Source organism: Impatiens glandulifera, chromosome 6 (genome assembly GCF_907164915.1).
Source record: "Impatiens glandulifera chromosome 6, dImpGla2.1, whole genome shotgun sequence".
Classification (NCBI taxonomy): Eukaryota; Viridiplantae; Streptophyta; class Magnoliopsida; order Ericales; family Balsaminaceae; genus Impatiens; species Impatiens glandulifera.
In genome coordinates this window covers 3825971-3898059 of record NC_061867.1, presented here as the reverse complement: position 1 = coordinate 3898059, position 72089 = coordinate 3825971, and the positions used below count along the sequence as shown (strand labels likewise).

Genomic DNA, 72089 nt, shown 5'->3' with positions numbered 1-72089 from the left:
AGGATGGAGAAGCAAATAGTTGTTCAATTTGTTGAAATTTTTTTTCAAGTCATGTGAAACAACAATGACATGTACTAAGCGAAGATATATTCGTACATGGCGGAGTTCTGCACGCATACATCCTCGTCTATTGTAGTATGTTACTTTTCATAATGAATAATTACCTTGCACACTACAGAAGCGAATATCGCTTCGACTAGTACGAAGTTAATGAGAAACTCCTTATTCATGTGTGTGAAAACCGATACGGCCTAATGAGAATACATTCACACTAACAGTGCACTGTGCCCAGTAAAACTGTAAAACATCTGAAACCCGAATCCGGCCGTCGTCCGTTATTCGACCATCTGACCTAGCGCTGTCGTCTCCTGCATTTCGACTACGAATCCATTTGTCTTCCGGTTAGTATCTTCGTCTCCAGCGAAAATGGTAAGAAGTGTTTACGGTTGCATGCTTGTGTGTATTTCTTTTTCTTAGTTTACGTCATTCGAATCTAAATGTGACTTTAACATCTCAGAATCAGGATTCCGATATGCAAATAGTTCCATATACTGAATCCACGACCGAAGTGAACACACTAAGGTAATTACGCGAATGTTACAATTGTTAAAATTTGACTATATTTGGATTAGGTAAATAATCCAATTTGCTAATGATAATGTAGTGCTCAACAAAGGAAACGAAAACCCGATTCATCAGGCACGCCAACGACACCACTGGATATTCTGGCCAACGCGGCGAATGAAGCACTTAGTGAGACCCAGGTTCAGAAGAAAAGAAGAAGGACTCGTGACCCTGAGGTCGATTTCAAGAGCAGAACCTCTCCATCGGGCCTTCATCACCTGATTAACAGGTTATCTGAAGAACAGAAGCAGGCTGTGAGGGACATAGGATTTGGTTCCCTTCTGTCACTTGGCATATCAAAATGCCCACTTCAATTCTCACGCTGCATTGTGAGTCTATTCAATCCCAGAAGGAGGAGCATCGTCCTACACAGTGGAGAGGAGATGCAGATTGATGAAGAGGATGTTCAATGTGTATTGAACATACCCAGAGGTGAATTAGTTGTGGCAGAGTGTTTGGGAATTCACACGGACGACAAGGTGTACAAGGACCATCTCACGGCGTGGAGAAGGAGATGGGGATTCGAGAACAGTGGAGGTCCTTCAACCTACCAAATGCCTGACAAAATTCTACAGAACACAGAAGGAGACAGTAACTTCAAGATGGACTTCGTGGTGTTTGTTGTATCCAGTTTTTTGTGGACATCCCAAAATCCACAGTGCAGGTATACCCAAAGAACCTAGCATTAATTCTGTGATCTCATTTAGAACTTCAATATAATTTAAAATGGCTTGAGTCAATACTTTTTTATTTTCAGATTCAAAGTACTGAAATCCCTCCAGGATGTATCTAAAATCAAAGACTACAACTGGTGCAAGTTCACGTTAGACGGGCTAGTCGACAGTGTTTATAAGTGGAAAGCAAAAAAGACATCCTATTTCCATGGACCATTAACCTTTCTTTTGGTGAGTGCAGAAATCTATTGGCTGGAGGTTGTCCATTCATAATTTTTTGATTACTTTGAACGTAACATATATTTGTTAATGCTGATGTATCAGTTGTGCTACTTGGACCGTGTGGTTGAGTTCAAGGTAAACAGTAAGATCTCAAGGAGTTTTCCTATTATAGGATGCTGGGACGAGAAGAAGATGTACGAAAGGGTTGAGTATGAGGCTGCACAGGGGGGGTTTGGACATGGTAGGGTGGTTGCGCGCATTGCCATGCCGCATGAGCAACCACCGATGCAACAAAATGTGGAGCCAACACCACCACAAACTGGAGATGACCATCCAACTGAGCATGCTCCAATTACAGAAAACCTGGCGTCATGTTTGAGGAAGGTTGCGGCCGCTGCCGAACAATTGGCACAAGGGGCTAAATATCTGACTGAGATGCACCAGATAAACGCCATGGAACTTGTGCAGTCTGCATTTGAGCCATTGGCCACGGTGCTAAACTCCAATGCAATCTTGAGGGAAGGCTTACAGCGGAGTCTGGACCAAAACAAAAAGCAGCAGCCCAGAGGAAGTGCCATTAACCCCAACACGGAAGCCACCACCCAAGCTAAAGGCAACACCCTTCCTACCAACCACCAAGCCAAATCCAACACCCATCCTCTAAACACCCCAGACCACACACAACCCACCCTCACACCGACACCCCCATCCCACAAGAACCCCCTTCCACTAAAAACAGTTACCCAAACCCCAGCCACACCCCCTCCAATGGCACAAGCCAAAGCCAACCCCATTCCTCCACTCAAAACCACACCCCCTCCAATGGCACAGGCCAAAGCCAACCCCCTTCCTCCAATCAAAACCGCACCCCCTCCAGTGGCACAGGCCACGCCCAAAACAAACCCCATTCCTCCACTCAAAACCACACCCCCTCCAATGGCACAGGCCAAAGCCAACCCCCTTCCTCCAATCAAAACCGCACCCCCTCCAGTGGCACAGGCCACGCCCAAAACAAACCCCATTCCTCCACTCAAAACCACACCCCCTCCAATGGCACAGGCCAAAGCCAACCCCCTTCCTCCAATCAAAACCGCACCCCCTCCAGTGGCACAGGCCAAAGCCAACCCCCTTCCTCCAATCAAAACCACACCCCCTCCAGTGGCACAAGCCAAGCCCCAAACAAACCCCATTCCTCCACTCAAAACCACACCCCCTCCAATGGCACAAGCCAAGCCCCAAACAAACCCCATTCCTCCACTCAAAACCACACCCCCTACAATGGCACAAGCCAAACCCAAAGCCAACCCAATCACTCCCAAAACCGAAACCAACACGAACACCAGCACTTCAACCACCCCAGCCTTGCCTCCTACCCTAATTATCCCAAAAAAAGAGGAAGCAGGACCTTCAAAGGCCTTAAATGTCCAAAGAAAACCCCCACGAAATTTGAAAACTGATTGGTTAACGGATGTCCTGAAAACAGAAACCAACAAAAACTCCCCTTCTTTGGCGATAGTTAAAAAGGAACCTGAAGAATGCATCTCCAGTCTACCACAGCCACTTCAAACCGCCTCTTCATTGGAGACAGTAAAGAATGAACCTGAAGAAGGCATCTCCAGTCTACTCACGCCATTTCACACCGCCTCTTCTTTGGAGATAGTAAAGAATGAACCGGAAGAAGGCATCTCCAGTGTACTACCGCCACTTCAAACTGGCTCTTCTCGTCCAAGCATGCAAACGAAAGAATGGCTTAAAGCATTGCACTTGCCTACAGCTTTGAAAACACCACAATTCAATAAAATGTTTAGGGATGACAAGAAACTAACAAACTTTCAGAAGATTTTTGTGGGTTTCGTATTTGCTGGAGGACTTGATCCAAGTTAATGTTTGCTGCAAATGCTTAATTATTCATAAAAAATAGGAATTGCACACCATCTTGAAAAATGTTTTGCTGTTTTCATGCAGTGAAATGTTATTTATTGCGGAACACCTATGTCTACACGTCACGCGCGGGGACATGCTTACAATGGCTGATCAAACCTGGGTAGACAGTATGATTATTGATGTTTGGTCATACATTTTGCACAACCTTTATAGGAAAAATGTCAAACCTCGTTACAAGAAGATTTTCTACACAACCGTGCTCACCGTAAGTTGTACTAGCACTGTTATTTATCAATTATGTTATTCTTGTGAGACTAAAGACTGCTGTAAACAGATTTTTCGTGAAGGTGGGATAACTACCCGAGACAAATTCAATGACAGGTTCTGTCTAGAAGGTCGGGCTTTCCAAATTTCAAAAATGGACCTCTGGGAAGTGGACCTCGTAAGTACATCTCTGGCTGTCATACCTTATAATATCATTTACCACTCAGTTCAAATCTAATCTTTTTTTAATTCTATCCACAGTTGTTTTTCCCAATCATTGATGACAGACATTTCTACCTTGTTTGCTATAACTTCATACAACGGCAATTTCAAGTAATTGATAACCGGGAGTCACCTATGCAATCGCCCTTCGAAAGAAGATATAAGAATGCACAAATCTTGGTATGACACTACAATTAAAATTTAAAACAGTTCAATTTTGGAATTCTAGTAGCACTAAAATACATTAGAAAATGTTGTTTGTAATGATGTATCAGGATGACTACATTCAACAATATATGAACGACGTAGACCCCGTTCTTGCTAAAAAGTATGGCGGTTTGGAAAAGATATGTCTGAAATTGCCATGGCAGGATTCAAAGAATTACACTGACTGCGGCATTTTTTGCATGAGACACATGGAGACGTATGAAGGTGAGGTGAAGGGGTGGAAAACTGGCTTTGGAGTTAAAAGAAATGTAAGGAACCAAATAAAGACATTGAGGATGGAATACTGTTGGCGTGTCATTGGCTCGGAGCTAAACAAGGCCAGGAGCGAGGTCTACAATTCCTGCCGTAAATGGATAAGTCAATGAATTAGGAACTGTATACATATTGTGGAATTAAATTTTACGAAGAATTTTAGTTCACAAGAGTACAATAATCAATAATGTAGTCATAGACAGATGGGGTAATTAAACTATTCCTATAATTGTAATGATTTATTGTTACAATAAAGAATATGTTGTGTAATTTCAATTCTCAAAGATTGTTACTTCACATCCTCACACTAATGAACGTGTATACATGAAGTGTGTTTTTTATGAAATTTGATTTTCAAATACTTGTTCAATTATGTGTTAAATGAATAAATTAAGTGAAATAAACATGAGCCGCATAAATATTCGCTTCAAAGACCTTCTCTTCATAAAATATATATGTGAAGCCTCGAATTTCATGAAAGAAATATGAAGAGAATAAATATTCGCCTCTAACACATATTTTCGATGAAGCGAATACATATTCGCCTCAAATTATTGATAATGTAAAACCACCATCTCATCCATGAGAAGCGGGATGACTTGTCATGTCACTGCAATTACCCCGACATGTACATACCAGTTTCAACATAAAGATCAATTTCATCAGACAAATATGAGGAGAATACATATTCGACCGAGATACATGGTGAGGTTCAAGCGAACACATATTCGCCTCAGTATTATGTTTCATTTTCTCAATTTGCATCTAAAAGCATACTTAACATTAGTTGACTTGGGGCGAATAAATATTCGATTGATTTAGGTGTATGTAATTTATTAGAAATGAATTAGTGTGGTCATTCATTTGGTATTTCATAAAACTTCGCATGCATACATTCGACCTTATTCTTTGTTTCAAATCCAACGTACATACAATACTATATGCATATCAGATTTCACATGAAACTGGAATTCGATAGTTGAGATGACAAAAGAACAGTGAACGGAGTATCGGCGTCCATGCTGAAACTTTCGTCCCATTGTTGAGGAGTTGAGAACTGAGGAGTTGTCGTTGGCATTGCACTTGATGGCTGGAAAGGAATATCAAATTTATTTAAAAGTATGTTATTATATGAATATTAATAACACAATTATTAGTAAAGAAGGGTAAGTCAGCAATTTCATACCGGAATATGTGATTCACTAGTTATTCTTGTTGATTTTCGTTTTCTTGAGTTCTTCTCCAGTCCACCTTTCCTTCTCTTACCCGACTTTGTTGGCTTCTTAGTTTTCATTCCTTTTGCTTGAACAGGGGCACCCTCGGCAGAACGTGATAAACCGGTTGGTGGAGTTTGCATATTTATACTCTCCTGCAATTTTTTATCCACAAACGTGCACTGGCTCAGCATGATTTCTTTGACATGATTGTAAGTGTCATCTCTTTCGGCTGCCTTGTTAAATAAATGCATGGACAACCCACACAAATCTCTGTATCTTATGTTATGAAGCTCACTCGGATCAACATTAGTACTGTCCACGATTGGATCAGTTCCAAATATTCCATCCTTGGCTGTTCTTGTCCACCTCTTCAATATCAACGCCGGAGGAATCTTCAACACGTCAATCGTTGTGAAAATCTTTAGGATGTGAGCACACAAAATCCCTCCAAATTCAAATTTACAGCAGGTACACTCGATATTCTTATCGTCATTCTTATGAACTGTAACTGTATGAGAGCATCTCCTAGTGTGGGGTGTTACCTTGTATTTTCTGTGTGTGTCGACATCCTCTAACATTTCTACACCACAATCATGTGACATAAACCATTGTTGTTCAAAGCACTTAAAGACCTCTGGGGTGTAAACTTTGCAGGCATCCTTTAAGATCAAAACTGGATAGTTAAGACTTGGTTGGCTGGTAATTGATTTGAAATCAGCCTTCAACACATCATATCTTCTTTCATCGAGTAGTCTTTCAAAGTGTTTGAAAAATTCTAAAAACTTGTGTTTGTAGGAGCAGTACCTTTTCAACATACTGTTCATACTCTCACTTCTCTGTGTTGTCGTCATATCAGCACAAAACATTTGTCGTCCATACACTAATGCCCACTTTCGCCTGATGCTAAACATGCGTTTCAACCAATCGTTGTTTTCAAGCCCGTAGTTTGTCAACATTTGATTCCAAGCTTCAACAAACTCCATCTCTTCTTCAAAATCATATATACACGAAGAAAAATCCTTAGAAAAATCTCTGAAATTATGGAACACCGAGCTAAGATGTATGGCTGCATTTTGAAATATGTGCCAAATACAGAGACGATGATTTGTTTCGGGCCATTGAGACGCCAAGGCCTTAGCCATGGCCGCGTCTTGATCTGTAAGAATGGTTTTTGGTTTTTTCCCATGCATAGCTTTGGTGAAAGTCTCAAACAACCAATCAAAAGTCATCGCAGTTTCATCGTATAATAGAGCTGCTCCAAAAAGAATTGATTGTTTGTGATGATTGACACCTACAAAAAGCGCAACCGGACGACCTTCATTATTCTTCTTGTATGTGGTGTCAAAACTGACCACGTCTCCGAAGTATGAATAATCGGACCGCATGTTGGAATCACACCAAAAAATATTCGTTATCAAATCGTCCGCATCAAGTTGAAAAGCATTATAAAAACCAGGATCATTGGATTGTTTGTTCTGCAAATACTCTAATACACCCCCTGTTTCCCCAAAATTACACTCTCTGGTTCTTTTCGTGCGCAGGTAATTTTTGTAATCCTCAGGAAGGAAACCTAGATTCTCCCTTCCACCGATTTGTTTAGACATTAGAGCATGTGATGACTTAGGAGGAATTCCCACGTTAGTGGCCATCTCGATATGTAAGCCTGCAACTGCAGAAATATTCCTATGGCATCTATACAGGTGAGTTTTCTTTGGACTTGCAAGAGGATGACTATGATCACTAATAAAATTTACCACTTGGAACTTTCCATTGTCTGCACGCTTTATCCTCAATTTCGCTTCACAACAGAACCGAGTCACAGAACGTCTACGTTTCACATAGACATCACGTTTGTCCTTTCCCCGTTCACCCTGTGCACTACAACAAAAAACTCTATCCAGTATTTTACCCTCCTTGTCTACATGTTTTGAACTGCGCCTTATACCAAATCCTATTAGTTTAGCGTATGCTAAGTAGAATACGTAGCCTTCTTCTTCACTCTCAAATTCTCTACCTAAAAGTGGAATTAAGTTGGATTCGATGTCCTCCAAAGGTTGGCCGTTTCCATCGAAATTCAATTGACGACGACAAGTAGCAGATTCGCTGTTCAGTTTGAACAAGTGGAAAATAAAGGTTTGTAGATTATTGGAAAATGAAAACAATATAAGCGAAGAAAGCTTCACTTCAACAGTATGAAGAGTGTAATATTAGGCGAATACAGTTTCGCTTCATAAGAAATTATCTCATAATATAGTAGTGAAGAGATCTTCGCTTACATGTGCACTACAAAAAATGGAGAAGTTAAACAATGTTACCTTAAATCAATAATATCATTCTCGTCCATATCATTCTCGCTGATACGTATTCCTTCCTGATAATCAAAAAGAACAGAACATTTCATGTCGAGTATTAAAAAACATAGAAACTGGTTGGGAAGAAAAGTAAAGGAGGTATAGATGACATTCAAAAACATACCATTTTATAATTTAGGAAGATGGATTGATATTATAATGAAGTCTCCGGCGAAGGAGAGGTCGATGGTAGACAATGTAGTATAACTCCGGCGAAGAAATGGTCGTACGGTAGAGAGAGAGAAGAGTACAAAGTTGTCTAGCTTAGCAGCATGGCTTGCTGCATGCAGCATTTAATGAAAAGGTGGCAGGTGTTAGGTGGCGGTGAGGTGACTTGTTAAAAAAATTATTTCATTTTAATAATTAAATGACAAAAATTATTATGAAATTAAATTAATAAATCAATCAATCAATCAGTAAGCGAAGATTTCTTCACATTATTATGTTGACAATTGTTTTACAAATATTATTTTGAGAGTAGTTTTAAAAAATATTAATTATTTATCAAATTTATACTTCAAGTTATACAGTATTTCTTAATGTTTCAAGATTTAGTTAAACATAAGGCTGATGTTTAAAAAAAAAAACAATTCGAAGAACAAAAAACATAATTCTGAAATCAAATATGACATTGAATTTTCCAGAATGCAAAATCTTCAAATATTAAGTAACAAATTAAACCAACACATGTCTATTACAAAAACAAAGGCTGCAAATCACAAGCAGCAATGGATTCTAGCAAGCTTGTGTGAGGAACACCAAACACATCCAAATATGTCTTCAGAGGATTCTCCGCCTCAAATACCCAAACAAGTTCATTAACATCGTGCCGAGACTTGTCGTATACAACTATAGTTTTGTCGTCCTCGGGCTCGACAAATGGATTCTCCATTTCTTTAGTTTTACCTCCTCCAGCAATTACAAATCCCATAAGATCAAGTTTGTAAGCCGGGATGAATTCCCCTGCAAATATGAAGGTGTAACTGTCGAAGAGTTTGGGCAGCTGAAAGAAAATACAATGGGTTATTAGTAATCATGGACAATTGAATATCATATGGAGGAGTAGGAATAAGACAAAACTTACATTGTTCAAATAACGCATTCTGCCAGCTCTTGGACCGCCCACAGTCCCATGATTATCTCGCTGCACCTCGTATGGTTCCTCGTCGACGTAACAGTTAAATCTGATTGATGATTTTATCCCTGTATAAAAGCAATAGCGGTTTTTAGTTTCATATATGTGAAAATGAATATTGAGTTAACAGTAAAGGGTTAAGAATAACAGAGTCTCACAATCAATGGTAAGGACCCAACTCCCGTTCAATATGCCCTTCAATACTTTGATGGTGCGACCGCATCCACCATTAGAATCGGTGGATGCTATGACGTGGGTAACATCGTCTCGCCACCTCATTGACACCGTGGCACCACATGTGTTAGCATATTGTTGCATCAATTGCTGTTTAAGAACAATCATAAATATTTCAGTTAAACAGCATGAAAACGTAAACAATATGGAAAAAAAAGGGAGAAATGTAACGAAGCGTACTATCTCTTCACTTGTTAATTGATTTGGGCATAAAATCCAGTCTTTGCCAAAGTTTTGGACGGATGCGGAGGCAGTGGCCTGCACGTGGATGAAAAAAACACGGTCTTTTTGAGTATGTACTAGGGTTTCAGGGAAATAATATCACAAAACACAACACTAGGTAAGTTTTCATGAATAACATTGATTTACAGTCAAGGTGACATTTGGAGAGTAGGGTTTCCTAAAGAATAAAGAGACAACAACATCACATAACAGAATCTAGTGTAGTAGTTCCATAATCCTAAATAATGAAAGTTACTAGTCAGGAATACGTACCATTGTGGAGTCGTGAAGATGTGGATTCAGGTTCGGTCGACGGGGAGCCGGTTACGAATCGCCGTGAAAAGGAGGCAGGAAGAGAGAGAGATGAATCGGGCGGAAATGATAATAAAATAATCATATTAGGGGGTATATATATTCATGTAACCGGGGCGAACATGTCTTCTTTCGAAAAGCGACTATTCATTCCATGTAACATGACACCGGGACCAAGGGCGAATAAGTGTTCTCTCGAGAAGCGACTATTCAATCCATTTTACATGGAACATGGTCTAGGCGAACAAATGTTCTTTTCCAGAGAAAAAATTTAAATAAATAAAAAAAAGTAATGAATTAATTGAAGCAAATATATCTTCGCTCATGAAGGACTCCAGCCAAAAAAAAGGAAATAAAAAAAAAAATTGGAAAAAAACTCTAGCCGGTAATGGAAGCGAAGATTTGTTCGGTCGCTGCATGTCATTTTGGTGTTCACATAAACGGGTAAGTGTCTTTACATGGTAGGCAAGCGGTCTTTACATGGGTGCCTAGAGGGGTTTTACATGAGGTTTTTATTAGAATGAATTGAGGCAAATATATCTTCGCTCCAGAGAGTCTCGAGGAAAAAAAAAAGGAAATAAAAAAAAAAAAAAAATAATAGCCAAGGAATGGAAGCGAAGATTTGTTCGGTCGCTGCATGTCATCTTCAATTAATTGAATTAATATTTAATAAACGAAAATATAAAATCCATGGCATTTTGGTCTTCACATAAACGGGTAAGTGTCTTTACATGGTAGGCAAGCGGTCTTTACATGGGTGCCTAGGGGGGTTTTACATGAGGTTTTTATTAGAATGGATTGAGGCAAATATATCTTCGCTCCAGAGAGTCTCGAGGCAAAAAAAATGAAAAAATAAAAAAAAATATAGCCAAGGAATGGAAGCGAAGATTTGTTCGGTCGCTGCATGTCATCTTCAATTAATTGAATTAATATTTAATAAACGAAAATATAAAATCCATGGCATTTTGGTCTTCACATAAACGGGTAAGTGTCTTTACATGGTAGGCAAGCGGTCTTTACATGGGTGCCTAGGGGGGTTTTACATGAGGTTTTTATTAGAATGGATTGAGGCAAATATATCTTCGCTCCAGTGAGTCTCGAGGCAAAAAAAATGAAAAAAAAAAAAAAATAAAAAAAAATAGAGCCAAGGAATGGAAGCGAAGATTTGTTCGGTCGCTGCATGTCATCTTCAATTAATTGAATTAGTATTTAATAAACGGAAATATAAAATCCATGTCATTTTGGTGTTCACATAAACGGGTAAGTGTCTTTACATGGTAGGCAAGCGGTCTTTACAAGGGTGCCTAGGGGGGTTTTACATGAGGTTTCTATTAGAATGGATTGAGGCAAATATATCTTCGCTCCGGAGAGTCTCGAGGCAAAAAATATGAAATAAAAAAAAAATTAAAAAAAAAATATAGCCAAGGAATGGAAGCGAAGAATTGTTCGGTTGCTGCATGTCATGTCATCTTCAATTAATTGAATTCATATTTAATAAACGAAAATATAAAATCCATGACATTTTGGTCTTCACATAAACGGGTAAGTGTCTTTACATGGTAGGCAAGCGGTCTTCACATGGGTGGGTAGGGGGGTTTTACATGAGGTTTCTATTAAAATTAATTGAGGCAAATATATCTTCGCTCCAGAGAGTCTCGAGGAAAAAATAATTAAATAAAAAGAAAAATATAAAATCCTAGAAAATAAAAGATTGAATTACTTGAAGCGAATATTATATCGCTGCCTGTGTTATTTAATAAATTAAATTAATATTTAAAAACGTAAATATAATATGACTGTCAATTCGGTCTTTACATGGACGTGTTAGTGTATTTTCATGAACGGCAGGCGTTCTTCTCATGGGTGGGTACGCGGGGTTTACATGAGGGTCATGGCAACGGGCGTGTAGATCAGAGCGAAGATATCTTATCTGTTTATCATCTTAATATTATATTATTTCCTGGCGTTAACGGGCGCTTCCGTTAACGGCGTCTTGTGTCAACCCGGGCCTAAACCCGGATTCCGGATTCCCCCTCCCTCCGTCTCCTGCCCAGTTCGATTTATTATTAAATTAATAATGCTGCAATCTGATTGGTCCGCCACAGGGGAACACGGCAATCGGTAGCAGAAGATCTGAACTGCTACTCTTTCTATCTCTTTTGTCTCCATCACTTCATTTTCTGTACTTTTATAATTTATTTCAGAAACTATTTTTTAATTAGGTTAGGATGTGAATAAATCACAAGTAGAAGTACATTGGCTTAATTTATAAACAATTTTGATATGAGATTATATTTGAAATCAGAACTTGAATCTGTCATAGATTTCAAATTTTATTGACAAATTTTCAAATAAATACATGTACTAATACCCAAGTGTTTTCATATATTCTCTATACACATAAGATGAATAGATAGTCACACGATGTGCTTGTTAGGTAAACAGTATATTGAATGTGTCGACATATTAATTAAAGTTACTCAATATGTCACTTTCTTTGCCAAATTGATATGGTATCAAATAGACTATTGCAATCTTAACCCACTTAGAAGTGCCCTAAGAACCTTTTCCTCTATTATTTGAGAGAAGAAGAAGGGAAATGGCATCAATGGATATATATGTCCATGAAGAAGACTAATGGTATGGGCAAAATTGGCCCTTCCATGAGACACAACACACCAAAGGAAGCCATTAATAACAGTTGATGGATAAGCAAAGCAAATGGACCACATTTTTGTACTTTGTTTGCCTTCTATAGTGTTATTGATCCCATTTGGATATTCCTATTCCACTTTGATTCAGCCTATTTTGCACCAAAGTAGAAATTTCAGGGTTACTTTTCCATATTTTATATCATGTTTGAATGTGACCAAACAGAACCTTATTAGCTTAAAAAAACTGACCCTTGATTTATTATATGTATTTTTCTTTTATAAAATTGATGAAGTATTATTTTTTATTTTTTTATTTCCTACATGCTCTAGAGCTAGGAATCAGGTGTAATTGGAACATTTGAAATCGATCATATTTCAAATCTTTAGGAAACCAATCAAGAACAATGGACTATTTTTTAGTCTCAATCCCTTTTTCAAAAGGAGTAGAGACTAGAGAGTTATTTCGCGAAGATTATAGGGAAACATGATTTAGGACCTTCTAAAAAATGTGTTTGATCTCGATTAATTCATGTTATAACTATCCACAAGTTATGGGAATCGTATATTAACTAGGGGCAAAATCGTAACATTTGAAACTAAATGGTTCCTATCTATTCGAATTTATATTTGACTTCATTTGAAAGGAGAAGCCCTAAAATTTAAGAGAACAAGGTAAGACCATTCTCTAAACTATTCTATTTTTATTTTATTTTAAAAGATAAAACTTGTTTTAAATTCAATTAAAACAATCAAACATCAACTAGCAAAACACTAGATGCAATAAAAGAATACAAGATGGAAGTGTAACAATTATGAGAAAACAAGTATAATATGTATCATTATAACTTCTTTTATTTTATAGAAATGAGGAAGTCGTTTATTTTGAAAAATGATAGAAAACAAGAATTATACGACAAGAAAATTGACATAAAAATAACCCATTTTCATGTCAATTTTATATTGAGTGAATTAAAAATTTAATAACAAATTTTCAATATAACAAAAGAATTACATCATCAGTCAACTTTCTTGTCATATTATTCGTGATCCCTATCGTTATGTTTTATGTTTTTTTTTCATTTAAGAACAAATTAAGCATGATACAGGGAAGTCATTATTATATTTCATAGCTTAAAGTAATTGTGACCTTCAATCATCAGGTTATCCTTTCTATCATCGTAATCAAATATATCATGATTCTCATTGGTGGATACTAGATAATCTAGATTATGTAATCACCTATCAATATCATTATGTAATTAATCACCCTATTTCAAAATCCTACATAATTTCTAATGTTTTTATAATAAATTCAATTATCCAAAAAAAAAAGAATTACTATGCAACGATCTTACTTAAAAAGATAAAATCGTCAAGACCGAGACTCAAAAATACTTATTTCGAATATACAAAATTATCGAGAAAACAAATGTGCCCTTAAAACAAGCATACCCATGACTGCACTCAATTAATCTTATATATTTATTTTGTCTTTTCCATATGTATATTTATTTTTAATATTGAGTAACATCCATATATACATTCAATGTATATCTAAAAAACCCAAAAGAATAATAAATATAATAAGACCTAGCTGCAGTGGGAGTTCTAATGATAGACAAAATCTATGATTGACAGATAAATTCATGCACAATATTCTATTGAATAAAATTAGATATAGAAGATAGACAAGATTTTGTCTTTGGACTTATACTAACATTTCAATATTTAATAATGTGTAACAATTGTATAAAATAATCTGAAGTCAATAAACAAAGGGATACTTTCAAATCAGCCTAATTGTTTATTACATAAGATCTATGGTGTTAGACTACCCACGTAGTGCTGTCCATTGCTTCTTATTATTCTTTTGTTTTTTCTTAGTTAAGGTGTTAAAAGACAAATTTATGCATAACACGATAATAATCTATCATCATAATTTTCTATCCTTTCCTCCAGAATGTTTTTAGTTCTCTTCTCGATCGATGATTGTCGTATTGCTCCCTCCATTATCATCGCTTTGATATTTTTGTTGTCGTGTCAATCATACACGGGGAAATCAATACATACGAGGTTGTAATTGTTCTTGGTGGTCAATAAGGAGTATCTTCGCGCGTTGAACCATGATGTTACTTGTAAGAGGGATATATATATATATATATATATAAGTTTTATGTGATGCTCTATTATCATTTTTTCGATAAATTTGTTTTGACTCATATATTCTGTTTCGAAGTTAGAATGTTTTTGGGTAGGTGGTAGCGATGTACATATTCTAATTGACTATAAATGCATGACTAATGATCTTATCTCAATAATCTATGTCATACTGTGTATTTTCCACCTTTCACCATTTACATAGGAAAAAAAAAGATAAAAAATAGAGCAAATAATTATTGTACTTTAGCTCTCAATTTTCTTCTTCTTGTGTCCATTCCTTTACCTTGCTTGATATTTATTTTTATGAAGAGAAATGATAATGACATTATTAATAGACATCACACCTTTTTTATTTTATTTTTATTAAATTATGATTATTAAGTTGTAACAAATATCCTAAATAATACAGATTGAATATTAAAACAATTTATAACAAAATATGATACAAACATTTTTTTGAAGAAATCTAGACAACTTTTCTCTATATAAACTTATAGCATTAGATTACATATTATTTTGTTGGGATAACTTTTGGGAATAAAAAATTGTATCCAAGATTTCGTTCTTTGAAAAGAGCGCTATTCACGGTGAAATTACGGATGATATGTACATGAAAAAATGTTGTTATAATAAATCGGTGTCGTGTGTGTCACGAGAAAATTGAATCGATAACTCACTTATTTTTACATTGTCGAATGGTGATTATTATTTGGAGTTTTTCTGAAGTATTGATGTGATTCACAAGGTGACGTCCGAATATTTGTGTAGTTGCTGAGAAGTTTAAATTTATGTCGCTGATATGATAGACCTACATATTTGGGTTATCATTCCAATTATTCTTTGGTGTATTATCTGGTTAGAAAGAAATCGTCGAACTTTCAATAATCTTAGTTGTTCGATGCGTATCATTCATAATGTTATTATTATGACGCTTTATTAGATTCGTTTTGGAAAATCGGTGGAGTCGGTTGAGAGTTAATCGTTTTTCTCGAGAACCTACAATCTCAATAGTCTATTGAGTAACATGTTTTTTATGTCATCATTTATCGTTGTGATTAAACGATTCTTATAATCTTTAAAATAAATGACTATTTAAAAACAAATTAACCTCTAGGGGTAATGTTGGTAAGAGGATTTTGAGTGGTGGATAAATACACTATATATTTATTTATTTTAATACCATAAATATTCCTTTAAATCATAAAGAACTCTTCAAACCTTCAACATAGTAGAACACTCATATCATATAAACTCTGTATTTTATTCGGGTTTATTGACAAGATGATTATCATCATAGGCACATAGCCCATTTTAAATTAATAATATTAATGGAAATTGAACTTGTTAACTCTGATTTCTTATTTAACAAAATTTGTCGTATAAGAAAATTGTATTGAATATATATTAGTTAGATAAGTAAATTATGTTTATTAATATAAACATTATAATAAATTTATAAGAAATTAATATAATAATACAATATTAATGTTATCATAATTTCCAATAAATTTATATATATATTATCTTATATTATAAGATCCCTCTTCAAATTTAAGATAAAAATTATGACTTGAACCACTTGAGATTAAAAATGAGGTCGTAAAATATTTATGTATATATACTCGTGAGTTTTGAAATTCATCAAATGATGTGATGGAAGTGTATTGATTGATAAACCAACGAAAAATGTAGAAATTAGAATCACATGGGCATTGAATGCTAATGTTGAAACAACAACCGAAAATAAATTTCAAAGTTACTCGTGAGTCTCGAGATTTATCCAACGACGGGATGACAATGTGTTGTCTTAAAAGAAAACCAGCAAGAATGTAAAAACTCATTGGCATAAAATATTAGGGGTAAAGCAACAACTAAAATCACTTTGATGTTACTTGTGAGTGTTGAGATCCATCCAATCCAACGAGGAATAGCAGTGTGTTGACTAAATAACTAGTAATATTATATAATATGATTGGATTAACACAAAAAAAAATATGGACATTGATGGCTGGGATAAAACAAAAAAAAACTCAAAGGATATGATAGCCAAAATAAATAAAACATCAATAAAATCCTTAACACGTTTTTTACACATTAAACACGTTTATCACTTTTTTCACACATTAAACACGTTTATCACGTTTTTCACACATTAAACACGTTTTTCACACGTTTATGGTGTGTTTGGCAACCCTAGAATTGGAATTGGAATTGGACCCTCCAATTCCAATTCTTATATTTGGTAGACACTTTAATATTAAGAATTGGAATTGGAATTAGAATTAGAATTAGAATTTCAATGGAATTCAATATAGTATAATTTTATAGTTCTCAATTCCAATCTTTTTAGGTCGGAATTGTAATTCCAAATTTGACACGTTTAACACATTTTTCACATGTTTAACACGTTTTCACACATTAAACACATTTATCACATTTATGTCACGTTTAACATGTTTTTACGTTTTTGGTATATTTTACATGTTTTTTACATGTTGAACATGTTTTTGACACGTTTAATAAATTTTTCACATTTTTGACATGTTTAACACATTTTCTCGTTTTTGACATATTTAACACATTTTTCACACGTTTATATCACGTTTAACACGTTTTCACACGTTTAATATGTTTTCACGTTTTTGGTACTTTGAACATGTTTTTTACATGTTGAACAAATTTTTGGCACGTTTTCACGTTTTTGACACATTTAACACGTTTAACACGTTTTGACATGTTTAACACGTTTTTCACACATTAACCATGTTTATCATGTTTATGTCACGTTTAACACGTTTAACATATTTTTCACACGTTTAACATGTTTTCACGTTTTGACACGTTTAACATATTTTTTACATGTTGAACACGTTTTTGGCACATTTAACATGTTTTTGACACGTTTAACATGTTTTTCGCGTTTTTAAGATGCTTAACACGTTTAACATATTTTTGATATTAAGATAATATATTGAAGTGGAAGATGGGGAGTTTAAATCGGATAATAAAATAGAATTAAATTAAATTTATATAATTTGAGTAATTATTTTTATTATATTCTATTTTATTAACCTAGGAATTGAGATTGAATTACAATTCTATAATTTTCCCAAATATAGGAATTGGGATTGAATTACAATTCTATAATTTTCCAAACATAGGAATTCTCATGAAATTAGAATTGAGATTCCAATGTCAATTCCAATTCCACTTATCCAAATATACCCTAAAAGAAAAAATATTACTAAAATATATATTTAATTATAATTATATATATATATATAATATATTATAAAATTAATATTTTAATAAGTTAAAGAGGGAAAATGGGATATATTAAGAAAATGAACTTAGAAGTGGGTAGAACATAAAGGATTCGAGATTTAACTGTAATTTTTTAGAATATAGAAAAACTTATATTAAAATAAGAAACAACTTACTTTGATATATCAAAAGAAGAAGAAAAGAGCACATTTGTTAATCTAGTCTAGAATTAAAAAAAATTCTTAAACAAATGAGGCTTAAGGTACTTCATTAATCAACATGCTATTTGAATTTTATCTTTGTAAAAATGGTTAATGTATTATGGAAAATGAGATACATCTAAACATAATGAAATTAACCCTGTCATACAAAAATTGAAAAACTAAAATCCATGAAAACCAAAAGATTAACGAGTACAAATGTGCTAAAAGAAGATCGTCTAACTTTCCAACCGACTAGATAAATTTTTCAAAACGAATTTTAGAAAACGTTGTAATAACAACACTATAGATGATATGAACACTTTTTTTTTTTTTTTTTTTTTTGAGAACGCTGGATTCCGCTACTCCTATGGAGTGCGACTAATCCCCGCGGGTTAAGTACATAGCCCGCAAACATACTTAACCAATTAACCAGGCGCAGAACTTGCCGCCTGACGGGCTCGAACTCAGGACCTCATGAACACTTTTATCTGAAAAGTAATATAGTTTACCAAAAAATAATGTTATTTGAAAGCTTTTATATATATTAATCAATAAATTTATGAAAATTCAATTTGAGAATATTTTGGTAAGTAAAAACAAAAGAAGGAAATTCTTGTACTTAAGTCCTGAATTATCTTCTTTTCTCTTAAGCCCATTCATTTTGCCTTGCTTGATATTTGTTTTTACCAAAAAAATAATGTTATTTGAAAGCTTCTATATATATTAATTAACATATTTATGAAATTTCAAATTGGAAAGAAAATTTTGGTAAGTGAAAACAAAAGAAGCAAATTCTTGTACTTAAATCCTCAATTATCTCTTTTCTCTTGAGCCCATTCATTTTGCCTTGCTTCATATTTATTTTTATGACTTAAGTCCTCAATTTTCTTCTTTTCTCTTGAGCCCATTTATTTTGCCTTGTTTGATATTTGTTTTTGTGACATAATGGTAATAACATTACTTTTTAATTTTATAAAGCTTATATAAGTATCATTAATCAGTTTTAACAAGTTATTCTAAAATAATGTATAGCAAACTAGGATAAACTATAATTCCCAAAAAAAATTAGGAGGGCCCTACCGGGTTCGAACCGGTGACCTCTTGATCTGCAGTCAAATGCTCTACCACTGAGCTAAGGACCCTTTGTGTTCTAAGTTTAATTAATTTTATTAATATTCTAAACAAATAGTTTGTTTTATTAATATAATAAAAAATTTGAGTATTTATTAAGAACAATACCTTATATCAACTCCATGGACACACAAATTTGTTTATAATCCAGATAAATAGGTTATTACATATCAAATAATTTTGTTTCAAAGTGAGAAAAATAAGATAAAAGGAACCTTATTCCTTTCATAATAATACATAATAATGTGAAGTATTTTATATAGTAATGGCCTAATGGGGAGGCAAAATGAGTTAAATAGGGAATATTTGTTGCTTTTGAACAAACTTTTCTAAATCCTTCAAGTTGGCTCGTCGTCAAAGGAGAATCTTCAATTCTATTCGACAATTCTCCTCAATTCGGTTCTTCCTTTTCCGTGCCTTGGTATTGCTAACACTTTTCTAAAAAGTAAAACCAAAAAGACATCGATATATTATTCGTTTCGTGGACACTACTTTTGTAACAGTTATTGATCAAAAGAAAGTCACAATCCATATTCTTACATTCAAGCCTATAAAAATGATCGTCGAAAGGAGTCGTGACATACAATAGCCATTAGCCAATGGACACAATTTATTACTCACGAAACATAACCGAGCTGATTCACTTAAATTCCCCATTGATATTCTCCATTGTAATCGTCAAACACGATAGGGTCATTCCCATAAGAACCCAAATAGCCAAATTGACTCATATTTGAAACAGCGAGTTCATTGGAGGAGAATTGATTGTAAGGCTGCCACTCGTTAACCTCATTTATCGAGTTCGCATACTCATAACGTTCGTTATCTCCTGTTACCACCCCTTCTCGCCCTTGTGAGTAAACCTGCATATGTACAATTCCAGCCTATTTAGTCACATTCTAAAAGGTGTTAACAAATAAATTTGACTATTTTCGCAAGAAATTGAAATACCTTGGAAGAATCGAGAATAAAATCGGGTGAAACCCAAAGGCTACTACTCGAAGATATTGTCCCAATTGAACACAATTCATTCTCAATCGTCGGCATTGTCAGGTAAGGAGACTCGACAGGGCTCGAGTAATGACTGCCACCTATAGACTGATTAATCGGTTGCACAACCGTCTCATCGAGTATAACCACACCCTTATTCGCCTTCTCATTGTTTTCGTTTCTCTTGATCACACGGCATAGAGCGAAAGCACCCTGAAAATTGGTTAAAACGGTTAACTTTCCTAAAACACAACATGAACTGAATTCAAATCCTAAAAAAAACAAGTTACCTTAAAAGACGGTTGTTGTCCTTGAGAAGGATCGATTTCTTCATCGCAGAGACGATATTCATGCATAACCCAATCAGTTCGATCGCCTAAAGGTGCGCGACCGCGGTAGAATACTAGTGTCTTTCGATATCCAATGATTACAGAGGATTGACGACAGAAAACTTTTCGATCTTTACCTGTGGCTTTCCAATATCCAGCTCTTGTTGCTCTATTAGTTCTTGATCCATTTGGATACTTCTTATCTCGTGGACAGAAGAAAAACCATTCCATATCACGTCTTGGAAGGAAAGATTTCTCTGAAACATTTCATCAAACAAGTTAGCTGCATTCATTTAAAGTTTATCAAAACAGAGATAACCAAGAATTAATTCATACCTGGCAATTCCCATGGATCAAATTTGTACAATTCAATCACAGGAATCACTTCAAGCTCAATCTCCAATCCATCGACTTTCCTTTTCAGATAGTAATTAACCAGTTCTTCATCAGTTGGGTGAAAACGAAACCCTGGTGGCAATGTTCCTCCACTCATTCTCTATTTCTTCAATCTATGAAAACAAGATCTAATATGATCCTAAATTGTAAGTATTGAAAATTTGGAAAATCCAAAAGTAAAAGCTTTTAACAACCCAGGATTTTTCTTCAACAATAGCAAAGAATTTCCACACGATACCTCCTTGGTACCAAAAGATCATCTTCCTCAAAGGAAAACTCAAGTATTTTTTTCTGACTATCAATTTCCACCACCAAATTTTCTTAAAAATTGATTCCAGATTAATGCAAACAAACAAAAGTTAATAGTGATTGAAGAAAGATATGATCTTGAAGGACACCCAGAAAATGAATTTGCCTTGACAGATCAAAAAACAACAATTTAAGTTGGTCCGTTAGTTCAGTTTAGGAAATTGGATTTAGGTTAAAATGGGTGAGAGTGGAAGAAGAGAAGTGAGAGAGAAGGGTTTTTATAGGGTTTGGAATTGGGATTATATATTAGAGAAAAAGAAATGGTGGGAACACACCGAAAGCCTTCAATGGAACCATATTTCTACAAAGTGACCTTATAAACCAGAACCCAGTTCACACCTACAAAAGAAAAAGAAAAAGAAAAAGAAAAAGATTACCCAAAGTTAAAAAAAAAAAAGGGATAATCAAACAGTTTCATTGGCAATTTTTCTTTTTTTTCTACTTAATCACCTCCAAACAAAACATAAAATTAATGAAAAATAAGGGGAAAAATAAAGATTTTCACGAAAGTCAACGAGCTCCCACTGATTCTATAAGTTTTTCGGAACGAATATCAGATTACGTAATGATGATGACATTAGTTCATTAATTTTTTAACCTAATAACTCGTTATGATCTATCCAGACTGATATATTGTGGTGGGATATATGATATAGGTAAATAACCGAATAAAATCAATAAACACTTCAATAAAATTTTGAAAAACACTTAAAATATTTGTTCAAACTTTTCTACAATATATCTTCATCTTTTACTTTATATTTAATAAGATTTTGATTATTAATTTGTTACTAAGTTTAATCGATTAAAATGAGTTGAAAACCATGTTACATTAAAATTTAAAAATTATTTAATGTATAGAATTGAAAATTTAAAAAGTTATTTAACCGGACATGAGCAGATTTAAGTCAGAGGCTAAGTGGGTTAAAGTTCATTCAGAATTTTATATTTGTATGCTTAAAAATGTAAGCGTAATTCATAATTTTTTAAATTTTATTAATTTAATTTAATGTTTATTTTTGTAACTCTAAAATATAAAAATAAAACTACGCATTAATCTACCATTTTCATTCATACATTTTTCAAAAATAAATTCAACTCAGCTAATTATTTTTAAGCCAATCACATTCTCAATTTCGAATCCGTTTGACTAAATTTGAATTAAAAAATTTCAAAAGCACTACATTACACTTTATTTCAACTTCCACTTCAATTATCATTTTATATTCACCTAACTTTTCATTTAAAATTACTAATCAACTAACAACTTTTCATTCATTAACACTAATACTATACACTGTCATATTTAATTATTAGGCACATTTTAAAATAAATTTAAATTTTACTTATTATTTAGTTCATATATATATATATATATATATATATATATATATATATATATATATATATATATATATATACTGAAACTTAATTTATTAATGTGACTTTTAACATTATGAAAAAATATATTTAAAATTTGAAGAACTTATCTACACATTTATCTTTCCAATTTTACCAACACATTACACACACCTTACACGTCATGGTGAGTAGGACAAAACCCTTTTTATTATTTTTATTTATTTTATTTTAATGAAAGTGATTGATTGGCATTCCATAAAAAGGGATTTGTCCTGAAAGTGTTGATTCAGCTTATTGTCACACCTTTTTTTTAAGTGCCCAAACGCGCCTTAAAGCTTTTTCTTTATTAATTTTTTTTAATCCATTTCACATTTAGTAAAGATAGGATGAGGTCATTCATCATAATCTTCATTAGTGCTTTGTTGACTTAATCATAATAATTAACAAATAAACCCATTTGTCACCTATAAGAATTAACCAAAGAATATAATTAGAATTTAATAAGTATGCCCAAAACAAAGCTTCTTGGGTTCGATTTCTCAAACCGGAGTTAACTTGTGGTGTCATTACTTAATCTAAATAGTTTTTCGACTTTACTAATCTTGGTTAACTTTTCCCAAAAGAAATAATAAAATTATTGAGGGGACTTGTGACAATATATGCTTTTACTTGAGATTAATAAGTTAATAAAAGAATTGTCTAGAAAAAAGTAAAAATAAAAATTAAAGCATAGGCCAAGACTTTATGGAAATATTAGTTGTAGTTTCAATCTTTCTGTAAAGTGCAATGAATTCATTATATATGAGTCAAGTGTTTAAATCTCAGCTTGTTCTTAAAAATACTAAATAAAATTATTTTGACATTTTTTTTTTTGTCACAGATTGAATTTTAATTATTTTACTCATGTGAAGTTTTTCGAAGAAAATTAATTATGTGTCTTTTTATAAATGAATAAAATGTATGACATTAAATAATTACATGTAAAAAATGTAACATTAGAAAATAAGTCTCAAATGACTAAAAATGTTAATGATTGTAATTTAGATTATGTAGTTCAAAGTTCGAGACTCTTATAGAAAAATCAAATCCGAATAAATAATTATTGGGCAATTTTTAAATAATCTCAACTAACTAGCTTATCTAGATTATATTATTGTTGATTGTATGCTTTAATTAGTTTCATACACTTTTTAATACCATGCATAATCAAATCAAGTATATATGAAACCAACATTTTGCCCTTTTTTTAAATTATTATTACCATTATAAAAAATATCTTTCTCCAAATTACATTGATCTCTACAAACACTGTCAATAAAGTTTAGTAAAGAATAAAAATAATTACTTTAGTCAACATGTAATATATTACTTTTTTAAACTTTGATTCATATAATTTTAACAGTTGAAAAGTACCTATCTTCTAGTAAAATATTATTAAACATTGCTTCTTGGAAGAGGCTAGATTCATAGATGAAGAGAAAACTTGTAGGATCAACAATCCAAACACCAAAAGTAGCAAGTTAGGAATATTTTGTAATAATCCTCTCCTTAACCAAATACATTCAAACACCAAATTATTTAGCATGAATAATTGAACAATTATTATCATCTTATTTTTCTAGTATTTTCGTAGAGTTTATTTCAATTGGTTTTTCACTTCCACTGATTTTTTTTACTTATAGTTATACCCTTAATTGATCTCGATTATTGAATATTCATGATGTCCTATACAACTTTTATTTCCTTAGATTTTTTTTTATCACTTTCAAATTATATGAAAATTTATAATAGTTTAATATAAAAATTATCGAAAATAAGTTATCTTGTTGACTATAGATCAATGGTTCAATCCTTTGAAAGAATATATTTTAATTTTTTTAGGTGAAGATATTTTTATTAGGTAGCCCTATGAGGTTGGTGACCCTATGTTGTGTAGATGCATATGTTACATCGACTGTAGGGCCGACCCTTAATATATATACGACCCGATTTATATTATTGTCGGTGCAATTTTTGCATTAACTTGAAATTTTAACTTAAAAACATTAATAAACGGAAGAAGAATAAGATTGGAAGGTTAATAGACATCTATTATTGAATTCAATAGATATATATTATCCATTTGAAGAATGTGATGTGCAAATAATTAAGTTTCCTTGTATAAGTATATAACTATATCCCCTACAAAGACAAATGCAATGATTCTAATTTTTTTTTATAGTAGTGTTTATTAATTGGATTATAATCTTCTTATTGAGAGTTTTTTTCGAGAGACTTCATAAGTGGAGGAGTCTGATCGGTCAACATCTACGTACATCTCATGTTGAGTTTATTGATATATACAAGAAAATACAAATTAAATATTATTTTATGGCTTAAAAAAACAATAAAATGAACTTACCCATATGTCCCTTGTTTCCTATAAAAGTATGCTCTACATGGAATAATGAAAAAAACGTGTTAGGTAGGGTTAAATTCACTGCTTTTATTTAAAAATAAATAATTTAACTATTAAATTACATTATATGATCGATAACACTGTTATTGATATTCTAAATGTTGTAAGTAATTACAATATAATTATTTTTATTTTTTAAAATAATAATATATATAACAATACTCTATATTCTAATCCGTGTCAGAGTTGGTCCAGAGTTTTGGCCTGTACAAGCCTTACGTAAATAAATATCAATATTTTGTCTGGTTTTAAAAATTGATAAAAAAAAATATTGATTTAAGTCAATACGTTTACACAACACGATGTGACACGAAAAGACACAAAATTTGTTTAATTACCTTTACACGACCTGTAAGGACACGGTTACCCGTTAAACGTTAGGTTTTGGGGGGAGAAAAAGTCAAGAGCCGTACTTGTTGTTGGGTTCTAGCTAACGAATGGTAAAAGGGAAGGTGAACAACGGAGTGAGATGCTGCGATGAACAGCGGGGAATGCATGTGGCTGGACCGAGTTGGGGTCGTGAGGTTGGGTGTGAAAAGATCTCAAGAGTTTGAAGAGGGAGAATGGAGAAAGGAGTTGACTTGGGTGTTTGAGGAGGGACGGATTATTTACGGGTCAAAATCGGATAATAGGTCAAACATGAGTAACGATTAACTCGTTATTCGTTATTCGTTGGACACGATAATTGAAATGAGTTATTAGCATGTCTAACGGGTAGACACGATAATAACCCGTTAATAAAACGACACCAAAAAATTACGAACCATTAAAGACCAACTCAAACCGTTAATAATGTGTCGTGTTTTCGTGGTGTTTTCGTGTTGTTTAAAAATTTGGCCCCTACCCACATGTCCTTTGTTTCCTGCTATAAAAGTATGCACTATATGGAATATTGATAAAACACATGTTAGGTAGGGTTAAATTCATATTTTTATTTAAAAATAAATAATTTAACTATTAAATTACATTATACGATAAATATTATATATTTTATTTTTTAAATAATAATATATATAACAGAACTCTACATTCTGATTGGTTAAAGTTATTAGATGGTCGGTTAGTAATATATATATTTATTTATATTGGTTATACTAATTAAGTCTAAGTCGAGTTTAAAAATTTGATAAAAATATTATTTTGATTAGATATAAATTCATAACCAAATAAACTTTTAAGCTTTTATATCGAACCAATAAACTACACCAATATCTACCTAATTTATTTTTATAAAAAATATACAAGAGTTTATTGATATATACAAAAAAAATAAAATAAAAAAAATTACAAATTAAATATTATTTCATGGCTTAAAAAAAACAATAAAATGAACTGTCCCATATGCACCTACATGTTTCCTTTAAAAGTATGCACTATAGGGAATAATGATAAAAAAATAACATGTTAGGTAGGGTTAAATTCGTTAAATTCACTACTTTTATTTAAAAATAAACAATTTAACTATTAAATTACATTATATTCTCCACAATATTATTGATATTCTAAATGTTGCAAGTAATTTACAATAAAATTGTTTTTATTTTTTAAATAATAATATATAATACTAATTTACATTATAATTTTAAAATTAATTCGTCAGAGTCTGTCCCAAGTTTTGGACTGCCCATGTAAATAAAATATGATTTTTTTTTGTTGTCCTAAGTCTAGTTTAAAAGTATGATAAAAAAAAATTGATTTTAGATATATTTGAACTCATAACTTAATAATTTTTTATATAAAACAATTAGGCTACAAAAATATCTACATAATTTTTTTTATAAAAATTATACATGAGTTTATTGATATATACAAGAAAATACAACTGAAATATTATTTCATGGCTTAAAAAAACAATAAAATGAATTGTTTCATATGTCCCTTGTTTCCTATAAAAGTATGCACTATAGGGAATAATGATAAAAAACATGTTAGGTAGGGTTAAATTTATTACTTTTATTTAAAAATAAACAATTTAACTATTAAATTATATATGAACTACACCATTATTGATATTCTAAATGTCGTAAGTAATTTATAATAAAAATATTTTAATTTTTTAAATAATAGTATATATAACCGTACTCTACATTTTAATTCTAGTTCTAGTTCTAATTCTAATTCTAATTCTAATTCTAATTCTAATTTTAATTCTAATTCTAATTCTAATTCTAATTCTAATTCTAATTAGAGTTGGTCTCGAGTTTTGAATTATCTTAGCCTCATGTAAATAAAATATGATTTTTTTTACTCTATATCTAGTTTAAAAAATTATTTTTAATGAGATTTAAACTTATAACCAAATAAATATTTTAAATTTTTATATTGAACCTATCCTATAATATTTAATATTTATTAAAATAATAAATTTTCTCTAGAGTGGGCTAACTTGGCCGGCCTTTGATTCATGTGATGTCATTTTTGATTAGTGATGATAAATTGATAATAGACAAATAAAATAATATAAAGAAAATAAAAGTTATAAGAGTGGTATGTATTTCCATTTAGAAAATAAAGATTTGAGTTTTTTCATTTTTTTTTCAAGAAAATATTATACTTTGTTCAAAATAGAATTATACAAGTCTTTACCGACTATTCAATCAAGTTTGTTGTGGGTTACAAATTCAGTTGATATTGCGAAATTTGTAACTCCATTACCAAGTCTATTACCCAAATTTTGTTATATTATTATGATGTATGTATTTCCTTACTATATTGATCATTAGTATATATATATATATATATATATAATATTAAAATAATTTATTAAAGAGAGTAGAAGAAGACAATACAAGTGGAAAGGGACTTTTCATTTGGGCTGGACAAAAAGTCTCAAACATCACCTCCTTTACCTCTTCTCCTTTCGGCATATTGTCCCATTCTGTGTATATAGTGATCTTAATTTGTCTTTTATACCCTCCATGGCCAATTCATTTTTCTAACCAAAAATAATATTTGGTTATCTTCTTTAAAGATTATAATCGGGTTTAATTCCATCTGAAAACGTTTTTGAATTTAAACGAAGTATCATGACCGTGGGTGTTATACTAGTCTTTCTTTAAATAAAAAATAATAATAATGTGATATAATTGACATATTGTTCCGCTTGTTCTACTTTAGAGATTTTTGTACCATAATCCTTGAGGTTCAGTTCAAAAAATAACATTGTTTATAGTATATTTAAAATATATATTATAAAATTATTTTTTTTATATTATTATAAAGAAATAAATCATAAAAAGCGTTCTGAATTTAAACGGGACCATGTGATAGTTTTTCTCCCTTAAAAAATAAAAAATAAAAAAATAAAGAAATAAATCAAAAATTCTAATAAAATATGAAGAATAAATAATATATAAGTGATGATATATGTTTATTTGTATTAATTAGTTAGAGTTTTGGATAGGGCTCCCGTCTCGTCTCAATTATCGTTCAAATTGAAAAAAAACTATTACAATCACGTTTGAATTGAAAAACGTGCGACGAAATATAATCGTGATACTTTTAGTCACATTTCATATAGGAACCGAATTTGATTATAATAGAGAAACTTTGAATATATTTTTTAATTTATAATATTATAAATGTAATCTCATATAACTATTTCTAATATTTTCTAATAAGTTAATTGGTGAAAAACAAGTTAAATTTTTCATGAGATCGTAGTCGTTCAATATATATAATTTATAATAATAACTATAAATCAATGGATTCGACTCGAGAACTAATCATTATTCTCGAAAATATACTACCTTTCATTTGCTGGGTGATGTGTAGTCGTTTTTGTTATTATTTTCATATTTTTATTTATTTTTTCTCTCAATTTAAGTTTCTATAATTATATTTAAATAATTCTCATAATATTTCAATAAATATGAACTATTTTTTTTTTAAAATAATTCTCTAGAAATTAGTCTTACACTAATATACAATGGGCGGTTCAAATAGTGAGAGAGGTGATATGATTAGTTGAATATTGTTCCACTAATCTTAATTAATTCAACATAATTGAAGTCAATAACATACATATCGATCTTGAAGATCTTCCAAGATATGTACGTGTGAATATATAATTAATCAAATCTCAATCGTTAATTAAGTTCACTAATTTTCTGCTTACTCTATACCCGACATTGGGTTGACACGTGGGACCCTCTTAATGGTGGATTGGTGGGTGGATATATATGCTGACATGTCGCCCATGGACACAAACGTCCAAAAATGTGTTACATGTACCAAATATATGTACCAAATATTTGTCGTCTAGCAACTGGTTCGAGAATTTTTTTTTAGTGAGGCCATGTTTGATTCAAATGAACTTTGATAATCACCAGCGGTCCAGCTTGAGAAGGTCCCAAACAAACGGTTGGATCATAACATTTGGGGGTAAAAATTCTCTCTAAATGCATTTTAATATTTTTTTCTTACATTAATAAGATCTAGTATCTAACTTGAAATTATTATTTTAAAAAAAGTATATCTATATTAAAAATGATAAAAATCGTTTAATCAAAACGACAAAAACATGACAGGAAGAGAAATAAATAAAAATAAAAAACTAAAAACTAAAAATATTATTCAATAGGTTATCGAGCTCGTAATTACTCGAAAAAAAACGATTAATTCCCCGACGAATTCTACTGACTTTGCGGAAAGAATATTAGAAAACATCATAATAAGAACATTATAAATGATACGCATTGAACAATTAGGATCATTGAAAGTTCAACGATTTCTCTTCAACCAGATAGTCCACAAAAAAATAATTGGAATGATAACCCAATTATGTAGGTATGACATATTAGTCGTATCAATCCAAATTTCTCAACAACTACCAAAAAAACCCGGGCTTCACTCAATAAATCATAGTGATACTCCACAAAAGACTCTAGATACTAGTCACCCTTCGATAATGCAAAAATAAGTGAGTTGCCGATTCAACTTGCTCGTGACACATAGGACGTCTAACCATAATACAACATTTTTTTCATGCACATATCATCTGTAAGAATCATAGTGATACTTCAAACTACCTAAAGACTCGGGTATATATCATTATTTCTCAACAACTACCCAAAGACTCGGGCATCACTCAATAAATCATAGTGATACTCCACAAAAGACTCTAGCTACTAGTCACCCCTCGATAATGCAAAAATAAGTGAGTTGCCGATTCAACTTGCTCGTGACACATACGACAATGACGTCTAACCATAATACAATATTTTTTCATGCACATATCATCTGTAACTGTAAGAATTTCACCGTAAATAACGCTCAATCCAAAGAACGAGATATTAGATGAAATCTTTGACTCCCAAAGTTTTTCACAATAAAAATTATATGAACTCATCTTAGCGAACAACTTGTAGCAATGCCCTACATGAAAACTATCTATGTCTTGTCAATGCATAACGTCTTGTTTAGACCATAACACTTATTTGCGTCCTACCAAAAGTAAAATTTTATTATGAGACAAACTATTCATAATGTTTAATCTTATTCTATATCTAATTCGGCTAGCGAAATCACTAGATTGATGATCAATATGTTCTTAAATGTGTAATTTCTACATATATCAATGAAGCAAGCTCATGATACGTCATAATATAGACTTTTGACACTACATAAAAATATGCAATCTATTATCTCGTTTAAGGGTAGTTTAATGAAACTCAACTCTTTAAGATTTAGAAGGAGATTCTAGATTTTCATCGGAAATGACTACTTGGTTTGATTTACCCAGATAATGAAATATTATCAATTATTGACTTAAAAAAAGATAAAGTATTTTTTTTCTCTTTGAATTTGACATTCAAAATATTGTTGAATTTCAAAATTTTCAACCGGTAAATATATTAGATATTATGGAAATTATCATCGGAACATGAATAATGTAAAAACGATTCACATAGACAAAAATTACTATAAAATTGAAAATTTCAAATCTGGTGAGAGAATGAATTTTAATATAAGTCGACAGAATGCGGTCATCCGTTTTACCCTTACAAATTATAGAGATCTAATAGTTATTGAAAAAAAAAATCAAATTTTCAAATTATGATAATGACTATTATTATTAAGGACATATTATTTTAATTAAGCTGAATTAATTATAACTTAATAGTAGGTAACTGTATTTAATTATGAAAGAACGAGTTAGAACCTCTTTAATTAGGAAGGATAAATTATATAGTATTAGGTGAGTTATTTATTTAGGAATTAATAATTTAAAATATTCTTTCATTATGAATAAATATATTATAATATATATAAGTATGTTAGATTTTTTTTCTATTTATTTAAGAATTAATAAATTAGATAAGGTTGTTTAGTTATGAATACATATATAATATATTAGTATTAAGGATATAGTATAGTAGGGCCTTTGGGCTAATTATATAGAATTTATAAATTAGGAAGTTATATAATCATATATTATATAATATATTAGGATTAAGGATATGGGCCCTTTGGGCTAGAGCCCGGGTATGCTTATGATTGGCTTCACCCTATATTTCTGGACAATTAGAAATTTTGTGAACTAATTAGACTAATATTAACTATAATTATATTTGATTATCGATGCTTAAAGACTATTTGGTTCCGTTGTAAATCTATAACACCATTTTAATATAAGAATCTTATTAAAGAAATTAAGATCTCGAATATCCAAATTTCATTAATTTTTAAAATATTTAACATTTTCTCAACTAACTAAATAACAAAAAAATTTAAAAAAAATATCCGTGAAGAATACTTATATCTACAAGCACCACAAGTCCTGCATTAAATGTAAATGGTGTTATAGTAATAAAAGTGAGACAGTTTTGCAAAATTTTCACACTTAAAATTTTTTTATAAAAAAAAATACCTAACATCTCAAAATTAACACCTAGGTTGTCAGGTTAAGTAGGTACCCTCCTCACCGGGTAGTGAAGTATTCATATCTGAACCCGATTATAATTTACTACCCGACCCCGAATGCGACCCTAATGAGTATCTCTATTCATATCCCCATCCCCGATTCGCTAGTTACTCGATCGATCCCCGATGGGATACCCCATTACTCAATCCCAACGGGTACCCCATTACCCGATTAAATTTTTATAAAATTATATAAGTTGAAAAATAAGAAACATAATTTTATTAAATAATAAATAATTTTAAAATTAATAAATCGAAATGTTGAAAAAACAAATGAAAACATTATTTACCTTATCTACATATTTATGTTATTGATTTTGATGAAGATAACAACTTTATTGTAGAATTGAAGAAACACATTAAAATGAAGTTTGAAAAAAAATTAAAGAATGAAGAGTATGAAGATAGAAAAAAAATATTATTTAAAGAAAAGTTGAAGATATAAATATTAAAAAGTAAAAAAATAAAAAAATTGAAATAGAGTGTTGATAAGAACAAAATAAATTATACAAATTGATAATACCACACAATTCTTTCTCAAGCATCATCGAGAAAGTCTCTTCTAGCATCTACAAGCAATACATGCTCCTCAAAATTGACATGCTCAACATTTTTTAAAACTTGTATTCAGTTTGAAATACAATATATCTATTGGATGAAAAAACTCATTATCTTAAATAAAACATCATTACAATTTTAATATTTAACATTTTTATAAACACATCCCAATTAGGAAAGATTAGTGATTAAAAGGAGCATAAGTCTATCGTGTGGAGGTGCACTACTGCCCTAGACCCTGCCCAAGACAAGCCCACTAATATTTTGGGCTAGGAAAACCCACCCTTCATATGGCAGATCAATCAGCCCACTTTGTTTTTCTTCTCCAACCTTTAATTAGGCAGCCCAACTAATTTTACATATTTTAAGGCAATTCATAATTTTGTTTATCAGGTTAAATATTTTTTTGAAAATAATAAAACTAAGTTAAGTTCAACTAAGAATTTGTTTGATGTGAAGGTTTGTTAAGATGTATTGAACTAGTAAGGTAAAGAAATAAAATATTGCACAAAAAAAGTTATATCTTTCTAGTTTATAATCTTGATTTAAGGAAATAAGATTAATATAAAAAAATTTAATCTTTTGTTATAGTAATATAATTAGAAAAATATCTGATAATATTTTGAAGATTCTTTACTATTATATTAGTGTTGACTTGGTTGAAACTTATTAATTGAAAAATAAAAAAGTATCTTTCTTAAAAGAATTGAAAAAAAAAATTATAAATAATTGAGAGAGAAAAAATATTTAATTGTATTGGATAATGTTCAGAAAGTGTTAAAGAGTTGAGACATTAACTCAGTTGAGATCCATATTTGAGTTGAGACATTAGCTCAGTTGAGATCCATATTTGCCCGTAGAAGAAAAATGACAGATGTAATGAAAACTATTCTACATTTTGACTTATGGTCACTCTGGGAGAATGATTGTTGGTTATTTTTCAGAAAAAACATGCATTTAACTTTAGAACACCAAAAATTCTAAAATTAGTTATTATTAGAAAAAATAAAATAGCTAAAAAAAATGTAAGGGTGTACTCTCGACTATATTTGGGGTTAAGTAATGAAGAAGAAGAGCGATGTAGAATTAGAGATGCATAGATAATTAACTTTCCAATCTCTTTTTATTTACTCTTTATTATTAGGGGATTGTATTAATGATTTTCTTCATTTCTCATTCATGATTGTTCATTATATTATATATGTATTATTTAATTGAGTTGTTCTAGTCATCCTATCACCTTCCAACATAAAATTAATGCATATTAAAGATAATTGAAACCTGTATATAATGTCTGATTCAAAGATAGGACGGACCAATCAACTAAAATATATATTTTTTTCTTCTACAACCTTTAATTAGGCACCTCAACTAATTTTTCATATTTAAGCAACCCATATTTTTTTTATCAGGTTAATTATATTTTGAATTATCTCTTAGCCTCCTCAAACAAAATTTAATTATCTCAACTCAATAGAGTGTTTTCTCTTTATCATTTTTTTAATATTTAAAATAAAAAACATTTTTTTCTCATTTATATATTTTTATTTAATTATATATTATTATTAAATTAATTATTTATATAAAATTATTATAATAATAAAAAAAATATATATATTTCAACATATATGTTTTGCTTTCTTTATTATATAAAAAAAATTAAACACATATATCTCATTACTTTATTTATATTTTTTTTACAAATAATTTTTTATATACAAAATTTTAACAAAAGAAAATTAGAAATATACAAGCTTAGAAATTTCATTACCTAAAATTATCAACAAAAATAAGAAATTAACAATATTATATATTTTTTAGTTTTATAATTGTTAAAAAGAATTAATAGATTTGTAACCCGAAAAACCTTTGTCTTAGACAAATTTGAGTTCGGGAGATTTTAATATCGATTTGCGATTTGCGTGTCAGAAAATCTTAAGATTTATGAAATGAGTCCGGATAGTTTTGAATTTAATTGTAATAATTAACTTCGGATCAAATTTTAAATAATATATGAGATTTAAAATAATCAAATAACAATTTGATTGATGAAAAATTTGTGTTTTTAAATTAATTAAAAGCAATTAATTTAAAAGACTATTTTATTTGATAAAGAGTCGTTAATTGATTTTTAATTTAAAATCAATAAAAATGCGTACGTGATAAACATATTTTTAACTAGAATTTCTTTTAGTTCATAGTTTGGTGATACTTGGGAAAACAATTTCTTGCTTCATTCTCCGTATTCGTTTAAAAACGGTCTATACTTAAAAAAAATGTGGCAACAGATTAAGTATGTAACCCGCAAACACACTTAACCATTTAATTAGGCGCATAAATTATCGCCTGACGGGTTCGAACCCAAGACCTTAGGGTTAATATCCACCTCTTTACTTATAAATTTTGGTTTTTGAAAATTTGTTGTATAACGTTTTATTTTAATCAATTATATATTCTTCCGGTCCTAGGCATTCTCAGGTTTTTGCGTATTTAAATATTATAACAACAATATTTAAATACTGGTACATGTTGCTAATGATGATGACTAAGGAGGAATATACTAGAAGAACATCAGTTTTTAAAGGCATTAGGGTTTTAAAAATAAATTACAAACGAGCCCTTATATATTTTTTTGTGCAAATATCCCAAAAATATTTTGATTTTTTTTTCTATTTTTTTAGACTTTTAGAAAATGATTTAGGATTCCAAAACTACAAAAATAATTTTGGAATTTTAAAAGTGCAATCAAACCGGCCTTGTGACCGACGTCCTCGGTCCTATATGCGTTTTTTATTGGTCAAGGTCCTCGGTCATAGGTCGGAACTCCCTCGGTCGTGGTTAGAATTTCCTCGGTCGAGGTGCTAACATCCTTGGTGGGGCTAGAACTCTTGGTCGGGTGTGAGAATTCGTAGTCACACCTCTCGGTCCTAGATGAAATTTCCCAGTCGAACGCCTCAGTCATGATCAAATTTCTTGGTCAAACGCCTCGGTCATAGTTGAAATTTCTCGGTCGGACCTCATAGTCCTGGTCAAAATTTCTCGTCCGGACATGTCGGTCCTAGTTGAAATTTCTCAGCTCGGACCTATCGGTTATGGTCAAAATTTCTCGGTTTGAAGCCCGACCCTAGTTGAAATTTCTCGGTCGGACCTCTCGTTCTTAATCGAAGATCCTCGGTCGTACCCCTCGGTCCTAGTTGAACCTCTCGGTCCTCAAGAACATAAAAATTGTAGGTTTTGCAATTTTATTGAGGCTGAATTCTTGATCCAGGCCTAGGTAGCTTCACAAATTTCATAAGAACATTATGAATATCATCTTAATATATCATTCGAATTGGGTGATGTTCAAAATAGTTTGAATGACAAAATTCGGATTTTTAGTTTTTTAGAGTTTTATGAAGTGTAAGAAGTTTGTCAATAGTTTTCTTATACTTTATATGATTGATTGATACTAAAACACGAACACTAACTATTTATTTGGACCATTTCAAGAACTTAAAATTTTTATTTTGTTATGAAATTTTGATTTTGATCAAACATGATTAAGATTGACGATACAAATAGATTCCCAACATCATTAAAAAATGTTGGAAGATTTTTAAGTTTCTTTGTTTGAAGATTAGCTCAAGAACAGATAACCTGATTTAAAATTTTTCTAAATTCAAATTTGAGTTTTCTGTTTTAGATCAATCTTAACTTCAACAGAAAGCTTGGAAATGATCATAAGATCGTTTCCAATCAAGAAATCCAACAACCAAACAATATACAAGCTTATAAAAACCGAAATATAAAATTTAAATTTAAATTGAAAGTTGGAATTAAAGGATAATTGGAAACTTACTAAAGATTGAAGAACACTCCTTATACCTTAGGGAATCTCTAAGGATGTTTAGATTCGAACTTTAAGGTCTTATACGAAAATTCCAAAAATACAGAAGCTTGAAGCTTAATGGCGGATTTTCTGAAAGTTTTGGTTGGAGGCTTGAGAATGAATCTTTTTCCTTCGGACTGATCAAGGGAGGCTATTTATAGCCTCATGGAGTCGGTTGATCAATCAAGTGAGCTTCATTTGAGTCAAACTGCAATGATGTTGTTTTGGATGTTTTCTGACTAGTTGTCGGCGCATGTCGTAATGACGATCCTAAATGTAAGGGAAATGATCACCGATGATGATCATTTCACTTTTCGAATGAAGTCAAACGATCAAGAAATTGCAGAGTTCCATCTTTGAAAATCAAAGATAGTTGTTGTTCTTATCCTCCCGAGGATCGCAAGGAAGACGACGAACTAAGGCGAAACGATGTCGTTTCGGGAAAATTTGGCGAACGCGGGATGCTCTGTTGGCGTTCCGTTAGTGATGGAGCGTTGTGTTGCATTTTAGATAACGATGCTGAAGCGCGCATTAGTCGATTATGTGCAACGCAGAAGCGCGTTCCTTCCGTCGCAGCGGGCGACACAGACAACTCCTGGGCGCTGGATGACATTCTAGCGCTCATAGGAAGGTTGTGGTTCCTACTACAGCGATTCCTCCGAGTTTCAGCTGCACTGGATCACATATTTTTTTTATTTAACCTAAATGGTTTATTTGAAATTATTTTTTATTTAATCCTTTTGACTTTGTTTTTTATTTTCCTAAAAATATACAAAATATTTAAAAAAATATTAAAATTATTTTGTCAAATTTTTAAAAATATTTTTAGGTTAAATAAATAATTTATTTGAGATAAAATGAATATATCATTCATCCTAAATTATTTATTTTAATCTTTTTCATTTTTCTAAAATTAATTTGAGATAAATGAGTCCAACATTTAACCTAAATTATTTTATTTATTTTCTTTTCCATTATCTTTAATTAATTTTAGAATTAAATTATTACACTAATTAATCTAATTAATTATTAAATTAGATTTTGGTCTTTGTTTAATTATTTAATTTTTTTTTATCCAAAATAATTATTTAAAAATTTGTAAATTAGATGGTAGATTTTTAGTACATACCGATTAAATTTCAATTTTTTTATATTGAATAAATTAAACTATAGATAAAAATTAGACAATCAAAAAATAACATAGGAAAAAAGTAAAAAATTAATTGTTTCTTATTTTCTGTTTATTTATTTTTATTTTATTTTTATTAAATTTAAAATTATATATTAATAAAAACGTATAGAAACTAAAATATTTATATAATTATTTTTAAATATATTTTTTTAATTTAAGTAATTTATTAATATTTAAAATTAAGTTACTAAAATATTAAATTGTTTTAAATATAAAATTAAATATTGAGTATTATATTATTGATAATTTATAAAAAAAAAATATTACATGAATTAGAGTCATTAATATTTAAAATATATATTTATATATATATATAATATTATTTATTAATATTATTATAAATATAAACTTAATCAAACATAGTCAACATAAGCTGAATAAATTAGAACAAATAAGTTGAATTATAAACTCAATCACACTCACCCTAATCTCAGAATTCAAAAGCTTTATACCTATTAGTTTAATTTTTCTACCTCAAACTTTTGTATCTTGATTCACATGGATATGGACCATCCCGCCGGATACGACAACGAGTAACGGGTAGTGAAGTACTCATTTCCGAACTCGATTTTCATTTTAATATCTGACCCCGACCCTAAATCCGACGGGTATCTTTATTTAGATCCCCATCCTCGATTTGTAGGGTACTCGATACCCGACGGGTACCCCATTACCCGATTAAAGTGTGAAATTATATTTATTATTTTTAAAATATACAAAATATTAAAAAAATTATTTTTTTAATTAACATATTCAGACTAAAATAATTTTAAAGTATTATAAATTAAATCTAATATCTTAACTAATATGTTATTACAAAATATAATTGATCAAAAAATATTAATAAATATTGAATACTTAAACAACAATATCATTCATAATATAAATTCATTCATACCACAAAATATAAATAAATAAACTTAAAACAGACACAATAATATATACTTAATTAAACATAAACTTCAAAATATTCATCAGCAAGACAGTTTTCTCATAAAAAAAACACATTCTTCTTGAAGAGAGTCTTGTAGAAGTTACAAAAATGTCACATTTGTTGCTGCTAAAACGGAAGAAGAAATTACAAAATAGAGATCGAATATTAAGTTAATAAATAAGTATAGGATTATAAAAGTTAAAGAACAAAAATAACTTTATTAAATAATAAATAACATTAAACTAATAATATCAAAATTTGAAAAACTCAAATGAAAACATTACTTATTTACATAGTTATGTTGTAGATGTTGAACAAAAACTAGAAGGAATGTTGAAAATAGAAGTTGAAGAACAAAACTGAGAGAATGTTGAAGATAGAAGAACAAACTAGAGAGAATGTTGAAAATAAAAGTTGAAGTAAGGTTGAAAAAAAATAAAAAATGAAGATTAAAAGTCATGACTAATGAGAGAGAAACAATTATTAGAATGATATTGGCGTGACTTATGGTTTTGGGTAAAGAGAAAATAAATACTATATTTATTGTATTGTAATGATGGTTAAGAGGTGGAATTTGAAAAATTATTTAAATTTTAACAAAATATATATATATATATATATATATATATATTAATATTCGGGTATTGGGTATCGGGTTTGGGTTTTCAACACTACCCAACCCCGAACCCGATCATCGGGTACCCACGGGTATCGGATATACGAGTACTCATTGCCATCTCTAGATATGGTTGGATAGTGGGAAAAATAAATATTCAAAAGTGGACAAATATTGTTTTACACTAGAAACTTAGAGCATTTGTAGCAGAATCCTTAAAATGTGTTCTATCTCTATTATGAAGATAAATAATATAAAAATTGTAAAAAAATGCTTTATCAAATTCCCTATCTTTATAATTTTTAAGGGATGATGAATAGTGAATCTTTATATTTAGGGATCATGGTAGCATCCCTAAATAATAAAATAATATATTTTCTCTTTCATGAATATTTAAATATATATGAATAAGTAATTAAGTGGTTGAGGTGGTTGAAAAGTTGGTTGTTTTAATGAATATTTAAATAATATATGGATAAGGATAAGGAAGCTGATGTAAAATAATTTATATTTTGATTATCTAAAATAGTAATATTATTATTTTATATTATTTTTAGATTGATGAACCATAAGAGGATCATAATGGTTTCAATTATAAATTATTTTTCATATGTACATAATATATTTGAAACTATGTGTTAATTAACTGTATATGTTGAAAAATATTGATATTAATTGTATTTCATTGATTATAATCTTAGTTAATACCTTAAATGATATACTAAAATTTGATTGATTTTCAATTTGTATTAACTCAAACGAGTCAATATAACAAAGCAAACTAGTTATATTCTCAATCCATAAAACCGTTTGCAAAATGATTAACATTTCTAACTATCAAAAGAATTATCTTCAAAATGAAAGAGAAATATCAATAAATGACAAAATTATTGTCTGGTCACTTAAGTGATGGCATTTTATTATCTTTAAATTCTTATAAGAAAATTAACTATCTCTAATTCTAATTCTTATTTGAAAAAAAATATAATTGTCTTAGTTGATGATTTTTTAAGTACCTAATTGAAAATAATAATAGTTTAAATATGAAAAATAGGTCAGTACTTATAAGAAGTCTCGTTTAAAAGTATTCACTATTAAAATTTAATTTAAACATGCGAACTATTATAAATGGGCTCATCTCTTTTATCAGAATTGTTTTTTTATTACAATTAATTAATTAAATTCTTCATCGTCTCTCATGTCATCCATGAATCTTCTTTCCTCACTTTATTTTCATCTTCACTCATATATATATATAAATTCTCCAAACTTTATAACTAGCCAATATTCATGGTGTCCTCCAAGGATTCCTAATCGTGTTCCAATTGGATTTCCATCACTCAGACCATCTATTATCGCATGCACTTTCCTCCGTCAAGATCGAGAGGTCTGACTCCATACGAACCGTCAGTTCTAAATAATAATAGAGAGAATAAATCTTGCTATCCCCGATTTGCATTTGGGAGAGTTTGCCGCTAAAACCATAAAAGTTATACTAAATCATTTTCCGTGAAAATGTTTTCTCATGCCTTCAACGACTTCTTAACATGTAGTAGTAACATTTCTTGTCCATTACAAAGAATAGATTGTTAATATTTATAACTTTGTAAAATTGTGCATATATATTCAAATAAAATCAAACAAACTTAATCAAAGTAAGAATGTTTCTTAATAATTTATTAAAATCTAACATTTAATGATAACTGAATTATTTATGTTTAATAGAATGTATTATCTTTAAATAATTCAATAATTTACTTAGATCTATAAATTAAATATTTAAAATATATTATTTTCAAGAACATTAATAAAAAATTTATATATTATTTATTATTTTATATGACTGAAAATTTTTAATTAAAAGAATTTTTTTTATCTAGTTATATATAATATTTTTTTTTAAATAATCTATGTAATTTAAATAAAAAATTAGTTTAAAATAAAAAAAATACAATTAATTAATTGAGTACAATCTTCAAAAAGGTTTGGGCGCCTAATCATTCTAATATATATATATATATATATATATATATATATATATATATATATATATATATATATATATATATATATATATATATATATATATATATATATATATATATATATATATATATATATATATATATATATATATATATATATATATATATATATATATATATATATATATATATATATATATATAGAGAGAGAAATGATTAGGTGAGGGAATTTGGTAAGAGAAATTGGTGAGGAATGACGCGGCATAATCTTATTCGATGAAAAAATCAAATAATTTCTCTCTTTCCTCCCACTTTTACATTTTCCAACCAATGAAGGTGATGCCACGTCATTCCCTCACCAAATTCCCTCACCAAATTCCCTCACCAAATTCCCTCACTCTATCACTCCTCTATATATATATATATATATATATATATATATATATATATATATATATATATATATATATATATATATATATATATATATATATATATATATAATATATATATATATATATATATATATATATATATATATATATATATATATATATATATATATATATATATATATATATATATATATATATATATATATATATTATAATTTAATGAGTATATAACCTTTGTAAAGTTTCTTCACTTTCAGTTTCATATATATAAGTTATTTTTTTTATTGGTAAGTTAATGAGTTAGATAATAAAATTAGAAAAATATTTAATTTGTCTATAGGATTCAAATTGGGCTTTATAAATATTATACTAAACCAAATTTGGTTGCTTCTAGGGTTGGACTGCACTAACGCAATAGTTTATTAGACTTACTCAAGAGTCCGTGAGTCTGGTTGGGATTGAATTTTTTTTTAAACCACAAGAGAGAATAATGTAATGTTATGGTATTTTTTTTATTATATATATATATATATATATATATATATATATATATATATATATATATATATATATATATATATATATATATATATATTTTGGAAAGATAACGTTAATTAAATAAAAAAAAAAGTTACGTGAGTTTAAAGGAAATCGGAGTAAAAACAAATTGAATAAAGGACAATAATTAAAAATGATAAATGAGAATTTAGAATTAAAGTGCAATGAAATCAGTGGTGATTGTGACTTTCTCGTAAGTGATGTTCCAATTTTAACAGATTAATTAATTCTCTCGCCTGTAAAAATACGCCTCCACGTTCAGATGAGGGAGTTGCATTCGGTGATGATATTGTTCTAGACTATATCTACATTGTTGCGGATTCTTGAGAACGCTCCAACGTTCATCTCCATCCAAATGTAATAAACAATGTTGGCGAAGAAATACTTGAAGGTATTAAAGTTAAAGTCGTTGCCCTTGGTCTTGGTGATAATGAGGTCCTTATGGTGATACTTTTAAGGAGAAAGAATTTGTTTTTTTAATACTTAAAAGATATTAATGTATAATAATACAATAAAAATTAATAATTTAAAATAAAAATTATTTTATTATTTTAGTTAATAAATTTAGTTATTTGATGATGAATACACGAGTTGCAACCTATTTTTTTACATATAAATTATTGTCTGTACAACTTAAAATTTTAGTTTGACATCTAATGATAATAAGTTAGGATAAAGATGCATAAGAAAAGATGAATTATAAATGTAAATATCATCTAAAAATTATAATATTTTATGAATATTATTAGTCTCAAATTTCAAAAGCTTTTTTATACTAGTTTAATTTTCCTATAACAACCTTTTCTTATAGCTTGGTCCACATACATGTGAACGCATTGAAAATTAGGAAAAAAATATTTTTATTATACAAGTTAGGTTATAATCCATTTTATATATATATATATATAACCAGTTTTAAAGTTTGACTGAGAGAGAAAACATTGATTTAATGTTTATTTATTTAAATATTTTAATTATTATTTAAATAATCTTTCACTCTCTCCATATTATTATTTATTAATTAAAATAATTAATTTATTAATTAAAATATTAAAATATATATATTTTTTTATGTTTTCACTGATTCCTCAACTTTTTTATAAATTCTTGTCAAACAAGATTATTTAAATTACTCAAATTCCAATAAATCCTTAGAGGACTATCTTTTAACACACACAAAAAAAAAAAAAAAACAGTATAAAAAAAACTTATAAGTTTATAATTTTCAAATATTCTTTAATATCCATTTATTTTTTAAATTCATCTTGTAATCTCTTTTCTTCTTATATATCACCGACAAATGACTATATTCAAATGTTTCAATTCCCCATTCCTCTTTTAGATGAATTTCCACCATGGAATGTTATAAATAAAATATGATTTTATGATTTTATCTATTAAAAATAATATAACTTGATCGAATACGTAGGGTTGTTGGACATCCTACAGGTCATGTGATAATTTATTGGTCATTTCCGGAAAAGTCTAACTTTATTTATAATAGAAATATAGAAGGATAATGTTTAAAAAGGAACAGTGCAGAACAAAATATTAATTTATGATTACAAATATTATGAGAATCAAATCATATGTTACATAATTTCAAAGAAAAACATAATCAAATCATGAGAATTTGTTTTATTAGTTTAATCTAAAAAGTATAATAATTTGTTACAATGATTTTAACTAATATACTAAAAATTATAATTAAATATAATATTATGAATTTATATAAAGAAAGTAATATTTTATATAATAAAAATGAAGAACAGGTCAATATTACTTTAATGCGTGATGTTTGACAAATGGGGATACTTGTTTTTTTACACATAAATTATTGTCTGGAAAATTAAAACTTTAATTTGATAATAGAAGGATGAAGATGAATTTATGAAGTGTAAATAACTAAATATATCTAAAAGTTCTACCATTCATATTGTTATTATTAGTTTCTGATTTCAAAACTACTTTAATTTTAAAGCTTCGTCCATATGCTTGTGGTCGCATAGTAGGAAAACTACACATAAATATTTATAAAACTTATAAAACACATTGATTTAGACAAATATTTTTTCACATTATTAGGAAAAATAAACATTTTATCCAAATAAGAGTCTCAAATTTATTTATAATCTATTTTTTTTTTAATATTTATAACTTTGTAAAATTGTACATATTTATTCAAATAGGGTAGGAAAAAAAAAGTATGTGAAATCAAACAAATTAACTTAAATCACTAGGATAAGAGTGATTTTTAATAAAGTTAATAAATTATTGAAATATAACCTCTTATAATATCTGAATTATTTATGTTTAATATAATGTATTATCTTTAAATATTTTGATAATTTACTTAAATTTAAAAATTAAATATTTGAACATCATAAATTCTGGAACAAAGAATTATTGATATGTGAGGAATCAATCATACAGCCTAAGGCAAAATCATCGGAACTTACAATTTACTACAGCAAAAATGTACATTTTCCGACGCTAACAATTGATTTTACCGCCGCATATAAGTGTCGGAAATATATTGGCGACGCTTAAATTACAGCAATAAAAGCATTCCGCAATATCCCAATTTTCTCTGATATTAAAAAGAATCAAGTCACATTCCCTAAATTTAAACAAAAATTATCACGTGTCCCGGATTTCAAATTCTTATACATTGCAATCTAATTTTCTTTGGGTCCACAAGCCACTTGCATATAGATCTATTTATTTTTTTATTGTCTCTGTTGCTTGGCTCCATAAAGACAAGTAAAAAGTTTGTATCTGATTTATTTGAACTTCGATTCTCAGATTTCATTTGAGAGAGAAATTAACCACCATGGCTGATCCAACAACTCTAATAAGTGGTTTGCTTTCAAATTTGGTACCTTTGATTAAGGATGAATTCAAGTTGATTTATGGTTTTGATGAAGAGGTTGAAAAGCAATATCTTAAAAACAATTAAAGATTGTTATCTCTTATTTTTCTTATCAACAATCTCTTATTTTTCTTATCTAATAAGAGCAACGTACATGTTATTTATATTAAATAGAAAAAAAACTCTTAATTTTTTAATTTAATAAAATTTATTACAAATATTATATTTTCCTCGTTATTACAAATATTTTGTTTTCCTCATTATTGCAAATATGTCGTTTTCCTCATTAATACGATCTTCCATTTATTTGTAAAAGTTGTAACAACCAGAAATAATCCAACAATTGCAAGTACCTTCATTTCAATGTTAATACTATTTCAACTTATGAAGTTAGAGAAAGCTTCCTATTAAGACTCTATTATCAAGTAATAATGTTCAAGCAAAACATCATTCATGTAACATATGGGAAAAAAACACATATTTTTAATGCTGAAGTTCCATTGCTCCAATACCTCATTTGTAGCCTTACACATTATGACAAGAACTATCATTTGTAACTTCCCAATTCAAGCCATTATTTTCATTATGGATTAAATGAAAATAAAATTTGACCAATAAAAGAAAACTCTAACTATTCCACAATAACTACTCCACCGGAAAGAGAATTTAAAATTAAAATCTTACTAAATAGTTGAATAGTTAAATTGGAAATGAAGGTTTTAACACCCCATATTGAGTTATCAACATTGGGAGGATAAACTGTTCGATTGTAAAGAATGCTACAACAAAGTTTGAGGCATAATCGTTAAATCATGCCTAGAAAATCTATACAAGAATAATTTTTGTAGTTGATACCGGTTAGCAGCATAACCTGAAAACTAATTAGGAATTGAGATGGACTAAGAAACATTCCACCGCACCTTTGTAATGCCAAAGCACTTGCCTACCTCACCGGACTCATTGGAAAGTCGCTTAAGCTCGATCCCAATTTTGACTTGTTTGATCGAGTCACGTTTGCTCGTGTTTGCATTGAGATCGATTCAACGAGTACAAAACCGGAAAAATTCGAGTTAAGATGCTGGAATGGAAACATGGCTGTCATTGAGGTCATGTACGAGCAGCCGGAAAAAGAGGACGAAGAAAAGAAAAAGAAACCCGTGGCCACCCCGAACAAGAGAATCTCAAGGTGGTTAAGAAATTCTATATCGAAATCCTCAAAGAAAATGAAAACCACAACGAACACGTGAACGAGAACCAAATTGATCCCGATCCCACTGGACTGAAACCGAGACCCTTTTCCCACTAATTGGTTCTAAAAGCCCGACTTCGACGTGGACGATAGAAAAAGCCAAAACATCTCAAAAACCATGAGCTCCGAAACCAAAGAAAGCTGCAATGTTGTTAAAGAAATCACCTTAAGGGAAACAACTCATACGCTCAACTCCAAACTCAAGCCCAAAATAAAAAAAGTGACAAGAGAAGCTAGCGAAGACGAAGAAGCCGAAACTCTATCCGGAAATATATCCCAAAAAGACATAAGGGTGACAAGAAAGAAGAAAAGAAAGAACAAGGGCAAAGACAAGAGAGTCGAGTCCGATGAAATCAACCCTTATCGTTTTGTTTTAGTTGATTGATTTCTAGTTTCATTCTTTATTCACTTTTGTACTATGATTTCATGTCCATGTGCGTTTCTTAGGGCAACCGTGGATTCCTTATGGCCATCGTGTGTTGACTTTAAGCAAACTGTTGTAAGCTCAATTTCAGCTCTTGTACTCCTTTTACCCTTTTCGAGTCTTTTTAATTAATGACGTAAGTCATTTCTAAAAAATAAATAAATAAAAAATAAATAAAGTTCTCTATAAATAAATATTTAATTCATAGTTAAATATTAAAGTGAATTATGATATTCTAGCTGTTTACTCGAATATATATCAAGGTACTCAATTCTAGTTTAGGCAACCATTTTTTTTAGTTTGACATTGTACAAAAGATAAGACTAAACTATCTATTTTTATGGATCATTTTCCTTCAAATTATAGGTTACTATCTATTTTGTCTAAGTTATATGGAAAAGTCTAACCCCAAGAGATACTTGTTTTTTTGGGCAAGACACTAATATTTTTTTGTTATATTCTGATCACTTTTGAATACCATTTCATGATCTACTTTCTAATACACTAATAAAGATATATGCATATAACTAAATGTAGAATCTAAGATATTGGAGTCCTAGAGAATCTTGATACGGTAGTTGAATTGATGCAGAAAGTACGGTTGGTTAATGCTGATATTTTTATTGTTTTTATTGTTTTTTTTCTACCAAGAAGCTAATGCTGATGTTTGTGGGTTTTTTTTAAAAATTCCTCTTTTTCTTGAAAATATGTAAGAATGTATTGCCACATCTCATTAAACTAAGTATGAACGGTATGAACGGTTGGGATACTAGGAGATGAAGTATCCTTTAATTCAAGAACGATAACAATACCGAACAATTGCGGAAATGAAAGAAATCAACTAAAAAACGCATACACAATATTTGTAGTGGTTCGGCCAAAACAGGCCTACGTCCACTTTGAAGCACAAGAGGCTCTCAACTTTATTATCAAGATTGTTATAGGAGTATTACAATGATTCTCTCATAATGAAAACTCACACACAACTCACAAGGAAGCGATGCTCTCAAGACAAAAACTTGGCTTTCTAAAGTGTCCGACTACATATTTAAATAAGTCTCCAATTAGGTCAATATGAATATCTTGTGCGAATCTCTCAAAGAGTTTCCAAAATATTCTTAACATATTTCCTAATTGTATTTTCATAACAAAATATCTAATTTCCTTTTGTGATAATCTTATTTCATAATATCAAGATTATACACCGAAAGATATAGTTTTCTTTTGTTGAATATACCATTTCCTTGTATCAAGATTGTTTATCATGAATATACCATATTTGTAATATTGTAAATCCATTCTTAACACTCCACCTTGATTTACAAGTTACATCCCTCTTGTCTTCCATCATTTACTTTGTCAACAAGCAAAGTCTTCATAGCTTCTAAATCCAAGAACCACCAACATATCAACAACACTGTCACCTTCTTTGTAACAACTTCTCTTTGCTCGATTATGCTCCTCTCGATGTACAACCTCACATCGAACTTTAGCATGGTAAACACATTCGATAAGAGTAAAACCACATGACCTTTAGACCGCTTAAGTCATCCACTATATCACATATAATGGGTTACTCAATGTTTTTATAAATTAAGATTTAAAATCTAACGAATTACATGAACCTTCAAAAACATCATCATCATAAAAAATGGTACATACATATAAATTGTATATTCACCAATGGTGGAAATACCTAAACCTGCTTTTGGACCAACAATGTCCTACATCCTGCTTTTGGAGAATCGATTAAATAGAGTTATAATTATAAATTATAACTCTCTTTATGTTCTAGGTTTTGGTCTCACCACTATCTCCAACTCGTTTACAATGTAAATATATATAGGCCTTTAGAATTCATAATTATGAAAGAATTATTCTCTATATATACTATATTATATATATATATATATATTCTTTCCATTTTAGAATGTATCATTCTCTCTCCATATAATATAATACATTTGGATTCTTCCCTTCTTTTGTACCACAAATCTTCACATTGTCTCTATGTATATTGTCAAACGAATGAGCCTCATCACTAAGAATATCTTAGAATCGATCATTCTACTTATCCGATTATGTTCCAAACTTTGTGACGTGAATCAAGCCGCAACATTTTCGAAACTTGATTCCCGTCCCGTCACCACCTTCGTGGCCATATCTGCGGGATTTTCATCTGTGTGAATCTTCTCTACAACTACTACTCCAATCTCTATGACATCTCGAATATAGTGAAGTTGAATGTCAATGTGTTTTGTGCGCTCGTGAAACATCGAGTTCTTGGACAATTGTAAGGATTGCGGTCCACGGAGAAAGCAACCAAAAATATAACTTGATAGGACCTCACACCAACTTCCTTGTGAGTTAAGAGTTTGGATAATCGTCTGCATGAGATTGAATTTATCATTTATATCTTAACATATGAGGAAAATGAACTCAGGTCTCCTTGAGCGAGACAATTTTTACCGATTGCAGGAATGCTCGTAGCTTAATCCCGAATAAATTTTGAATCCAAGTCACCATGATTCGTGAATAGAATCAAGGTTTCTTCAATTTTAAAACCTTATTTAAAACAGAACTAAGGACAGTCCATCCCCAATTAGCTTTTATCAAAGCTCCCCACGCCACAAACAAATAAGGAACCATAAAACATGACAAGATAACATGCATCCCTTCCCGATGACGGGAGATAACAAAATGCCTGGTCGATATTTCAACTAGTTGTGAAGGTCACTTCATAAAATAAAAGGGAAAAAGATTATGTTGAAATATTCCCAAAGACGATAGTTTCTTGAAAATTAACAGCTTTAGTCAAGCTGCGAAGGTCATTTTGCCACATAAAAAATCAAAGGTCCCCTTAACACGATTGGGCAATGTTTCAACCAGTCGCGAATGACACTTTGCTAGACAAAAAAGAGATAAGATTCTAATTAGAATAGCTTCTCTCATAAACAATCCCCGATTGAATAATGAATTTTCAAACAGCTGTGAAAGTCATTTTGTATAAGCCCTCTCCAAAGCCCTATCCCGTAATAGGCATCCACGATCATTGTTATGATTCTTAAAGCCATATCCCGTAATAGGCATCCACGATCATTATTGTTAAGATCGAATACAATAGTAGAAGGGGAAGGGGGGTTGAATACTGTTGTTTATTTTTTCACTTAAATGCAATTTTAATCTTGTTAAAGACTGAAAATCTATTTTTATTCTTGGACAAATCGTAACAAGCTATTTAACGGTTTCAAGTGTAGAAAATGTTTGTAGCATTTGAAGCGACATATATAAGACTAAATGAAGCAATGAAAAGACAACACACAATTTTATGGATGTTTGGAGATAAACCTCCTATGTCATCCCTTCTTCTGTTTCCAGAAGGATTCCACTAGAAGATTTTGATTTGTATAGCCTCTACACAAACCCACTCAAATCATAGGTCTTAACAATTGTCTGTCTAAACTCTTATCTCTCACACTATCTTGTTGAACAAACTACTATCTATTTAGTTTACACAAATAAACTATTTATGCAATGATACAAATGATTATCTCTCAACGTATATCGTAATGTATATGCTTAACGTATTCACTTGCGAAGAACAAACTAGAGAGAGTAATCAAAGAGGCGAGAGAACCAAGAGCACCAAGAGATTCGCCGTTGTTCTCTAATTCCTTCTTATCATTGAATCGTGACAACGATCAAATCTATTTTGTTGACACGTGGAAATTGTACGTTTGTCGTATGCTTGACCTACGAGGTAGTGCACAGGCGAATGAAAAATTCGTTAGTGCGTGACATACGGGATTGTATTGCGTAGGAGAATGTAATATTTGTTTATCGTTTTGCCTGTCAGAGTAGAGAGTTGGTTGTACATTTTTGTCATATTCAGTTGTTGTGGATCTTAGCTGATATCGAGCTCTACTGATGAGCTACTCTGCTGTTAGTGAACTCAGATGTTGGCGTAACATAGTTGTTGGCGCAACACTATTGATGGCAACTTAGTTGTTAGCGCAACACAACTATTGGTGCAATACTACTGGTGACAACTCAGTTGTTAGCACAACTCTACTGATAAGCTACTCAGATGTTAGCGCAACTATGCTGATGGACTACTCATCTGTTAGCGCAACTATGCTATTGGGATACTCAATTGTTAGCGAGTCTGTTGTTGGCAAACTCTGTTGTTGGCGTTTCTTCAGTTTTACATGAGCATTAACATATTGTTGAACTTAGTTTTATTCATTCATCAAAACAATGTGTGTTCATTTTAATTTATCATAAGTTCATTTTAATCAATTAAAACATTTTTCATAATTCAACTTAATTTAATGATTTCCCCCTTTAACTTAATTTAACAATTTCCCCATTTTCCCTAATTAACTCAATTTAATAATTTCCCTTTTTTTTGATGATGTTAAAACTAAGTTATGATGAAAAAGAGAAATATAGATAAATATATATATATATAGACAATGATAAATATAAATAAGTAAGATATTCATAGTTTATTTTCTCCCATTATAGCTTGAGCCTTCAACTAGCTTCTTTTCCTTGCTATCTTCCTCTTCTCGGTTTTCCCTTTACTACTCTTCCCCCTCTACTACTTTCCCTATTTTTAATTTAGCAACCCCTAATCGATTATCTCATGTTTTCTTAAGGAAGTTCGTTACTTCGGCAATCTGCATTCCGATAGTATCAATCTTTACGGAGAGCTCCTGGTTGTAATTGCCGAGGGAATTATTTAATACGTGTTTGAGCCTGCTCATTAACTACTTGATAATTGCAATTTCAATATTACCCTTCGTGACCTAGACAAGGATTTTGTCCTAGATCGGTGCTGTCGAGGCTGATGTTGTCGAGGCAACTGACACCTACTCATTAAGAGATTTCATCTCACTAAAGAGAGTGACAATGCTTTGTTGCAAGGGAGCAATGGAGTCTTGGATAAGGTCACAAATATCTACCGTTCTTTGAGATGACTCTTATTCTGAGTGAGGAGTCGATTGTTAATAAGGAGAGACGATTGACAATATTTGCAGGGGAATAGCCTTTTCACTTTATAGAATAACTACTTCATGGTCAGCATCTGAAACATGCCCTTTTGAAGATGGAGATGATTGTGGAGAAGACACATGTTTTAGAGCTGGAGATAAAAAGTCAAACTGCTCAATTTCTACATAATGGTCTTTGAATATTTCAGTTGTTGCTGCAAAGTGATTCGATGCAGCCGGGGAAGTTTGTTGCTCTATTGGGGAGGGTAGCTTCTAGGCAACTATGTTGATCGACACTACATTTACTGGAGTGGACTTAGGGGGAGGAGTTGATTTAGGCACTTCCTTTGAGTGGGAGGTCAGAGGGATGCCGTTGGATGCATTGACTGGTGCCCATTGTAGATCAGCATCCCTAGAAGACTCAGTACCATGTACGATTGACATGGCTTTCGAGCTGAGTGAGTCCAAGATCTGTTGCAGCTTTTCATTATCTCTGGCATCCAACCATGTGGTTTTGTCAAGTGGCCTATAATTACCCACTCTCTAATGGAGGAGTGTGTACAAGATACCTCCTCTAGCAATGCAATTAACTCTCTCCTTTTGAGATCCTCCTATATGTTGTTAGTGCAGATCCACTTTAGGATAACGTTCTCTTGAATTATCAGCCCTTTAATTTGCTGGTTATGATCGACACTTGGTAAGAAATTAGAGAACCTTCCGTGAAGCCTCCTATTGTTCCAGTTGTCGAAGAGTTTCAGCATCTCCTTCGCTTTCTCCTCGACCTCTTCCATAATCAGATCTATATTGAGTTATTCTGGGGACTAGTTTAAGGACCGCAAGTTCTTTTCATTTACTTGTAACTTCGGCAGGTCATGCAGCAGTTGGGACTAGTTCCCTTATTTCAATCTTGCTACGGTAGCTGTTGGTGAAATAACTGTTAAAAGAGCAGCTGCTACTAGAGTTGCTGATGTTTGACTTTCAACATGATTATCAGCTGACTCTGTAGTTGGTGCTTCAGTAGAGCCTACAGTTGGTGCTTCGTCTAGTACCACTTCAGGAATTACCTTAGGAGTTTCCTCTACTGCAGGGGTTACCTCAGGGATTTCCTGCGCTACTGTTTCCTCTAGTCTTGCCTTCTTGGCTTAGAAGCCATCTTGACTGACTCTTCTTTTGAGTTAAGGGTTCAACTGCTTGAGCTATCAGCAGATTCCTCAACTACCAGCCTCCTTCTCATTCCTGTTGTTGATCGCTTGGAGAGGGTTGTTGACTGTCCGCTCGACTATTGTGCATATATTTCAAGGCTGGAGTCTTGTACCCCTTTTAACTTGAGAAGATAGGCACGGGCCGTTTTGCTGGTCAGCCGTTTTGCTGGTCAGAATCCTGGATGGATGGACGTTCACTCACTTTCATGTGTTTACCTTGAGTTGCTCGAGCAACTTGCTGATCTGCACAACAAATCCAGTATGTTGCTTCTTCGGGAGTGTCACCATGGCTACTAGGGTTGTGAATAAAACTGATGACTAGTTGATGGCCACCATTATCTCAAAATAGTCATGTGTGTAAGCATCAAAGGACCCTACCTTCACTCGAAGGGATTTCGCAACAATGTCGTTGAGTAGACATTATTTTAACTTCATCGGCCTCTTCTTTTCATGAGTCGGAATGGGTTGAGAACTTTATGAGAAGACCATATGCATCTCTTTGATCGCGTCTATCAGAATCTGGTCGAAAACTTTGAGCTCTTCCGTCAGAAGTTCAAAATATTCGGTGAGCGCCTCTTCTGAAACAGTGATCTTAAAGGCTTTCACTCAGCACTAGTGTTGTCCCTGACGATCTTCGTTGTCGAAAAGAACTAGCGTACCTCAAGTTCGTGTACGCTGCTGGTTCCCCCTAGGAACTTCTTCAGGTCGGTCGCTTCTAGGGTTCGGAACATCGCCACCATCTTAGGAAGTGCTAGGTTGTAGACATACTCGAAGTTTACCTGCAAAATATTTTGTGAGAAAGAAGTCATTTCAGATTCTTGGGATTTTAGAGAGAAGATGAAGAAAGTTAGGGTTAGGGTTTAGATTGAAAATCGCAAGAGGGAGAATATGAATTGCTTTTGAAATGGTGAGACGTTTAAAAATGTTGGTCACATATTTATATAACATGATAGTCCACGCGTCTTCATGTTATTTTAAAAAGAAATAAAGGAAAATATTTAATTTTTAAAAATGTGACAGTTCATTATCCTAAGGGAGATAATACGACAACGTATTGATAAGATTGAAAAGTTGTTCCACTCATCTGAAGAGTAGTTGTCTGATACTCACTAAGATAGTTGATGGACTGTGTTGTCTGCATGCCTTGTATTTTAGCTGAGATTCACTACTCTGTTGAAGGCATTCTACTGACGCACAGTAACATCTGAGTGTCGACAACAGACTTTGCCTATCAGTTGAGTTTCATTACTCTGCTGAAATTACAAGTTGCTTATGCACAATCTCGTCTGATATATAGTGTCATCAGCCGATTCTTCTTTCAGCTGAGTTAGAGACACAACATGCCTGACTTATCAGCTGACTATCAGATTATCCCTAAATTTATGCATAATTAATTAATTTAAATTTAAAATACCTAAAATATTTCTAAAGTAAGAAAACTTAGTCTCGGGGAGTGGTTTTGTGAAGATGTCAAACACTTGTTAATAAGTAGGCACGTATTCCAGTCGAACATGCTTCTGCGCTACATGGTATCGGATGAAGTGGTGTCGGATGTTATTATTCTTTGTCCTTGAGTGCAACACCATATTATATGTGATCGCGATGACACTGGTGTTGTCACATAAGATTAGAGACTTATCTGCCCTAATTTAAAGTCCCTCAGCTGTTGTTGAATCCACAGCAGCTGCGCATCAACAAGATATACGTCTTCTTCTTGTTGAACCATGAAATCAGACGATCACCAATGAACTGACACGTTCCACTGGTGTTTTTCCTGTCAATCTTACATCCTGCATAGTCTGCATCAGATTAACTAATTAAGTTGAAACTGAAATTCTTTGGATACCATAGTCCAACACATTGAGTTCCCTTAAGATATTTCAAAATACGTTTAACAACTATGTAATGAGATTATTTAGGATTAGCCTGAATCTTCCACACACGTCGACCGCAAACATGATGTCTAGTCGGTTGACTGTTAGATAGAGCAGGGAGCCAATGATCCCTCGATAAGTTTTGATATCAACATCTTGACCGCCTTCATCTTTGTCCAGTTTGCTCGATGAGTTCATGGGAGTTGAGGCAGCTAAGCAATTCTCCATACCTAATTTCTTTAGTATTTCCTTGGTATACTTAGCTTGATTTATGAGTATTCCATCTTCAAGTTTTTCTAACTTAAAGTCTAAGGGAGAACGTTAGCTCACTCATCATGCTCATCTCAAATTTGTTTTGCATCAACTTAAAAAACTTTTCATATAATTTGGGGTTAGTTGACCCAAAGATGATGTCAACCACATAAATTTATACAAGTAAGATATGTGAATCTTTGACAAATTTAAAGGGTATTTTATCTACTATGCCATTAACAAAATCATGCTCAAACAAGAATTTTGATAGTGTGTCATACCAAGCCTTAAGAGCTTGCTTAAGTCCATATAATTCTCTATCTAATTTGAAAACATGATGAGGCAAAGTATGATTTTGAAAATCAGGAGGTTGTTCAACATAAATATCTTCATTGAGCGTGTCGTTAAGAAAACACTCTTAACATCTATTTGATATACTTTAAAATTTTTTAAAGTACTATAAACTAAGAAGATTCTAATAGCTTCTAACCTAGTTACAGGAGAAAATGACTCATTGAAGTCAATTCCTTCCTCATGTATGTATCCTTGAGCTACTAGCCTATCTTTGTTTCTCATAACTGTTACATCTTCATTTAGCTTGTTTCTAAAAACCCATCTAGTTCTAATAAAGGATTGATTCTCTAGTCTAGGAATTAGATGTCAAACTTTTCTTCTTTCAAATTGATTTAGTTCTTCTTGCATTGGCATTGATCTAATCTAGATCAAGGAATGCTTCATCTACTTTCTTAGGTTCAATTTGAGAAATAAAAGTAGAGTTTGAATATTCACCAATTAGTTGGTTTTTGGTCATAAAAGGTGCAGAAGGATTTCCTATGATTAATTTTGGTGGGTAGTTTTTGTTCCTTCTAAAGTTCGGTCCTAGAGGGTCAGTTGTCTGATTAGCTGTTCCAGCAATATCCAGACTGTCAGTTGCCTGCTGACTTACAATCTAGCTGTCTGGTTGAACATAAACCGTTTCAGCTGGCTGATCATATGGATTGTTTCTATTGGCTTGAACTTCATCATCACTATCAGATTGGAGATTAGATGCTTCCAATTTGTTAGATACTTCATTAATTTCATTAAAATTCTTTTCAACAGTTAGAGTTTGTCTATTATAAACTCTATAGGCTTTAATGACTGAAGAATAATCTAGCATGACGTCACCATCTGTTTTGACATAAAAGGCAGTCAGATGATTTTTGTCATTATTGTGAATAAAACACTTACAGCCGAATATCCTAAAGTATGATATTTCAAAAACTTTGCCATAGTAAATTTCATAAGGTGTTTTATTAAATTGTTTATTAATCATTGACCTGTTTTGAGTATAACATGTTGTATTAATAGTTTTCGCCCAAAGTTTTTGAGACACACCAGAATCAGCTATCATTGATCTAGTTGCTTCTTTCCTATTTCTCCTTTCATCTCAGGATCACCCTCCATTGTACTTGTGGATGTGTTGACCTTTAGTATCTTCATGGGACCATCTGTGATGACATACCACATATCATCATCTTGTGCTTCGAGATGTTCTTGCATTCTGATCTTCCATTCATCTTACTCTTCCCTTGAGAACATTGGAATTTTGTTTAGGTAAGACATGCTTCAGATATCTATAATGGCTTAAGAATAGAAAATATGGCTTTGATACCACTTGTTAGGATCAAAGACAATAGTAAAAGGGGGGTTGAATACTGTTCTATTTTTCACTTAAATGCAATTTTAATCATATTAAGGACTGAAAATCTATTTCTATTCTTGGAAAAATCGTAGCAAGCTCTTGAACGGTTTCAAGTGCGGAAAATATGTGAATGATTTGAAGCTGTAGATATAAGATTGAATAAAGCAATGAAAAGACAACACACGATTTTATGGATGTTTAGAGATAAAGTTCCTACGTCACCCTTCTTCTGTTTCAAGAAGTATTCCACTAGAAGACTTTGATTTGTATAGCTTTTACACAAGCCCACTCAGATCACAGGTCTTAACAATTTCATGTCTAAACTCTTAGTTCTCACACTATCTTGTTGAACAGACTACTATATATTCAACTTACACAAATAATCTGTTTATGCAATGATACAAATGATTATCTCTCAACGTATATCGTAACGAGTATGCTTAACATACTCACTTGCGAAAAATGAACTAGAGAGATTAATCAAAGAGTTGAGAGAACCAAGAGCACCAAAGATTCACCGTTGTTCTCTAATGCATTCTTATCTTTGAATCATGACAACGGTCGAATCCATTTTATTGACACGTGGCAATTGTACGTTTTTCGTACGCTTAGAAAACGGGGTAGTGCGCAGGCGAATGGAAAATTCGTTAGTGTGTGGCGTACGGGAGTGTAGTGCACAAGAGAATGGAATATTCATTTATCATTTTGTCTATCCGAGTAGAGAGCTAATTGTACATTTTTGTCGTATTCAGCTGATGTGGAACTTAGTTGATATCGAGATCTACTAATGATCAACTCTACTGATAGATTATCTACTGATATCAAACTCAGTTGTTGGTACAACAGTGCTGATGGTAACTCAGTTGTTGGCGCAGCACAGTTATTGGTGCAACACTACTTATGGAAACTCAACTGTTAGCACAACACAGTTGGTGGCGCAACACTACTGATGGCAACTCAGTTGTTAGCGCAACTCAACTGTTGGCGTAACATTGCTGATGGAAACTCAGCTGTTAGCGCAACACTACTGATGGAAATCAGCTGTTAGTGCAACTCTACTGATGGGATACTCATCTGTTAGCGCAACTTTACTGATGGGCTACTCAGCTGTTAACGCAACTCTATTGTTGGGCTAATAAGCTATTAGCCCAACTTTGTTGTTGGGATACTCAACTGTTAGCGAGTCTTCTGTTGGCGAACTCTTTTTCCAGCAAGTCTGTTGAAGGCAACTCTGTTATTGGCGCTTCTTTAGTTTTACTAGCGCATTAACACATTGCTGAACTTAGTTTTATTCATTCATCAAAACCATGTGTGTTCATTTTAATTTATCCTAAGTTCATTTTGATCAATTAAAACGTTTTTCATAATTAAGCTTAATTTAATGATTTTAATTTTAATTTAATTTAACAATTTCCCCCTTTTACCTAATTAACTTAATTTAACTCCCCACGTCACAGACAAATAAGGCACCATAAAACATGATAAGGTAACATGCATCCCTTCCTGATGACGAAAGATAACAAAATGCATGGTCGATTTTTCAGCTAGTTGTGAAGGTCACTTCGTAAAATAAAAAGGAAAAAGATTTTGTTGAAATATTCCCTAAGACGATAGAAGTTTTTTGAAAATTGATAGTTTTTAGTCTAGCTGCGAAGGTCATTTTTCCACATAAAAAATCAAAGGTCCCCTCAACACGACTGATTGATGTTTCAACCAGTTGCGAAGGACACTTTGTTAAACTAGAAAGAGATACGATTCTAATTAGAATAACTCTTCTCATAAACAATCCCCGATTGAAATAATATTTTTTCAAACAGATGTGAAAGTCATTTTGTATAAGCCCTCTCCAAAGCCCTATTTCGTAATAGGCATCCATGATTATTATTATGATTCTTAAAGTCCTATTTTAATAGGCATCTAAATAGGTCATTGTCATAACATATTCTCTCAGAGTGATTGTTATCATTATTCTCAAGTAAGTCATATTTTATGATAGGCATCCATGGAAGTCATTATTATGACCAATTTCCAACGGAAAATTCCATCTCTCGATGGACATAGCGTGATTATTATCACTATTTCCCAGGAGAGTCATATTTATTGATAGATATCCAAAAAGAAGTCTTGACTATAGTTGATAAGACTACTCCCTAGTCAAGTCCTATCCCCTGATAGGTATCATCATTGTTATGATAAAACCCTACTAATGCAACCTTCAAATTATTATAATAATCCATTCCCAACCAAAGCCCTGTCATCTTACAGGCATATAGTAATACTATTGTGATAGTCTATCTCCTGACAAAATTCAACAAATAAATGATCGTTGTAGCGATCTGACCTATTAATCACTATTATGATTCATTCCCAGCATTTGTTGTCATATAAGTTATATCCTTCTACCTCATTATAAGTTGGGTATGAATTTCAAATGTTCGTATGACAACCTCAAATCCACGTTTTCTAAAAACAAAGTTTGCTTTATTCAAACTCTGTTCGAAAGGGGTATTTTGTAAACATGAAAATTTGATGTACCCCAATTTATAATAAATTTATAATTCAAAAATGATATTTTAAAATTTTAAATTCAAAATAATCCAAAGGAGAGGTCAAAAATTGAATTAAAGTTAATTGTTGTAATAAATAAATCATAATTAGAAAAATTAATTAAAGACCAAAAATAATTTGGGATTAAAATATTTTATTTATTTTACTCATAATAATCCCAAAAAGAGGTTGAAATAATTTAATTATAATTTAAAACATAAATTATGTGTAATTTATAGCCTAAAATAATTAAATAAAATACCCAAAAATACCCAAAAATAAAATAAATGAACATAATTTTTATTATGTTTCCAAAAATATTTTTGTGTATTAATTTGGTAAAGAAAAAACGAAAAAAGGTTAAATTTGATTTCAAATAACCCTTTTATAAAAAAAATAAACTAATGATCTAGTGTGGCCGAAAATAAAGAAATCGGTTGGAGTTAGGGATGTAAATGAGCCGAGTCGAGTCGAACAGTATCATGCTTGAGCTTGACTCGTCTAGTATATATTCGGGCTCGAGCTCGGCTCGTATGGATTTATTTGAGCTCACGAGCCGCTCATGCTCGACTCGTTTAGAAAGCTCGTTTAGAAAGCTCTATTTATTAACCCTAAGTTTAATTATAGCTTTATAGGTTATTATTATATTAATATAAATATAATCATGTAATAATATTAATTATTATAATATATATTTATATATTACTATTTTTTTTTAATAATTTACAAATTATATTTAAACAATATTATAATTGAACGTGTTCGTGAGCCTTTAAACGAACTTGTTCGCGAGCTTATAAGCGAGCCTATAAACGAACATGTTCGTGAGCTTACGAGCCGAATATCGAGAAGTTCAAGCTCGACTCGTTTAAATTTTCGAGCTTTTAAACGAGTTTGAGCTCGGCTCGTTAAGACTAATGAACGAGTTTTTTGTCGAGCCGAGATTCGAATAGCTCGCGAGCAGCTCGGTTCATTTACATCCCTAGTTGGAGTAGAAATTTTGTCCATTGGATGAGCGTTGGGAACTCATCCAACAGCCCAGACGCTTCTACACAGCTGGTTGTAGCCGAGGAAGAACGCGCCCGGATTGCAACAGATCAGGAGATGCCCCGTTAGCCAGGACGTTAACAGAACGTCAGCGACTGACGAACTGCCAACGGAACGCATCAGTGCGTTTCATTTGAATGAAACGATGCCATTTTGGATCGTCTTCTTCGTTGAGACAGGAACACCAAAGAGTCGCGATCGACGCCGACGATTTTCTAGAAATCCTATTTTCGCCATTACTCATCCTTATCCCTCTAAATTCCGCCCATGTGCACGTCCCTCCATCGCCATCTTTTCGCCTAGGATAAGAATCCAAACCCTACCATAGAACTAGGCATACGAAGATAAAACATAAATAAAAGGGATAAATTTCAGAAGTCAAATTGAGTACGAATTCGGCTTCGAAACCGACATAGGTTGAGTATAAATACTCCCTAGGTCTCCTTCTTCCAATGCATCGAAGAAAATCCAACCATCACAGCTTGTTTGAAGATATTCATCGGAGGTCCGTTGACCTTGTTTTGAAGAAACTTTTCTGGTGTTCTAAGCTTCGATTCAGAGTTTTGGAAAGCTTTCTTAAGATTATATGAGTGTTCTCCAATCACAAGTATGCCTCCAATCAATTTGTGATTCATGTTAAGATTTAAAATTGAATTTTTCAATTTCAATCAGGTTGAACTTATGGCTGGTTCAATCTCATACTTTCTATAGTCGAAATTGATCCTGAGATGATTTCCTAGCTTTTTGTCGAAGGAGATTTCATCAATTCAACCCCAATCAAAAAAATTGAAATTTGATTTGAAAATCTGGAAATTGTGATTTCATGTTCTTGAACTTTTGAGCTTGAATTTTAATTCAAATAGTTGCCTAACATGTTAGGAATAATTTCAAATCTTATAAAATATCCCGATCATATTTGATCGAACTGAAAATTTTCAAATACAAGTTTAAATTTTAGTTTAAAAGTTGTTACAGAGTTTAATTGATGTTCTTATTTTGATCATGTTTGATTATGAACATCATTTAGATGTTGTTGAACAAGAATTAGGCCATGAGATGACCTAATTTGAAAGCTCTCAAATATCGCCCTAAAAATCATTTTGAAAAATTGATTATCTTAGGGCTCAATTGATCGATTTTAGGATTAGGGGTTGTGATCCATACATCCATATGAGTTGATAGCAACTTACATATCACGTTTTCGTGATCCGTATCAAAAGATGAAAACTTGCAAAATTGACCAAATGAAGAACACCAACACCAAGTGTTCTTCATAGGACTGGTAATTCTGCAAAGGATCGAGAATCCTCGGTCCTGTCCAAAATGACAAAATTAACTTGGGACCGAGACTCCCAAGTCCTAGGACCGAGACCAAGGAACGGTGTTCTTGAGATAGGACCGAGGACATAAAATAAAAGATAAATTAATAATTTTTTATTGTAGAAGTTGTTAAACTTTATATATATATATATATATATATGTAATTTTTCACAGATGAGCTTCCTAAACCCTTTTATATATATATATATATATATTACACAAAAAAATGTCCGAGCTTATAAGTTATAAGAATTATTTTTTTATTAAATTATAATATATATTACACAAAAAATGTCTGAGCTTATAAGTTATAAGAATTTTTTTTATTAAATTATAATATATATATATATATATACATATATACTGTGAATTGAGGATAGTTTTGATAAATATTTTATTATTATACAAGTTGAACTTTATCTATATAATATATATATATATATATATATAAACGAACTTTTTACTTTAATTTAAAATTTTGAGGTTGAATTAAACTAGTGATATTTATTCACTCAATTTTCTTAAGTTGCACTTTTTTATTTAGTTTGACATTATGAGGGTGAAACGATTAATAAGATCGTGAGATGTTTTTTTAATAAATGAGTTAGTTTATACATTTAGAGGACAAATTGAACTAAAGTGAAAATTAATGTAAAATCAATGCTTTTGAATTTATTTATTTATTTTTAACAAGATTCATTTCATAAACAATGATACATAAGCCCTGTGATAATTTATTGGGCCTTTAATAAAAAAAAATGACGCGTAAGCCATGTGATAATTTATTGAATAAAAAATGACGCATAAGCCAAGTGATAATTTATTTGGCCTTTATTGATAATAAAAAGAATAATAGTATAAAAATGAAGGGTTTAGAAGAAAATATTAATTTATGATTGAGAAATGATTTTTGGGAGAGGGAACTTGCAAGGAAAGTACTTGGACACGCAATCTGATTCTTTAAAAATAATAATAATAATAATAATTTTTTTCTTCTTTTTCTAATTAATTTTTATCATTTTTTTCCATTTCTCTCCTAAATTTCCCTTATCTCTCTTCTTGTTATTATTAGTCCAAACTTTTAAATATACCTACTGGTTTAATTTTTCTATGACCTTTTTTTTAATAGCATGCATCTGGTTGCATTGACTAGGTTTTATTTGGTTTATTGATTTATTATAAATTCAATCATAATTATATATTATTTTAGGGATCCCCATTATTTTATCCTCTCTCAATAATTACATTACTAAATTTATTAATTAAAATAAATAAATTTATTCTTTATATATTAATACTATTTAAATATTTAAAAAAATATATATATTTCACTACTCCACAATATTCTCATAATCTCAATTTATTATAATAATCCTAAACCCAACAACATATAAGTAAAAAAAAAAACTATAAATAAATATATTTTATTACACAAGTGCCATCATAAACCTCCTATATGTATATTATATATAAGTAAGGTTTAAAATTTGACTGTGAGTTAGAATATAAGACAAATAATTTTTTTATATTTTTTTAAAAGGGTCCACAAGCCACTTGCATATAGATCTATTTTTTTTTTTTTTTTTTGTCTCTACTCTCTACTGCTTGGCTCCCTAAAGACAAGTAAAAAATGCAGCATCAGAACTTTCGATCTTGAGATTTCATTTGAGAGAGAAATTAACCACCATGGCTGATCCAGCAACTCTAATCAGTGGTTTGCTTTCAAATTTGGTACCTCTGATTAAGGATGAATTCAAGTTGATTTATGGTTTTGATGAGGAGGTTGAAAAGCTATTGGATACGCTATCTGCAATTAATGCCGCACTTGAGCATGCTGAAATAAAGAACGCGTGGAAGAAGGACAAACCAACCGAAGATTGGTTGCAAAAACTTAAACGCGTGGCATATGAGGTTCGAGACATCATGGATGAGTGCACCTTTGAAGATCTTCGTCTTCACGTCAAAAGGCGTGATGCCTCCTCTTCAACCCGGAAAAAGGTAACCAACTTTATCACCCATCCTTTTAGCAACACTTTGTCTCGTCGTGAAATTGGTTACAAAATTAAGGATGTTAAAGAGAAATTAGAACAGATTTATTCAAGGCGCAAAAATTTACAACTGCGTGAACCTATTCATGGCTCGAAAATAATAGACAAGTTTACTAGTAGTTGGCGTGAAACAATGTCACTTTCTAGTAGTTCAGTATATGGGAGAGATAAGGAGAAGAAACAGATTATTGATATTCTACTCAATAATAGTACTGTTAGTGTTGCTACAGAATTACTATCTGTTCTACCCATTGTTGGGATTGGGGGTCTTGGTAAAACAACCTTTGCCCAAATGGTCTTCAACGACGAGGAGGTTTCTAAGCATTTCGATACCAAAATATGGGTTTGTGTTTCTGATGAATTTGACATTAAGTTGGTGATCAAATCCATTTTAAAAGAAAAGGCAGAAGCTTCCCTTTCCTTAGAAGAATTGCAGGAAAAAGTTAGAGATAAATTGAGAGGGAAAAGATATTTGATTGTATTGGATGATGTTTGGAATGAAAACAAAGATGCATGGAATGGGTTGAGATCTATATTAGACTGTGGAATAAATGGCTCGTTCATCCTTACCACAACACGTAAAAGAAGAGTGGCAGAAATAATGAAAACTATTCCACATTTTGAGTTACCGTCACTATCTGACGATAATTGTTGGCTCCTATTTAAAGAACGTGCATTTGAGCATGTAAAACCAAAACATCCAAACATCATTAATATTGGCAAACAAATAGCTAGAAGATGTAAGGGGGTTCCCTTAGTTGCCAAAACATTGGGAAGTCAACTGGGGTTTTGTGACGACGAAAAAGATTGGCATAGAATAAGAGATAGTGAGATATGGGAGATATCCGAAAATGAAGAAGATCTCTTGCCTATTCTAAGGTTGAGTTATTATGACCTCCCTTATCATTTGAGAAGATGCTTTGTGTTTTGTGCTATATTTCCCAAGGATACTGAAATTGAAATTGAGAGATTAATCCAATTGTGGATGGCCCATGGCTTAATACCTCCAGTTAAAAAGCAAGAAGTTGAAGATGTTGGGAATACAATTTGGAAGGAGTTGTGTTGGAGATCCTTTTTTCAAGATGAAAAAAAGAACAAAATTGGGTATACAACATGTAAGATGCACGATCTTATGCACAATCTCGCTCAATCTGTTATGCAAGAGGAATGTTATACGATGAATGCTAAGAGATCAAGTGATGGTTTAGGACGTGAAATTCGTCATGTAACAGCAATGGTTGATAAGTTAAACCAACCATCAGTTTGTTCTCTTAAGAAAATTAGAGGGTTGCAATCAATAATGCTCAATGACACAGATTGTGATGGAAATGTCACAAAGGAGATTTTGAGTGGCTTGAAGGAACTTCTAACTTTACGTGTCCTTGAAGTAAGACATTGTGTGCAATATCAAGATTTGAGTTATGCAAGTCGTCTAAAACATCTTAGATTTTTAGACATTTCTTATAGTGAGATAACAACACTACCTAATAGTATTTGTGATCTCTTCAACTTACAGACTCTGAAACTCAATTATTGTTCTAAGCTTGAAAGTTTGCCTAGAAATATGAGGAACCTTATTAGCCTGAGACATCTTTATTTGGATTGTTGTTTTGGATTAAGATATATTCCTAGATGGATGGGGGAATTGAAACACCTCAAGACGTTAAGTTTGTTTGTGATAAGCGAGATAAAAGATCACTGTCAACTAGATGAATTAAAAGAATTGAATATTCGCGGATCATTGAAAATTAAGAACATTGGAAGAATTGGTGATGCATCTATTGCAAGAGGAATAAGTATGGCTAAAATGTCGAGTATCACTAACTTGGAGTTGGATTGGGGTTATACATATGATGTTGATCACGAGAAAATAGGTAAAGCTTTAGAGGTTTCAACTGAGAGGCTGAAGAAATTGAGAATGAATGGTTACGAAGGTGTGAATCCGCCTAGATGGGTGGGAAAGTCATCTCCTTCTGTAACACGCCTTGAGCGAATGCGAATGGACAATGTGGATACTATTGGTAGTAGCAGCAGCGCTGATAGTGAAATTATGATAGTAATATTCCCTTTGTTAGAGCTATTGGATATTTCTAATATGAAAAGTTTGAGGGAATTGGTGTCTCCTACTGTTCCTAGTCGCGGAGCATTCCCTAATCTATGTGAGATTATGATATATAATTGCCCAAAGCTAGGGGCCTTGCCACCGCATCTTAAATCACTCAAACGTGTAAGTGTTGAAGGTGAATGTTCGGATGAGTTGTTATATAGCATCTCAAATCTTAGTGCTCTCACTCATCTCGATCTCGTTGGATTGAATGAAAGAAGTGTTTTATTTGGAGCTGGTTATATGGCATTAATATTTGATGATGAGATACCATCATTGTCAAGTCAAATCCTTGGGGATAATGATAATAATAATGAAGAACAATTAGGAGGAGTATGCTCAACTTTCCAATCTCTATCTATCCGGGGGTGCCTCAATTTAAGGTGTTTGTTTGATGAGGGAATGATGATGGAAGAAGAGCCATTAATAAAGATTAGTAGCTTCAGGAAACAACAAAATTATCATCATCTTTTCAAAGAAAGAACAAGACTCATAACCTCTCTCACGGAATTGCATATTTTGAATTGTCCGGAGTTGATGATATCAGTTGATGAATTTAGAAACCTCAATTATGGTAATAATTCACTACAGATATTGCAAATAAGGGGTTGTCCTAAGTTCGTGTCTTCAGAAGATATTATGGGACTACTACGTTCCATTCAAACCAGACTTGGTCCTGCGAACTTCGATGTAGATATTCAATTGGAAGAGGTACAAGGGGACGATTTTATGTCAGTCCTACGTTCCCTTCGAGCAAGACTTGATCCTATCTAATACAATTGGAAAAGGAAGAGTATAGTGGCCCCATCATCATAAGCAAATTTGGTACGTACGTATTCAAACAACAACATCTTTTTTTTTATGTTTAAAACGATCCATCCAATATAATGTAACCTAATCTTTTGCATCAGGAGGAAAATTCTCAGGGATCTTCTGTTTCTACATATTGAAAGTGGGGAACAGCAGATTTCTAAACTTAGCCGTCAAATGGCAGCAGACCTCCTCCCATTCAAGACAATTACTGTTCTGCAAAAATATTTTATCTAATTTTCTTTGCACCTTTAATTGATTTCAATTTTATTTTTACATTTTTTTTTTAATTTCATGCATATATCTATCCGTTTATCCCTAAATGTCTACAGGTTTGGTGAGTTAGAATTCTTGTTTTGTGAATGATGTAAATTGGCTCTAGTTATTGCCCATTGGCACTCTATGATTGAATGACATTAAAGTTTTATAACTATTTTTTTTTATAGATAAATATTGTCATTTTGGATGTTTTATATTTCTGAGTGTAAAGATTATTTTAGACGACTTTAGACATTCGGTTACGATATAATTTATAAAAAATTCGATAGATTTTCATATATTAACCGAGTTGATATTTGGGCAAATGTTGATATTAGAGCAAATGCGTCTGTTATTTTAAACACAACCATCTATGCTATATTAGATTTTTTAACAAAAAATCTTAAAAAAGACCATACATGAGTTAATCTAAACATTAATTCTAAAATAGAAAATTCTAAAATTTTGACTCTCATAGTTTAAATTTAGCATACCAAATACAAATTATATAATTTTTTAATAATTCTTTCTCTCTCCTCTCTCTTCTATAATTTTTTAATAATTTTTTATCTCTCCTCTCTCTTCTCTATCATTCTTTCTCTCTTATTTTAATAATAAATTTTGGAGGGAATGAATATTTTATAATTTTGTAGGATAGAATTGTAAAATTTAGAGTAACCGATGTATTGACCAGTTAAAATTTGAGATGCTAGAGTAGGTTTATGTTGTTTTAATGTATTTTAGATACTCAGATTTAAAGTAGCTGATCTTAGGCAATATATGTTTGTGATTTAAAAATGACTGTCGGATTTACAATGTCATTTGAGGAATGATTTCGAAACTTAAAAAGAAAACTTCATTTTATTTTATAAATATGATTTTTACATGTTCAAAAATACAAACTTTTGATAAAAAAAAAAAAGTCAAACTATTTTTGGCATACATTTAAATATGCACTATTCTAAAAATGACATCACATCTAAAATCTAGATTCTAGAGGGGATTTCAATGAGTTTATATTTGGTTTGTTTATTTTGATAGTCTAAAACTACAACTATTCAGTACTGCCCTAATTGATCCAAATGGACTTAGTAGTATCTTGAGAAAGACTATTCTAAATAACAGACTCAAATTAGTTGTTTCAGATTTTGTGTTCCATTATGTATCACCTTCATTAAATAAGTTGACTTTTTATTATCTCTTTATTATTTTTGACTCATTTTATAAAATAACCAATTTTTGTGAATCGTGGTACATAATAGAATAAAAAAATTATAGAATAGCAACTCGCATCAGACATCTTATAGATCAAATAAGATTTGGGTTTAAAAGCCCAACAGGCTTCCACAAATCATTGGGCCCTTAGTTTGGGCCTACCTACTACAATCTCCTTTAATGTCCAATTCTTTAAATTAATCTCTTTTCTTCTTGACTATCACAAACAGGCTTACATGGAATGGGATGGAGTGTTGAAGAGTAGAATTCATATAAGAGAAATGATTAGTTGAGTGAATTTGGTAAGGGAATGACGTGACATAATCTTATTCGCTGAAAAATCAAATAATTTCTCTCTTTTCTCTCTTTCCTCTCACTTCTACATTTTCCAACCAATGAAGGTGATGCCACGTCATTCCCTCACCAAATTCCCTCATTAAATTCCCTCACTCTATCACTCCTCTTCATATAATGGGACATAAAATTGGCCTACCTTTACTCTCTAATCTTATTAACCAATATAATATTAATGAATTTAAACAGAAAAATATTATTAAATTTGTTAATTTATATCTAATTAAAATATATTTTATAATATTATTTGATTTAAATCAATATTTCAATAAGATATTCAAAAAAAATAAATTTTATTTTATTTTTCCAGACCCATATTAAACTTCGGATTTGAAGGTTTTCAAATTTGGTCAATTATTTATTTATATTATGATGATAAAATGAGTATAAAAACGCTTGAATTCATTGGATAGAGTGTATATATCTTATGGCATTTTTCCTAGAATATATATATTTTTCCACAAAAAAAAAAAATCTATAACGAGTCAATCCAGTTTAAGATGCTAATTCTATTAAAAGAGAGAATAAGTTAGAAACATCCATGACGTTCAATTTTGTAAATAAATGAAAATATTTTAATTTAAAAAATAAAGAAGGGAAAGTATTATTGGAAAAAGATAATTAATTATTTGTAGTTTGAAATCACGTGAATATAAGTTGGTTCTTAGTTAACTCAATGATTATTCCTCTTTCTTTAATTACTTAATTAGTTAGATCTCTCTTGTGACATGTAAATAAATAAATAATTTCATTTTATTATCACCAAATATTAATATAACTAAACATACAGTTAGCAATTCTTCTCCCAATACTAAGAGAGTCTCTACTCCTCAATGTTGTTAATAATGACAACATGAAACTGATTATTCAATCTATTCCTTATTTCTTTCTCTTATTCCCAAGCATTAATATAAGGTACCATCTTTCTTCTTTATAATATATATATAAGCTTCTTATATGTATTTAATTACTTAATTAGTTAGATCTCTCTTGTGACATGTAAATAAATAAATAATTTCATTTTATTATCACCAAATATTAATATAACTAAACATACAGTTAGCAATTCTTCTCCCAATACTAAGAGAGTCTCTACTCCTCAATGTTGTTAATAATGACAACATGAAACTGATTATTCAATCTATTCCTTATTTCTTTCTCTTATTCCCAAGCATTAATATAAGGTACCATCTTTCTTCTTTATAATATATATATAAGCTTCTTATATGTATTTGAGAATGTTATGGTGTATCATAATGAGTTTTTGAGGCTATGATAAATTAATGAATTTTTGTGTTAAAATCTATTCCTATTAAAAAAAACATCAATTTTAATTTAGTTCAATAATTGCGTGCAATAGGGAATCGAAGGACAATACATAAAAGGCGGTGGAGTTGAAGAATGAGATATTACATTAAAATGAGATGCCGTGATCAAGAATAAGGAGTTCGTCGAAGAAATGTCTGAATGATGGCCCCTGAATTCGAGTCTAGAATTATGCTCATCTTTCTCATTATTTAGATATTGTGTTTGTTTGTTTATTTACTTACTTTGTTTGTTGTGATTGTTATCTTTTTGAAACTCTTGTGAGAGGCTATTTCGAAATGGTTACAATTGAAATACAAACTATATTATTATATTCAACTATTCCATTCTATTATGGAGCATCATATTCATTCACATATACGATCACTATTATTTTTTCGGTAATGACCCAACTGCTGCAACCATTGCATATGGATTTGACAAGAAATGTAGTGTAAAAAACATCTTCGTCTTTGAAACATTTGATGTTAGAGTTTTGACTTTTGATAACGGTGTCTTTGAGATACAAGGATTCCCAAGGTTGAATCCAACAAGGGTGTCAATTCATATGAAGAAGTTGCTTATGGTGGTGTTGTACAAAGAGTTATCTTGAGTGGAGAGGGTAGTGATGAACCAAATGTACAACTTTTAGTTTATATATCTATTAATGAAAAATGGTTGGGTAGTTAGAGAGGAGAAATAATTAAAATGTTATGACACTGGTGAAAAAGGGGTAAAAAACGAGAGTAAAAACTCTCGGTTTTGACCCTATAACTTTCGGTATAGACCAAATACCAAAAGTTTAGGTAACTCTCGCCATCCCTCGATATTGACTCTTTCGTTAAAACAATTGGGAGTTTACCGAGAGATATCGTAGAGTTTTCGGTTTAGACACCCGAGAGTAAAACCGATAGTTAATTGTAAAACTTTCGGTTGTTCCCTTTGGAGTAAAACTGAAAGTTTTCTAATTAACTTTCAGTTTTTCCCTTTGGAGTAAAACCGAGAGTTAATTGTAAAACTTTCGGTTTTACTCCAAAGAGAAAAATCGAAAGTTTTACAATTAACTCTCGGTTTTTCCCTTTGGAGTAAAACCGAAAGTTTTCCAATTAACTTTCGGTTTTACTCCAAAGGGAAAAACCAAAAGTTTTACAATTAACTATTGGTTTTAACTTTGATACAAAACCGAAAGTGAAATGAAAATCTTTCGGTTTTTCTTCAATGTAAAACCCGAAAGATTTTCATATAACTCTCGGTTTTCCTATGTAGAAAAACCGAAAGATTTCCATTTTACTTTCGGTTTTTCCATGTAAAATGTACAAAATAGGCCGATTGTTTTACTCGCAACCAAAACCTGTTCAGCCAAACCAATATATCAATAATAAAAAAAATGACACATACATGAAATGATCATTATCATTACAAAATTCTCAACCAAACTAATTATCCGAACAATCTGTTTTATATTCAAATCGGAACAACCAATCAAGACCTGTTTTCAATCGAAACAACCAATCAAAACGTACTAGAATTAGCTGGTGGGGGAGGTGGTGGTTGTTGTTGATGTTGCCTCATAAACAATTCGAAGCTGTCCATTCTTGCAATCATTTCTAACTTCTCCCTCTCCATTCTTGTCACAATTTCTTGCTTTTCCGCTTGCATTTCATTAATTGTGCGCATTCTTTTCTTCATCTCTCTTCTCCAATTCCTCCAATTTGAGCGTCATTCTTTGATTCTCTTCATACAATCGATCATTATTTCGTTGTGAACTGTTTCCACTTCGACGATCCTCACGAAAGTGTGTGGGCCGGACGCCTGATCCCATTCCGAACACTCCCCCGTGTTTTTATTGTCCGAACACCCTCTCTGTCAATTCAAAATCAAATATTTCAGGTTCGTAACTAAGAACTTCCTCCATCTCAACCTGCAAAATTGAAATAAAGTATCATTTCTATAATAAAAAACTAGTCATATTCAATTCAATTACAATTTTCTCTTGCACGTGTTCATTTGGGACGGGGGTTGGGTTTTCTTTTGTCGGTTTTGGGATACGGGTCTTCTTGAATACTTCAATGACAGACGGTGTACATCCCATTTCAAGCGTCTGTTGAAAGAAATGATTTATATAATTAATAACAATCTTTATATTATTAAGTTATTACAAATAACTTACCAACTCTTCTTCAACTAAAGCAAACGGTCTACTTTCCGTATGATGTGGGAATTTTAGCTTCTTCCTGTTAATAATATTTGTACTACTATTTTTCTGAATTTTAAATAAAAATGAAGTTAGAATAATTAATATCAACTTTTATTTGAATTATGAAACGGTACCTTAAATTTTTCCGTGAAGAAATGATTGCGACACACAAACTCCCAATCATCTCGATCGTAGTCTAGTAGAGG

General features: G+C 31.2%; 2 protein-coding genes and 1 non-coding gene across 4 annotated transcripts; 1 reads left to right on the top strand and 2 right to left on the bottom strand.

Annotated features, from left to right (window-relative positions):
• Nucleotides 1-19192: 19192 nt before the first annotated feature.
• TRNAC-GCA lies at nucleotides 19193-19264 on the bottom strand. The gene has a single exon. It is a non-coding gene; the product is annotated as a tRNA-Cys (tRNA).
• A 228-nt stretch (nucleotides 19265-19492) lies between these two features.
• LOC124942059 (NAC domain-containing protein 71-like) lies at nucleotides 19493-21590 on the bottom strand. Of its 2 annotated transcripts, XR_007099655.1 has the most exons (5): nucleotides 20909-21590; nucleotides 20534-20829; nucleotides 20205-20456; nucleotides 19794-20116; nucleotides 19495-19691 (listed from the first exon to the last, which is right to left on the bottom strand). XR_007099655.1 is itself a non-coding variant. In XM_047482469.1 (4 exons), exons 1-4 carry the CDS (start codon nucleotides 21063-21065, stop codon nucleotides 19898-19900), a joined length of 924 nt encoding a protein of 307 aa, XP_047338425.1. In that variant the 5' UTR covers nucleotides 21066-21590; the 3' UTR covers nucleotides 19493-19897. The 2 variants fall into 2 exon arrangements, 1 of the variants encoding a protein (XP_047338425.1); XM_047482469.1 differs by having other exon boundaries at nucleotides 19493-20116.
• Nucleotides 21591-63253: 41663 nt separating this feature from the next.
• Nucleotides 63254-66518, top strand: LOC124942938 (putative disease resistance protein RGA3). The gene has a single exon (XM_047483509.1). The coding sequence runs from the start codon at nucleotides 63279-63281 to the stop codon at nucleotides 66516-66518; it is 3240 nt and encodes a 1079-aa protein (XP_047339465.1). The 5' UTR covers nucleotides 63254-63278.
• The last annotated feature ends 5571 nt before the right edge of the window (nucleotides 66519-72089 follow it).

Coding starts and splice junctions, on each gene's coding strand:
- LOC124942938 (XM_047483509.1), top strand. CDS start 63,279: ATGGCTGATCCAGCAACTCTAATCAGTGGTTTGCTTTCAAATTTGGTA.
- LOC124942059 (XM_047482469.1), bottom strand. CDS start 21,065: ATGAGTGGAGGAACATTGCCACCAGGGTTTCGTTTTCACCCAACTGAT. Junction 20,830..20,908: donor TGATCCATGGGAATTGCCAG/GTATGAATTAAT, acceptor GAAATGTTTCAG/AGAAATCTTTCCTTCCAAGA. Junction 20,457..20,533: donor GACAACAACCGTCTTTTAAG/GTAACTTGTTTT, acceptor ACCAATTTTCAG/GGTGCTTTCGCTCTATGCCG.